At 35.9% G+C, this 61,062-nt stretch overlaps 2 protein-coding genes and 1 pseudogene across 9 annotated transcripts in view; all 3 read right to left on the minus strand.

Annotated features, from left to right (window-relative positions):
* LOC117703739 (olfactory receptor 4A5-like) overlaps window positions 1-1,456 on the minus strand; it is a 7,018-nt gene extending 5,562 nt beyond the window's left edge. For 2 of the 3 annotated variants that reach the window (XM_076929148.1, XM_076929146.1), the window contains exon 1: window positions 1,165-1,456. The gene's annotated coding sequence lies outside the window, so the exon portion shown is untranslated. The remainder of the gene's footprint in view (window positions 1-1,164) is intronic. The other variant, XM_076929147.1, reaches the window with a different exon arrangement.
* Window positions 1,457-26,358: 24,902 nt separating this feature from the next.
* LOC117703789 (olfactory receptor 4A5-like) lies at window positions 26,359-32,706 on the minus strand. 5 transcript variants are annotated; one of them, XM_076929152.1, is made up of 3 exons: window positions 32,335-32,706; window positions 31,939-31,988; window positions 26,359-27,765 (listed from the first exon to the last, which is right to left on the minus strand). In XM_076929152.1, exon 3 carries the CDS (start codon window positions 27,512-27,514, stop codon window positions 26,564-26,566), a length of 951 nt encoding a protein of 316 aa, XP_076785267.1. In that variant the 5' UTR covers window positions 27,515-27,765; window positions 31,939-31,988; window positions 32,335-32,706; the 3' UTR covers window positions 26,359-26,563. The 5 variants fall into 5 exon arrangements, with proteins under 5 accessions (XP_076785267.1, XP_076785264.1, XP_076785265.1 ...); XM_076929149.1 differs by having other exon boundaries at window positions 31,914-31,988; XM_076929150.1 differs by having other exon boundaries at window positions 31,939-32,003.
* Window positions 32,707-40,202: 7,496 nt separating this feature from the next.
* LOC143441363 (olfactory receptor 4A5-like) lies at window positions 40,203-46,433 on the minus strand (annotated as a pseudogene). The gene is made up of 2 exons (XR_013108689.1): window positions 45,922-46,433; window positions 40,203-44,360 (listed from the first exon to the last, which is right to left on the minus strand). The product of XR_013108689.1 is annotated as an olfactory receptor 4A5-like (transcript).
* Window positions 46,434-61,062: the final 14,629 nt, after the last annotated feature.

Genomic DNA, 61,062 nt, shown 5'->3' on the forward strand with positions numbered 1-61,062 from the left:
GGAACATGGAAGAAGGTGATTGCTCTAATAACAACATATACTCTCATGAAAATATCTTACATAATCCAATAAAATAAAGGTTTTATATATCCTATACAGTACATTATAAAAACTAACAAATGACTATGGTAGGTGATATAATTTTTATGTTTTTTCTATTTACATATACTAACATATTCATTAGACAATTTCAAAATAAACACATAAATACAACATCATGTAATTGAAATATAGTAGATATATTTGTAGATATATAAAGCACTTGTGATAATACAAAGTTTTTATTTTTTCAGTTTCAATATATCTAAAGTGATTATGCATCCCTGTTAACAAAGCACATAAAACAAAATGTCTCATAAGTTGAAAATCCTAAATCATTGTCACTTATAAAATATAATCTGTTTTACTTGCTTTCTGGCAAAATGAAACATGCCCTTCTCCTCCAAAATAATTATGTGCCACTAATAGCAAATATACTTTCAGTTTATAATTAATTTGTGTAACATCTTAATTTTCCCAATGTAAATAATTCCTATGAGAGCATATGAGTTAAAATAACAACCGTATTTCAGTTCATATAGGAATCTTAACATTTTTGTTTGTAGTCCCATGAACTCACAACATGCTTCTTATTTTTATTTGAGAAAAATTCAAGGTTCTTTTGCTGGCATATCATAAATTATTTTCTGCATTTATTTGCCTTCATAACACAAATGACAGCCTATGATAATTCAGTAGATGAGGAAATAGCACCGAGACTGCAGAAAATGCATTTCCTCAAAATTTCATATTACCTCAGTCTTACTGTGATGTAAGAGCATCCAAGTTAAAACTTAAATACAAAATCTCTAAATTTAATTTCAGAACTTACTATTAAAAGTAAGTAGATATTGTCACCTCCTAAAATATCACTCATAAAAATACAAAGATGTATTAATTGTACATGTATAAAAAGTATACCGAATAATTAGAAATTGTCAATCCTCTCTATATGGCAATGTTTAAATAAAAATTCACAACCATAAAATTAATTATATGTTTTTTCTTTTGAGTCAATTGTATTAAAGACATCAAAAAGGTCTTGACTTAATAAAATATAGCAGCATACATATGGATCACAAATAAGCCAGGTACTCAACAAGAAAAATCAATGGATTAAATTACCAAAGCATTACTGGTGAAAGTTTCTCATAACTATAGCTAGAAGCCTTCAAGCTCTATCACTCAGATAGACTCTTCACAAAATCCTTTCCTTTCTTGTTAAAAATATGTCTCTGTATAAAGAACACCCCAGAAAGCTGAAACCTTCCACAGGCTATTAGAAACAATTTTAAAAAAAATAAAGGACAGGATACATAAATAGTTAAATACCAGAGACTTATTGGTCATTTGATCAGGAAAATTTTTGGTTTACATTCTTCAATTCTGTTTATGGATTTTTTTGCAGCATCACTGTTTAAATAGACAAGGTTGTTAAAATATTTGGAACAATTTCAAATGAGATCATCTCTTTTGAATAGACTTATTTTCAATAATCCCTAGAGGTAAAAGCATTAAGTCGTGCCAAGAATGAGTAGCTAATGGCCAAGTTGATTTGAAAATTTTATAATAAGAAAATAAAATTCCAAGTATATTAATTAAGAAACTATGGCCCCATGAGGAGAGCAACAATACCAACAAACCAGAGCTCCCCAGGGTCTAAACCACCAGCCTGGGATCACATAGGGAGGGACCCATGACTCCAGCTGTATATGTAGGGGAGGATGGCCTTGTTAGGCATAGGTGTGAAAGGAGATCCTTGGTCCCATGAAGGCTGAACACTGAGTGTGGGGGAATTCGAGGGTGGGGAGATAGGAGTATTGGGGTAGGTGGGGGCACATTCTCATAGAAGCAGGAGGAGGCGGGATGGGATAGGGGGTTTTTAGGCAAGGGGGCAATGGCGTAAAGGGATAACATCTGAAATGTAAATATAATATCCAATAAAAAATGGGAAAAAAGAAACTATTAGGTAATGTTGAAGTAAAATATTTAAGTAAGGCAGGTGATATTTAAAACACCCAAGAGGAGGAAGTAATCTGAATCCCAGTTCCCAGCATCACTCCAGCAGAGAATAGTCCTGCACTGGCAGTCAGAGAGGATTAAGTTGGGGAATTATATTCTAATTGTGGAAAAGACAATGTTTCTGCTATTCTGCAGGTATGAACACTTTTGATTGCGGGTCTTAAATTTGGGGACATAGAACTATAACTTTTCAATAGAGACTGTAAAAGAAAGAAGGACCTGAAAAAATCTTTTGCAGACTCTAGCAGACCTCAGATGAAAGCCCAGACTATTATACCCTGCAAAATATTCAGTCATAATAGATGGAGAATACAAGACATTCCATGACAGAAAATTTAAACAATATATATCCACAAATCTAGCCTACAAAAGATTCAAGAAGAAAACCTCCAAACAAAGGAGGCTAACAACATCCAAGAAAACACAGAAAATAAATAACCCCAAAACAGCAATCAAAAGAAAGGGAAGCATGTACACACACACACACACACACACACACACACACACACTACCACCACAAATATCTCTCAACATCAATGAATTCAATTCCCCAATAAAAAGACACAGGCTAATAGAATGGATGTGGAAATTAGGATTTATCACTGTGCTGCATACAAGAAACCCATCTCAGCAATAATGATAGACATTACCTCAAAGTAAAGGGCTAGAAAAAGCTTTCCAAGCAAATGATCACAGGAAGCATGCAGGAGTAGCCATTCTAATACCTAATAAGATAGACTTCCAAACAAATTTAATCAAAAGAGGTGGGGAAAAACAGTTCATATTCATCAACAGAAAAATTCACTAAGATGATGTCAATTTTGAACAATGTGCCCCAGATGCAAAGTCACCCACATTACTAAAAGAAATGTTACTGGTGGGAGAGAAGATCCTTGGTCCCATAAAGGCTGGACACCGAGGGGCGGGGATTCAAGGGTAGGGAGGTGGGAGTGGGGAGGTAGGTGGGAGCACATCCTCATAGAAGCAGGAGAGGGGATGGGATAGGGGGTTCCTGGGTGGGAGGGGAATAGGTTAAAGGGATAAAATCTAAAATAAAAAAATTCAATAAAAAAAGAATTAAAAAAGAAATGTTACTAAATATTTAATTGCACATTGATCCCTACACTGTAATACTGGGAGACTTCAACACCCCACTCTCACAAGTAGACAGGTCATTGAGACAAAAACTAAACAAAGAAATAATGAAACTAAGAACATAAAGTGTGAAAGGACCTAACAGTTAACTACAGAAAATTTCACCCAAACACACAAACCCAAAAAAATATCATCTTCTCAGCAATTCATGGAATCTTCTTCAAAATTGACCATATACTTGGTCACAAAGGAAGTCCCAACAGATACACAAAAATGAAATAACCCCTTATAGCTTATCAGACCACCATGTATTAAAGCTGGACTTCAACAACAATAGAAAGCCTACACACTCATGAAAGCTAAACAACTCTCTACTAAATGATCATTGGATCAAAGAAGAAACAAAGAAGAAATTAAAGACTTGCTAGAATCCAGAAAAAAAATGAAAGCAGAACATAACCCAAACTTACAGGACACAATAAAAGCAGTACTAACAGGAAAGTTTATAGCAGTAAGTGCCTTCATAAAGAAGGAGAGGTCTCATAATAGCAACTCAAAAGCACATCTGAGAGCTCTAGAGCAAAAGAAAGCAAACATACCCAGGAGGAGTACATAGCAAGAAATAATCAAAGCTGGGGCTAAAATCAATAAACTAAAAACAAAGAGAACAATACAAAGAATAAATCAAACCAAGAGCTGGTTCATTGAGAAAATCAACAAGATAGACAAACCCTTAGCCAAAATAACAAAATGGCAGCAAGATAGTATCAAAATTAACCAAATCAGAAATGAAATGGGAGAAATAACAACAGACACTGAGAACATCTTGTTATAGATTATTGACCTATAAATTATTGGGTTTGATTAAAAATTTGCAACATTGGTAATAGAAAGTTGGCTTAAAACTAATTCAGGGTTAGTCATTCAAAAACCAGATGTATAAAAGATTTAAAAGCAATGTCTATTTAGTGATATATTAAGGGCTGCACTATCATGCATTCATATATATAAACTGGCAGCCAAACTTTGTAACATAAAAGTAATCCACTTGGTGTTGATTTTAGAGAAAATAGATTGCTTACATTGTTAAAAATTGATTTTGTTTCAAAAATTATGGTTATATGCTAATATTACAAAGGAAACTTAAAAATGTAGTTAAACTGCCAACATTTCTTTGGCTGCAGCTGACAGGCAGTTCAATCGTGAGCTTGAGATTTTTTGATACTCTTATGCTTATAGAAAAAAGGCTAAAACAGAGTTAAATGAAAGAGTTAAAAACAATTGCGGCACAATTGGGCCTACTGCCCCCTTCACACAATCTTTATTAGATACTGTGGTAGAAGCAAATTTAACACCCCAAGATTGGAAAACTATATGTAAGTCTACTTTGTCAGGAGATTACTTGCTTTGGAGATCAAAATGGCGTGATACTGAAGACCCTCAAACTTGGGAGACCCTTCCTCAAGTCTCAGGAAATCATGACCACCTAAAGATCACAAGAAACCATACCTGGATGCAATCAGCAGAGGTTTATTAGGGAAGAAACCTGGCAGCCAGTGGTCTCACTACACACTCGCACAGGAGTAGAGTTCGACCCCACCCACCAGTCTGAGGAGGGATTTAAAGGGAAAAACCACAAACCAGTGGAGTGGGAAGGGGTTGAGGGGTTGCCAAGGATACATAAGAATAGCGAAACATTCCAGAGAAACCCACCCTGAAAGGTTAATAGCCATAGAAATTACTCAGTACAATCATTTTTCTCAAAAATGTGGTTTTACCATGTCATTGTGTCTCACCTTGTCATTTACCAACTATTTCAGATTAACTATCTTCACTTCTTCCTGTTATAGTCCCACCTAGGTGGCTTGCATCTTTATCTGTGGTCAGGAATGTGTCTTCCTGCCTTGGGCCTCTCCCACCCATAGGTGGGCCTACTGCCTGAGGCTTGAGGAATGTAATCCATCCAGAATGTGTCCTGGGGTAGTGAAGGCCTGAAATCTTATTTTCAGTTCCGCATTCTGGGACCTGAATTTTTCTGCCTAGGTCTAAGGGCAAAGAAAAAGTCTACATATATTTTATAAAATGGTCTTTATAATTTTTCACTCTACAAATGCAGCCTGTTGCACAAAGCAAAGACAGACTTACATGGATATATTCGTCTTTGCGCTGAAATTGGGCCCTCGGACCATCAGGGTCTGGCAATGGCTGCTGCCTTTCAAGTGAACACTGTACAAGCAATGCTTGCCCAAAACCATAATGATAAAAGATGTTTTAAATGTGGAGATTCAAGTCATTTTTAAAAATGACTGTCCCAAAAACAAAGGCACAAGCAAGCAATCAGGTCACATAAAGAAATTTGTCCTTGGTTCAGGAAAGATAATCTCTGGGCCAGGCCTCCGGATATAGGCCAAGATTAAAGATATTTACATTTGAATTAAGTCAATACAGTGGGTGCAGCAGAAGTTTATGTGACACATTCCTTTTCCCTCATTCTGACCAGCCCCTTGAAGGGTGTTTTCAGAAATTTGTTTATTGCCTTGTTTGTTCCTTGGGGAGGGGTCAGCCTCAGGCTGAAAGACATTTACAACAGTCTTCAGGGCCAAGAGTTGTAATGATTATGCTGGAGAAATTGAAATAATGGCTGCTTCCCCCATGGCATCCTAATTGTACCTGCTGGCAAAAGAATTGTTCAACTTGTTTGTGTTCCTTTACATCTGCTTCTTTCCAAATTGTTAAGAAAGAGAAAGGACAAGATGGCTTTGGTTCCTCTAATATATATTGGGTTCAATCTATTACTAGCAAAAGACCTAATCTTAAGTTATGTAACAATTATTAGATGACAAGATTGCCTTCAGCTTGGCCTTTATCTGATACTATCACTCAGCTAAAAAAGATTGGTTATTGAATTAATCCAAAACTAAGTTCAAACTTAAGATTCATAAAACTAATGGGGCTTTACAGCCTGACATGCCTACTCCAGCTACTATTCCAGTAAATGCATATAAAATTATTATAGATCTAGAAGATTGTTTTTATGCCATTCCTTTACATTTCTGGTAAAGGTGGAAGGTTTGCATTCAGTAAATTTGCTCATAATTTTTGAGAACCCATGGTTCTCATATCATTAGAAAGATTTTCCTCAAAGAATGGTTAATTGCTTTACAGTATTTTAAAAAAAGGTTGTTACTTTAATACAAAAAATTAAGAGTTTGAATCTTTTAGTGTGTGTTATTCATTGTATGATATTTTATTAGCCGATCTCTCTGAAGGAGTTTTTCTACATGCCTTTGCTCTAATAAAATGAGCTTTAAAATTTTGGAGTACTTGTTGCTCTAGAAAAGATTCAAAGACAGTATCTTTTCAATATTTGAGACCTCAGTTATATCCCAACCAGATTGTGGCACAGAAAATTTCAATAAAAAATAAATAGTTGGGGCTAGAGAGATGGCTCAGCCATTAAAGGCTAGACTCATAACTAAAAGTTGAATTCCCAACAATCACATGGTGGCTCACAACCATTTGTGGTGGGATCTAGTGTCCTCTTCTGGCTTTTAGGTGTACATACAAAAAGGAAATGGTTTGCTTTTAATTTGATTTGCATTTAATGATTTTCAAAAGTTGTTAAGATATATTATTTGGCTAAAGCCTCATCTTAAGCTTACCATAAGAAAATTTGAACCTCTGTTTGATATTCTCAAGAAAGATACAAGTCCTAATTCCCCTCACAATCACAATTAAATGATTAAAAAAAATAGCTTTGCTGAAAGTAGAGGAAGCTGTTAGTTATCAACAGATAAATTAAATAGACTATAAAAAATTGTTGGCTGTTTGTGTTATTACTACTCATATGCCCACAGCGGCCCTTTGGCAAAAGAAACCATTAATGTAGGTTCATCCTTCTTCATCTACAAGTAAAGTTTGAACATCCTATTATAAAATTATTATTGTGGTAATACAAGATTGTAAAATAGATTCCTAAAAACATTTTCAATAGAATGTTTATTCCTTATTCCAAATAGCAATTAATTTGGTTATTGATAAATAATGATATTTGGCCTATTACATGGCAAACATTTTACGCAAATTTGATAATCATTATCCAAAAGACAAGTTGTTACAGTTTTTCTCTATGCATGCTTTTATATTTCCTGAAATTTACTAGGCATGCAGCCCATAGAAAAGATGTTTCCTGTATTTACTGTATTTACAGATGCCTCATCTATTGAGAAGGCAGTATATGTAATTAGATCACATGTTTATTTTCTTGAGTTTCCCCTGCTTCAGCACAAAAAATTAAATAATGTGTTGTAGCCACTGTTCGAAATGCTAAAAAATCAAGCTTTCAATTTATATACTCATAGCCAATATACAGTTCATGATTTATAATTGCTTAAAAATTGTTCTTTTTTTAGATATTGCTAATTCTCAAATTTTATAGTTATTTATAAAAATACAGCTTAATTTAAGAAACATGTACACTGTTTCTTAAATTTATAAGACATTTAAAAGCTCATATTGGATTGCCTGAACCCCAGGGCAATGCCAGAGCAGATTTGTATACTAGGCAGATTATAGGCCTCTCAGAAATAATTGGCCATACAATCTTATTCTTTAAAGCATCAAAATAGTAATAGCTTGATACAATAATTTGGCATTTCTAAAAAGTGTGCAAGTTAAATTGCAAAAATTTGTTTTCAGTATTCTCAATTTTTTCATAATGGTGTTAAACCTTGAGGACTTATATTTTGGCAAATGTTACTCATTTTTGATTTTAAAAAAATTTAAAAATGTACATGTGACGACACTTTAGGCTTTCTAGTTGCAACTACTTTAACAAGAGAAGCAACTAAAAATGTAATTAGTTATTGCCCATATTATTTTCCTGTGCTTGGTGTTCCATACCAGACTAAGATAGGTAATAGAACTGGCTATTGCAGTTATTTGACTACAGTCAAACATTTGAGATGTTTTGTTGACAATTTAATATTATTGAAATTCCTTATCCTCAAGGACAAGAAATTGTGAAAGAGATTATGAAACTTTTAAATAATACTGTCATAACTCTCTGAGTGTGGGAAAAGTAGCTATTGGTGCTTCTTCCCTAGTTTTACAAAAACTCTGAAAAATTGGTTTTTTAAACTATAAAGGGGGGAATTACACCCTCCAAGGTCACCAAAAGCACATCTTGCTATTGTGTTATTTTTTTTTTAATTTTCTGCAAACTGATGTTGAAGATAAGTCTGCAGAAGATCGCCACTGGCTTCCAGTCACTTCCAGGGTCTAATGGAGAGACCCCCTAACTAATAATTGAAATGGTCCTGACCCTGTCTTAATTTGGTGTCATGGCTTGGTCTCTATATTTTCAGAAAAAGAAAATGGAGCCCGATGGCTGCCCGAAAGATTGGTCCATCAAGTGGACACAGATCTTGAGCCTAATAATTATGATTCTGATGATGAAGATGGCTCAAAATCCTTATCAGCCAACTGATTTAACCTGGCATGTAGCCTCCATCAATACTTAAAGCCACTCACTATATACCTGGTGGCTAGACCTTGTGTCTGATCCCTGTCAACCAGTAGTTGTATTAGATTCTGAAACATTTCCACTTTCAACTTATTTCCTACATGGCTTGGATAATCATGTTGCTGTTAACTTTTGAACCTTGTGTCTCAAACAGATAAGTTGCCTTCATACAGGATCTCTCTCAGCTAGCCCAGGTATCTGTCATGGCAGTTATTCATCACTATGAAGAATTGCATTGAGTGCATGCTCACAGGTCCTTTGGTTTGAATGTGATTTTGGTCTAATTAAGAAAGAATGTGCCAATGATGGCTGGTTAGTCAATGACAGGTAAGAGTGTTCTTGAGCTCCTATAAACCTAAGGCAGAGACATACAATATGCTATGTATGTTTTGCAGAGACATACATCAATATGCTATGTATGTTTTACAGAGACATACATCAATATGCTATGTATGTTTTTCTTGAGGACAGGTAATATAAGAGCAATATAGATGCCAACCTAAGCTAGGCATGGTCGCCCGGCCACTCTGTACCTCAGATGGGATAAAAATCATGTACCCCATCAAGCTGCTGGCACTGTTCATTTTTAAAAACTAAAAAAGGGGGAACTGTGCCCTTCCCCCAGCCTCAAGCAGGCCTGAGAGACCTTGCTTACCAAGACAGACCAAGTGATAGGATCTAGGTGGAGTTACCCACCTTAGCTGCACAGAACACAGAAGCAGAACTGCCCCTGGGCTTGCCTTGAGATATCTCCGGCCGTGACCTAGAACGGATTATGGATTATCCCACCCATCTCAGGAGAGGTTGTGGGTTGGGCCTTCCCCTTTAAATTTAGAGCTGAACATTAAAGCTTTGAGCTTTTTAAAATCAGAGAACTTTGTCTTGGTTTCATCCCTTCTTGCCCTCTGTCCCCTTTCATTCCTAGCCCCCCTTTCAGGTGAACCCAGTTGACTTGTGGCCTCAGGCAGCTACAGTCCTACTGTAAAAGAGCTTAATAATCATGTACCCCATCAAGCTGCCTTGTACAAAGTTCAAGTCCAAGTGGATCAAGGACCTTCACATAAAACCAGATGCACTGAAACTAATAGAAGAGAAGGTGGGGAAGAACCTCAAATACTTAGGTACAGGAGAAAAGTTCCTGAACAGAACAGTGCTCTAAGAGTCAACAAATGGGACCTCATAAAATTGCAAAGCTTCTGTAAGGCAGAGGACATTGTCAATAGGACAAAATGGCAACCAACAGATTGGGAAAACATCTTTACCAATCCTATATCTGATAGAGGGCTAATACACAATATGCACAAAGAAATCAAAAAATTAGATTCCAGACAAACAAATATCTCTATTTAAAAATGGGGTACAGAGCTAAACAAAGAATTCTCAACTGAGGAAAATTAAATGGCTGAGAAGCACCTAAAGAAATGTTCAACATCCTTAGTCATCAGGAAAATAGAAATCAAAACAAACTTGAGAATCCACCTCACACTAGTCAGAATGGTTAAGGTCAAAAACTCAGGTGATAGAAGATGCTGGCAAGGATGTATAGAAAGAGGAAAACTCCATTGTTGGTAGGATTGTAAGCTGGTACAACCACTCTGAAAATCAGTCTGGTAGTTCCTCAGAAAATTGGGCATACTATTTATTACCTGAGGACCCAGATAAACCACTTCCGGGTATATACCTAGAAAATACTCCAACATATAACAAGGGCATATGCTCCACTATGTTCATAGCAGTCTTATTTATAATAACCAGAAGTTGGAAAGAACCCAGATGTCCTTCAACAGAGAATTGGATACAGAAAATGTGGTACATGTACACAATGGAGTATTACTCAGCTATTAAAAACAAGGAATTCATAAAATTCTTAGGCAAATGGATGGAACTAGAAAATATCATCCTGAGTTAGGTAACCCAATCACAAAAGAACACACATGGTATGCACTCACTGATAAATAGATATTAGCACGAAAGCTTGCAATACCCAAGATACAACTCACAGACCACATGAAGCTCATGAAGAAGGAAGACCAAAGTGTGGGTGCTTTGTCCTTCTTAGAATGACTAACAAAATACTCATGAGAGCAAATATGAAGACAAAGTGTAGGACAGAAACTGAAGGAGGGACTGTCTGGAGATTGCTCCACCTGGATATCTATTCCATGTGCAGTCACTAAAGGCAGATGCTGATGTGGATGCCAGGAAGTGCATGCTGACAGGAGCCTGATATAGCTGTATCCTTAGAAGTCTGCCAGAGCCTGACATATACAGAGGCAGATGCTTATAGCTAACCATTGAACTGATCATGGGGTTCCCAATGGATGAGTTAGAGAGAAGACTGAAGGAGCTGAAATGGTTTGGGGCCCTATACGGAGAGCAACAATATCAACCAACCAGAGCTCCCAGGTCTAAATCACCAGCCTGGGAGCACATAGGGAGGGCCCCATGGCTCCACCTGTATATGTAGGAGAAGATGGCCTTGTTGGGCATAGGTGGGAGAGGAGGTTCTTGGTCCAGTGAAGACTGGATGCCCCAATGTGGGGGAATTTGAGGGTGAGGAGGTGGGACTGGGTGGGTGGGGGCTCATGCTCAAAGAAGCAGGAGGAGGGGGGATGGGAGAGGGAGTTCTGGGTCTAAAGGGAAAGGGGATAATATCTGAAATGTAAATAAAATATCCAATAAAGAGGGGGGAAAGAATATGGAAATATCACCCATGCTTATGAATCAGTATGATTAACATAGTAAAAATGAACATCTTGCCTAAAGCAATCTGCAGCTTCACTGCAATTTCCATTGCATCAACATTGCAACTCAATTCTTTATATACCTTGAAAGAGCAATTGTCAACTTTATATTAAAAAAGAAAAGAAAAGAAGAGAAAAGAACAGGATAACTAAAACAACCCTGTACAATAAAAGAACTTCTGGAGGTAACACCACTCCTGATTTCAAGAAGTACTACAGAGCAGTAATAATAAAAAACTACATGGTATTGGCTTAAAAACAGCCAGATTGATCAATGAAATAGAAGTGAAGATCCAGAAATAATTCCACATACCTACAGGAACTTTGACAAAGAAGCCAAAACTACACAATAGAAAAGGGAAAATGTCTTCAACAAATGATGCTGGTCTAACTTGATGTTTGCATGTAAAACAATACAAATAGATTTATATTTTTCATCCTGCACAAAACTCTACTCCAAGTAAATCAAAGACTTCAGCATGAAACAAGATACACTAAATCTAATAGAAAACAAGTGGGGAACTGTCTTGAACACATTGGCACAGAAGTTAACTTCCTGAATAGGAGAACAATAGCTCAGGAACTAATATCAACAATTAATAAATGGGACTCATAAAACTAAAAATATGTTGCAAGATCAAAGACACCATTAACAGAAATGAACAGCACATTCTACTCAACAGCAAATGGAGACTTCTCTAAATTAGACCACACCCTGGGGCACCAAACAAATCTTTACAAATCGAAAACATTGATATCTGTATGTGATCTAACAATAATGAAAAAAAATTTACTGGTCTCTGGTACACTTTCTCTTGGAATCTTGATTCCTCTGAGGCCTAGAATTTTTCTTTTTATATATATATATTTTATTTACATTTCAGATGCCATCCTCTTTCCCCATTTCCCCTCCCTAGAAAACCCTTATCCCATGCCCCCTTTTGCTTTTTGCTTTTATACATTTTTTTAAAATGTTAATCAAAGATTTTATAAGTTTGGTAATGCTCAATCAGAAGTGTAACCCAATACCCAACCTAGATATATAAAGTATCTTTGACTGGTGGAGACATGTGAACATCTGCCTCCATGCCCCCCCCCCTTCTCTCTCTTTCTCTCTCTCATCACCTAGTTTCACCCTTCCTGTTAAAATAAAACTTTTCTCTCAAAATACAATTAGAGCATAGTTATTCCTAATTGTACCAGTGAGGTACAAGATAGTCCTAATACCCAGTCCATCATTTTGTTGACTAACCAGAACCTCTGTCATCTCTCCTAACTAAAGCACTTAGTTTTGAACCTGGCTTTTTTTTCTTTGCTTTAGAATGAATGTCAGCTGAAAACCATCCACTCAGATCTGTTCTCTCAAAGTAAATAGCCAGGATTGGCTATGAGACTATAGGTCTTCAACCCTGTCAGAAATCCATAATTACTGAGTTAACTGAAATTATGGGAAGCACTAAGCATAGCTTCTAAAACTTACCCAATTTATAGAGACTGCTGAACACCTGGAAAGCCCCTATACTACCAAACGTTGGAGCATCAAATCTTCAGCCTTCTGGCCCAGAATCATCTGACAGACCTTAGTGATGCAGAGTTATTAAGGGCTGATTACTCTGTCTAGGCAGATATAATCAGTCGACCATTCTGCAAGTGTGTCCTTTTCTGGACAGTAATTTGTCTGTAGATGGAAAGAGGCAATTCTTGCCTAGTGGCTGTCACCACACAACTGGAGTAACTCCAAGGATGCTCATCTTCTTCTTAGAACCCACGAAGGAAGCTGTCAAAAGCAGACAGGTCTCTAATCAAAATGAACATTAATATAGAAATTATTTGTAAGGTCAATTCTATGGACTTCTGACATTTTGAAAGAAAAACTATCCGTGTAAGGTAACCTGGACTGTTGTCTGTTAACTCCTCTCAGCTATTTCTAAATAAAATATAGAAAACACCCTAACAATAAACTCAAAGCCATGAATTTGCTATAGTCCCTTAACTCACAGGCTAACTGCCTCAAATCAGTTAAAAAAGTTAAAGAAGGACTGGGTCTAAGCCTTGTATTCCTAAATGTGTTATACAGGCACAATGCCCATGAGAGTATCAATATTCATCTCATATATATATATATATATATATATATATATATATATATATATATATATGGCTCATACCAATGAAAACCTTGAATTTGAAATCAAAGTAAATTTTGTACCATTTAAGAAATTATAACTTCATCTTGATATTGATTATACAGATTTCTACCAAAAGGTTATGGCTATGCAATAACTCCTAGCTAATCCTCCCTGTTCCCAAAAAACCACTACTTTTCCCTAGAAAGACAGACCAATATTAACCACCTTAGTCCCCAAGCCCAGGGAATATGGGCACTCACTCTTCTTTAACTTCTTCAAGCTGATTAAGGGTGTTGAGATATTAGAAGAGGAGTGGGGGGAAGAGTAAATTGATAAGCCTCTGACGTTGTGTCTTCACTGCATCCAGATGGAATTCCAGGACATCGGAGGTTTGGGCAGGTCTGTTCAGTATGCTTGATGAGTAGATACACCAAGGCTGTGTATTCTGCAATATACAATTCTCAGAACAAGTTTTAGTATCAAGAAAAAACATTTTTTTTCCTAGAGGGTTGACATTTTTTAAAGATGTTGGTTCTAGCAACTTTTCTTTTTTTCCCCTTTTTAAAATTGATTGTAATATTTACATTTCAAATTTTATCCCCTTATCCCATTCCCCCAACCAGGAACCCCTTATCCCATCCCCCCTCCTTGTGCTTCTATGAGGGTGGGATTTTCCAGTTTCTGTGATGCTGTTTCCATTAACATATATTGTCTCCTAAATTTCTAAATCCTTCCCTTTATATTATTAAATCTATTTTTTCTTTCTTTTTTTCTCTTTTTCCTCCTTTTTCCCCTTTTTTTCATCTCTTTTTTTTTTCAATTGGGTATCGTATTTACCTTTCAGATTTTATCCCCTTACCCCACTTCCTCCCACCACCCCAGAAACCTCCTTTCCCATCCCCTCTCCTCATGCTTCTATGAGGCAGCGCCCACACCTACCTCCCCACTACTGCTTCCCCACCCTCACATTCCCGCCCCACACACTCTGTGTTCAGAGGAGACCAAGAAACTCCTCTCCCACCTATGACTGACAAGGCTATCCTCCCCTACATATACTGCTGGAGTCATGGGTCCTTCCTTATGTGCTCCCAGGCTGGTGGTTTAGACACTGAGGGGCTCTGGTTGTTTGGTATTGTTGCTTTCCTCCTGGGGTCACAAACCCTTTGTGCTCCTTCAGTCTTCTCTCTAAGTTCTCCATTGGGAAACCCTTGATCATATCAGTGGTTAGCTGTGATCATCATCTTCTGAATGTGTTAGTCTTTGGCAGACCTCTAAGTAGACAGCTATATCATATTCTTGACAGCATGCACTTCCAGCCACCCACATCAGTGACTTAGGTGACTGTACATGGGATGGATACCCAGGTGGAATGGTCTCCTGATGGCCCCTCCTTCAGTTTCTGTCCCATGTTTTATTTCTATATTTGCTCACTTGAGTATTTTTGTTACTCGTTCTAAGTAGAACTGAGGCATCCACACTTGATCTTCCTTCTTCATGAGCTTCATGTGGTCTGCGGGTTGAGTCTTCGATATTCCAAGCTTTGGGGCTAACATCCGCTTAACAGTGAGTAAATACTATGTGTGTTCTTTTGTGATTGGGTTAACTGGCTCAGGATGATAATTTCTAGATCCATCCATTTACCTAAAAATTTCTCGAATTCATTATTTTTAATAGCTGAGTAATACTCCATTGTGTAAATGTACCACATTTTTCTAACCATTCCTCTGTTGAGGGACATCTTAGTTCTTTCCAGCTTCTGGCTACTATAAATAAGGCTGCTATGAACATAGTGGAGCATATGTCCTTATTATATGTTGGAGCATCTTCTGGGTATATGCCCAGGAGTGGTATAGCTGGATCCTCAGGTAATGCTATGTCAAGTTTTCTGAGGAAACGCCAAATTGATTTACAGAGTGGTTGTACCAGCTTGCAATCCCACCAACAATTGAGGAGTGTTCCTCTTTCTCCGAATCCTTGCCAGCATCTACTATCACCTGAGTTTTTGATCTTAGCCATTCTGACTGGTGTGAGGTGGTATCTCAGGGTTGTTTTGATTTCCATTTCCCTGATGACTAAGGATGTTGAACATTTCTTAAGGTGTTTCTCAGCCATTCAAGTTTCCTCTGTTGAGAATTCTTTGTTTAGCTCCGTACCCCATTTTTCAATACAGTTATATGGTTGTCTGGAGTATAATTTCTTGAGTTCTTTGTATATCTTGGATACTAGCCCTCTATCAGTTGTAGGACTGGTTAAGATCTGTTCCCAATCTGTTGGTTGCCGTTTTGTCTTATGGACTATATCCTTTGCCTTACAGAAGCTTTGCAACTTTATGAGGTCCCATTTGTCAATTCTTGATCTTAGAGCATAAGCCATTGGTGTTCTGTTCAGGAATTTTTCCCCCGTGCCTAGGTATCGAGGATTTTTCCCACCTTCTCTTCTATTAGTTTCTGTGTATCTGCTTTTAAGTGAAGATCTTTTATTCACTTGAATTTGAGCTTTGTACAAGGAGCTCAAATGGATTGGTTTGCATCCTTCTACATGTTGACCTCCAGTTGAACCAGTACCATTTGCTGAAAATGCTGTCCTTTTTCCACTGGATGGTTTTAGCTCCTTTGTCAAAGATCAAGTGACCATAGGTATGTGGGCTCATTTCTGGATCTTCAATTCTATTCCATTGATCTTCCTGCCTGTCTCTGTACCAATACCATGCAGTTTTTATTACTATTGCCTTGTAGTAGAGTTTGAGGTCAGAGATGGTGATTCCCCCAGTTCTTTTGTTGTTGAGAATAATTCTCGCTATCCTGGGTTTTTTGCTGTTCCAAATAAATTTGTAAATTGCTCTTTCTATCTCTATGAAGAATTGATTTGGAATTTTGATGGGGATTGCATTGAATCTATAGATTGCTTTTGACAAGATGGCTATTTTTACTAAATTAATCCTGCCAATCCAGGAGCATGGGATATCTTTCCATCTTCTGAGATCTTCTCTGATTTCTTTCTTCAGAGACTTGAACTTCTTGTCATACGATTCTTTCATTTGCTTGGTTAGATTCACTCCAATATATTTTATATTATTTGTAACTATTGTGAAAGGTGTCATTTCCCTAATTTCATTCTCAGCCTGTTTATCTTTTGAATAGAGGAAGGCTACTGATTTATTTGAGTTGATTTTATATCCATCCAGTTTACTGAAGTTGTTTATCAGGTTTAGGAGTTGTCTGGTGGAAGTTTTAGGGTCACTTAAGTATACTATCATATCATCGCAAATAGTGAAATTTTTACTTCTTCCTCTCTTATTTGTATCCCTTTGACTTACTTTTGTTGTCTTATCGCTCTAGCTAGGACTTCCAGTACTATTTTGAATAGGTAGGGTGAGAGTGGGCAGCCTTGTCTAGTCCCTGATCTTAGTGGGATTGCTTCAAGTTTCTCTCCATTTAGTTTGATGTTGGCTACTGGCTTGCTGTATATTGCTTTTACTATGTTTATGTATGGACCTTGAATTCCTAATCTTTCCAAGACTTTTAACATGAAGGGATGTTGAATTTTGTCAAATACTTTCTTAGCATCTAGTGAGATGATTATGTGGTTTTTTCCTTTGATTTTATTTATGTAGTGGATTACATTGATGGATTTCCGAATGTTGAACCTGTGATAAAGCCTACTTGATCATGATGGATGATTTTTTGATGTGTTCTTGGATTCAGTTTGTGAGAATTTTATTGAGTATTTTTGCATCAATATTCATAAGATTGGTCTGTAGTTCTCTTTGTTGGGTCTTTGTGAGGCTTAGGTATGAGTGTAATTGTAGCTTCATAGAATGAATTGGGTATTGTTCCTTCTGTTTCTATTCTGTGTAATAGTTTGAAGAGAATTGGTATTGGGTCTTCCTGGAAGGTCTGATAGAATTCTGCCCTAAAACAATCTGGCCCCAGACATTTTTGGTGGGGAGATTTTTAATGACTGCTTCTATTTCTTTAGGAGTTATGTGACTGTTTAGATGGTTTATCTGCTCCTGGTTTAACTTTGGTATCTGGTATCTATCTAGGAAATTGTCCATTTCATCCAGATTTTCCAATTTTGTTGAGTATAGGCCTTTGTAGTAGGATCTGACAATTTTTTTCATTTCCTCTGTTTCTGTTGTTATGTCTCCCTTTTCAGTTCTGATTTTATTAATTTGAGTACTGTCTCTGTGCCCTTTGGTTGGTCTGGTTAAGGGTTTGTCTATCTTGTTGATTTTCTCAAAGAACCAGCTCCTGGTGTTGCTGATATTTTGTATATTTCTTTTTGTTTCAACTTGGTTGATTTCAGCCCTGAGTTTGATTATTTCCTGCCATCTACTCCTCTTGGGTATATTAGCTTCTTTTTGTTCTTATGCTTTCAGGTGTGCTGTCAAGTTATTAATGTATGCTCTTTCCATTTTCTTTTTGTTTGCACTTAGAGCTATGATTTTTCCTCTTAGTACTGCTTTCATGGAGTCCCACAAATTTTGATATGATGTGTCCTCATTTTCATTTAAATCTAAAAAGTCTTTAATTTTTTTCTTTATTTCTTCCTTGACCAGGTTATCATTGAGTACAGCATTGTTCAGTTTCCAAGTGTATGTGGGCTTTCCGTTGTTTTTGTCCATGTCAAAGAGGAGTCTTAGTCCATGGTGGTCTGATAGGGTACAAGGGATTATTTCAATCTTTTTGCATCTGTTAAGGCCTGTTTTGTGACCAATTATATGATCTGTTTTGGAGAAGGTACCATGAGGTGCTGAGAAAAAGGTATATTCTTTTGTTTTAGGATGAAATGTTCTATAGATGTCAGTTAAGTCCAATTGGTTCATAACTTCTGTTAGTTTCATTGTGTCTCAGTTTAGTTTCTGTCTCCATGATCTGTCCATAGCTGAGAGTGGGGTGTTGAAATCTCCCACTATTATTGTGTAGGGTGCAATATATGCTTTAAGCTTTAGTAAAGTTTCTTTTATGTATGTGGGTGCCCTTACATTTGGAGCATAGATGTTCAGAATTGCAAGTTCCTCTTGGTACATTTTTCCTTTGATGAATATCAAGTGTCCTTCTTTAATCTTTTTTGATTACTTTTGGTTGAAAAACAATTTTATTTGATATTAGAATCGCTACTCCAGCTTGTTTATTGGGGCCATTTGCTTGGAAGATTGTTTTCCAACCTTTTACTCTGAGGTAGTGTCTGTCCTTTCCACAGAGGTGCGTTTCCTGAATGCAGCAAAATGTTGGGTCCTGTTTATGTATCCAATCTGATAGTCTATATCTTTTTATTGGAGAATTGAGGCCATTGATATTATGAGATATTAAGGAAAAATGAATGTTGTTTCCTGTTATTTTGTTATTGGTGGTGGAGTTATGTTTGTGTAGTTATCTTCTTTTAGGGTTCTTGGAAGATTACTTTCTTGCTTTTTCTAGGTTGTAGTTTCCCTCCTTGTGTTGAAGTTCTCCACCAAATATCGTTTGAAGTGCTGGATTTGTGGTAAGATATTGTGTAAATTTGGATTTGTCATGGAATATTTTGGTTTCTCCATTAATATTAATTGAGAGTTTTGCTGGATATAGTAGTCTGGGCTGGCATTTGTGTTCTCTTAGGGCCTGTATGATATCAGTCCAGGATCTTCTGGCTTTTATAGTCTCTGATGAGAAATCTGGTGTAATTCTTATAGGTCTGCCTTTATATGTTACTTTGCCTTTTTCCCTTACTGCTTTTAGTATCTTCTTTTTGTTTTGTATATTTAATGTTTTGATTATTATGTGGTGGGAGGTATTTCTTTTCTGGTCTAAACTATTTGGAGTTCTGTAGGCTTCTTGTATATTTATGGACATCTCTTTCTTTAGGTTAGGGAAGTTTTCCTCTATAATTTTGTTGAAGATATTTACTGGCCCTTTAAGTTGGGAGTCTTCACCTTCATCTATACCTATTATCCTTAGGTTTGGTCTTCTCATTGTGTCCTGGATTTCCTGGATGTTTTTGTTAGAAGCCTTTTACATTTCACATTTTCTTTGACCATTATGTCTATGTTTTCCATGGTATCTTCTGTGCATGAAATTCTCTCTTCTATCTCTTGTATTCTGTTGGTGATGCTTGCATCTATGACTCCTGATCTTTTTCCTAGGTTTTCTATCTCCAGGGTAGTCTCCCTTTGAGATTTCTTTATTGTTTCTACTTCAATTTTTAGATCCTGGACAGTTTTGTGTAGTTCCTTCACCTGTTTGGTTGTGTTTTCTTGCATTTCTTTAAAGGCTTCTACCTGTTTACCTGTGTTCTCCTCAAATTCTTTGAGAGTGTTGTTTATATCCTTTTTAAAGTCCTCTATCATCATCATGAAAAGTGATTTTAATTCTGGGTCCTGCTTTTCTGGTGTGATGTGGTATTCAGGCCTTGCTATGGTAGGGGAACTGGTGATGCCAAGTAACTTTGGTTTCTGTTGTTTACATTCTTAAGCTTGCCTTTTGCCATTTGGTTAGCTGTAGTGCTACTCGCACTCACTGGTTCTGACTGGAGTCTGCCTTTCCACTTATCTTGGTTGTGTTAGAACTCCTCTGGATCCGGATGAATCTATGATCCTGAGCTCCAGCTGCTCTGGGTACAGTGGCTCCTCTAGGATATTTCAGGATATGATGTCTCCATGGTAGTAGACCAGCTAGGTGTTTACTGCTCTGAATGTAGTTCCTCCTCTAAGATGCTTCAGGATATAGTGTCCCCTGCTCTGCAGCTCTGTGGGCTGTGTCCTCTCTAGGATGCCTGCAGCTCTGTGGTCCTTGACCTCTCTTGGGTACCTCTGCAGCTCTGAGCTTCTTCCATGACCTGTGACCTCCCTAGGGTACCGCCGGACTCAGTTTCCAGAGGGGAGCAGATAGGCTGGGAGACTGCTCCTACCACCAGTATCTGGGCCAGAGGCAGAAGGGGAGTGGCTCTCGGCAGGGGCAGGGTCTGGATGCCAGGTGTGCTCTGGGGTCTCCCCACTGCCAGTTGTGCTTCTAAGGCCTAGGGCGGTGTGCGGGTTCTCCTACTTGCTGCTCTGCTGTCCATGCCCTCCCTAGGGTGCCTCAGGACTCAGTTTCCAGAGGGGAGCAGATCGGCTGGGAGACTGCTCCAGCCACCGGGTATCCGGGCCAGAGCCCTAGAATTTTTCATATGCCCCATTGTGTTGTTTCCTGGCTTTGCCTAGTGCCCTTTCAGGATGTAATATACACACAAAATTTTCAAATCTTAATATTGACAGAAAAAAGTCTAGAAAATATACAAATACAAAAAAAAAATAAATAATTTTTTACTAAATGATGAATAAGTCAAAGAATAATTCAAGCAAAAATAAAGTTAAAAACAATTTGGAATAACCAAAATCTTAGGATAGTGAAAACTAGTCTCAACAATGAAAGAAATTCTGGAGAAATCACCATCCCTGACCTCAAGCTGTGTTACAGAGCAATTATTATAAAAACTGCATGGTATTGGTAGAGATACAAGTAGGTAGATCCATGGAATAGAATTGAAGACCCAGAAATGAACCCACACACATATGATCACTTGATTTTTGACAAAGGAGCTAAAATCATCCAGTGGAGAAAAAAGACAGCATTTTCAACAAATGATGCTCGTTCAACTGGCAGTCAACATGTAGAAGAATGTAAATCAATCCAGTCTTATATCTTTTTACAAAGTTCAAGTCCGAGTGGATCAAGGACCTCCATACAAAACCAGATACACTGAAACTAATAGAAAACAAAGTAAAGGAAGAGCCTCGAACACATAGGCATATGGGAAAAGTTTCTGAAGAGAATACCAATGCTTATGCACTAAGATCAAGAAACAACGAATGGAACCTCATAAAATTGCAAAGCTTCTGTAAGTCAAAGACACTGTCAACAGGACAAAATAGCAACCAACAGATTGGGAAAACATCTTTACCATCCGATAGAGGGCTAATGTCCAATATATACAAAGAACTCAAGAAGGTAGACACCAGAGAATCAAATAACCCTATTAAAAATGGAGTAAATAAAGAATTCTCAACTAAGAAATCTCCAATGGCTGAGAAGCACTTAAAGAAATGTTCAACATCCTTAGTCATCAGGGAAATAAAAATCAAAATGACCCTGAGATTCCACCTCATACCAGTCAGAATGGCTAAGATCAAAAATTCAGGTGACAGCAGATGCTGGCATGAATGTGAAGAAAGAGGAACACTCTTCCATTGTTAGTGGGATTGCAAGCTGGTACAACCATACTTGAAATCAGTTTGGAGATTCCTCAGAAAATCAGATATAGTACAACCTGAGGACCCAGCTATATCACTCCTGGGCATACACCAAGAAGATGCTGCAACATATAACAAGGACACATGCTCCACATGTTCATCTCAGCCATATTTAGAATAGCCATAAGCTGGAAACAACTCAGATGTCCCTCAACAGAGGAATGGATACAGAAAATGTTGTACAACTGCACAATGAATTACTACTCAGCTATTAAAAACAATGACTTCATAAAATTCTCATGCAAATGGATAGAACTAGAAAATATCATCCTGAGTGAGATAACTAAGTCACAAAAGAACACACATGGTATATACTCAGTGATAAGTGGATATTAGCCCAAAATCTCATAATACCCATAATACAATTTACACACTACGTGAAGCTCAAGAGAAAAAAAAAAAAAAAGGAAAACCAAAGTGTGGATACTTCAGTCCTTCTTAGAAGGGGGAGCAAAATACTTGTAGGAGGTGGAAGTGGGGAGAGACTTGGGAAGAAGAATGGAAGAAGAGGGGAATGGGGAGGCAAATCAGGCATGGGAGGAGACAGGGATGATATACAAAGGGTCAAGAAACTGAACAGAGTTATGTAGCATTAAGGAATAGGAAACTTGGGGTAGCCACCAGAAAGTCCCAGATGCCACTATTGTGGATGTCAAGAAGTGCTTGCTGACAGAGCCTGATATAGCTGTGTCCTGAGTGGTTCTGCCAGAGCCTGACAAATACAAACACAGATGCTCACAGCCACCCATTGAACTGAGCACAGGGTCCCCAATGCAGGAAAAAGAGAAAGGACTAAAGGAGTTGAAGGGGTTTTCAACTCCATAAGAAGAGTAGCAATATCAACCAGGCAGATGCTCCCTGCCCCCAGAGCTCCCAGGGACTTAGCCACCAACCAAAGAATGTACTTGAAGGAACCTATGGCTCCATCTTCATATGTAGCAGAGGTTGACCTTATCTGTCATCAATGTGAGGAGAAGCCCTTGGTTCTGTGATGGTTTGATGCCCCAGTATAGAGGAATGCCAGGGCAGTGAAGTGGGAGTTGGTGGGTGGGTTGGTGGGAAGTACTCTCATTCAAGCAGGGGTAGGAGGAATAGGATAGGGAATATGTGGAGGAGGAAACGAGATAACATTTGAAATGTAAATAAATAAAATATCCAATAAAATAATTTATGTAACTTGACTAAAATGAACACTTCTTTCTCTGTTTCTGTCTCTGTCTCTGTCTCTGTCTCTGTCTCTCTCTCTCTCTCTCTCTCTCTCTCTCTCTCTCTCTCTCTCTCTCATACATACATGCGCACATGTACACACACACACACACAAAATCTCTAGGACTGGAGGAAATGTATAGCCCTAAGTGCCTACATTGAAACATTTAAAAAACACAAATAACATAATAGAATTCAACAAGTTGGAGAAACAAGAATAAACCAAATACAAACCCAGTCAACAATAAGAAATAATAAAATTCAGAGCAGAAATCAATGAAACAGAAACAAAACAAACAATGCCAAAATTTTTTTTTAAAAACTGCTGGTTTCTTCAGAAGATAAACGAGATTTACAGACTCTTGGCCCAACTAACCAAAAGGAAGAAAGGGGACCCAAATTAGCAAAATAAGAAACGACGAGGAAAATATTATAACACTCATCAAAGAAATTCAGAATATTTTAATGGAATATTTTTAAAATATGTACTCCATCAAGCTGAAAAACAACAAAAAATTGATAATTTTCTAGGTTCATCTAAAACCAATATAAAGCCAAACAGCCAATAATATAAAGTTACTTTTATCCCTAAAACTCAGGAGTGATTCAACATACACAAGTCAATAAATTTAATTAACAACATAAATAAACTTAAAGACAAACCACATAATCTTAATATATGTAGAGAAAGTCTTTGAAAAAAATTTAACATTCCTTCACGATAAAAAAAAAAAAAATATCCTAGAGAATGTGGGGCTAGAGGGAACAGATCCTCAATATAATTAAAGCTATATATGAGAAAAACACAGCCACCATCATTCCAACTTGAGAAAGGATTAAATCATCCCACTGTAATCAGAAAGAATGTCCACTATTCCCATTCCTTTTCAATACTCTGCTCTAAATAGAAGGTGGATCAATAGGGCAAGAGAATAAATTTAAAGGGTTATAAACAGGAGTATATTTGTTGTGAGATGATCAATATCTTGGGTTTGTTTTTGTTTTTTTTGTTTGTTTGTTTTTTTTTTTTTTTTTTTTTTTTTTTTTGGTGTAGGAACCATTTGCATGTTGGAGTTTTCCTTCTAGAATTCTCCGTAGGGTTAGATTGGCACATAGACATTGTTTAAATTTGATTTTGTCCTGGGATATTTTGGTTTCTCCATCTATGCTGATTGAGAGTTTTGCTGGGTATAGTAGCCTGGGCTTGCATTTGCATTCTCTTAGGGTCTGTATGACCTCTGCCCAAGATATTCTGGCTTTTAGAATCTCTGTTGAGAAGTCTGGTATAACTTGGATACATGTGCCTTAATATGTTACTTAGCCTTTTTCCTTTACAGCTTTTAATATTCTTTCTTTGTCCTATGTATTTAGTGTGTTATTATGTGACAAGAGGATTTTCTTTTCTGCTCAAATCTATTTGGTGTTCTATGGGCTTTCTGTACATTTATGGCCATCTCTTACATTAGGTTGGAGAAGTTTTCTTCTATGATTTTGTTGAAGATATTATTAGGTACTTTGAGCTGGAAATCTTTGCTCTTTTCTATTTCTATTACTCTTATGTTTGGTCTTTTCAATGTGTCCTGGATTTCCTGGATGTTTTAGGTTAGAAGTTTTTTATCTTTTGAATTTTCTTTGACCATTGTGTCAATATCTTCTAAGGTATCTTCTATACCTGAGTTTGTTATAGATAAAGCAGGTTGAGGAAAAAGGGAAGTAGGTGGAAAACATTGGAAGAAGTTGAGCTGGTGCCAACCTAGATCCTCATGGATACTACTAAAGGAAAAAGGTAAACACCAACCCAGCTACAAACCTGTTGGTCTAAAGGCATGTTCTGCCTTCATGATATGCTAGTGTAATGATAATACAAAGTATGTAGATGTAACCAATCAATATCTGATTTGTCTTAAGGCACACTCCATGTAATTAATCCCATGCTCAATATTGCTTGGGTAACCAAGAACCTGAGACTAGATGGCCTAGAGACCTACTTATGTCCTACTACATGGTTGTAGCAATGAAATTACTCCAAATGACATCTGTTAAACTCACTGATCAAGGCCTTGTTCAGCCATCTTTAAAAGACATTTCTTCCTGAAGCAGATGGAACAAATTACAGAGATGTACAACTGGAAAATGTGCAGAGAATAAGTAACCTTGGAATACTCATTCCTAAATGAAATATTTCCATCAAATCCCTCTGCTCAGAGCTTAGGGAACCCTGATCAAGAGGAAGTAGAAAGAATGTAAGAGCCAGAGCTGATAGTGAATGCCAGTAAATAAGGTCTTCTAGACACAATATACTAAAGTACATATGAATTCCCAAAGACTAAAACAATGTATATGAGGTCCATATGAGTTTACACCAGATGGGGTCCTACAGTTGAAAGTAGAAGTAAACATGTTTCCATCCCTAAACCAGAAGCTGTCTCCAACTGGTAACCACTTGCAAATGAAAATTCAGTTTTATCTATGGAAGTCTCACTGAGGAAACAACTTGTCTTAAGAGTTATGCCCGATGCCCACCAGGGATGAGCAACAGAAAACAAACAACATCTTTGGACAATACTTACCTCATAATGGAATGTTAGGGCTTTTATTTTATTTTATCCCTTTATCTAATATTTTACCCTATAAGTTCTTGCATATGTATTATGACTTCTGGTTTTATTTATAAGATTTCTGAATGTCCCATGAAGGCTGGATGAGGGGTAATTCAAGGGTGGGGAGGTGGGAATGGGGTGGTCTGTGGGGCACATCTTCATAGAGGCAGGAGGAGGGGGGATAGAATAAGGGTTTCCTGGGTGTGGGGGGGAAATGGGGTAAGGGGATAACATCTAAAATATAAATAAAATATCCAATAAAAATTTTTAAAAGATTAAAAAATAAAAAAGAAAGACCAATCAATTTGACCTCAAAAAAAAAAAAAATTTCTGAATGTGTGAATGAGTATCTGTGTTTATGTCTGTTTATTTTGTTTTTCTGGATTATTTTCCTTCTGATATTTTGTTTTATCCTATATCAATTTGTTTGTTTGTTTTATATGATTATATTTTAGTTCAGATTATTATTATCTCTTAGATGCCTGTTTGTTCTAAAAGAGATAAAGTTCATGAAGTAGAAGGGGTTGGCTTTGTAAAATACTTAACAATAGTTTTAAATAAAGCTAAATTTAATTGGAAGTTTTTGTATTCATCAAAATATATCAATTGATGATAATGGTGTAAACAAAATTCACAAATAGATTACTTTTCAACACATACAAAGATAAAAAATACATAAAGGCAACTTAAAAAACAACAATCCATGATTTCTCAAAATTTTTTACTCAAAACTGAAAAGAAAAAAATGTATAGAAAATAGTAAAATTAGGAAATCCAACAAATGGTTGATAGTACACTAAATTATGCCAATAATAAATAAAATCAACATTATAAGATCCATTCACAAAATAGCAAAATGCATATTTCAATTTTAATCAGAATGTAAAACTCATAAAATTTTCTACTAGAGTATATTCCTGATATTTACTTTAAAATTAGGAATAACAAGAAGAAATTCTTACTCTATCTGAAGTAAATATTTTACCCCAGAGCTTTTCCATAGAATTTTTCATCTCTGAATTCCTCAAAGTATATATTAAAGGATTCAACATGGGAGTAAGCACTGCATAAAACACAGTAATGAATTTATCAAAAGGAAAGTTAGAGACAGGTCTAACATACATGAAAATGCAAGGAACAAAAAACAGGACAACCACCATGATGTGGGAGCTACAAGTGGACAGGGCCTTGCGCCTCCCTTCCTGACTGTCTGTCTTAAGAGAGGTTAGAATGATTCCATAGGAAACAAGGAGAAGGATAAAGACCACTACAGACATTGCTCCATTATTGCCAACTACAGTAAGTCCAAGGAAGTAGGTGTCAGTGCATGCAAGTCCTAACAATGGGTACATGTCACAAGCAAAGTGGTCAATGACATTAGGGCCACAAAAAGGAAGTTTATACACAGAAAGAACTTGAATCAGAGCGTGGACAAATGCTCCAACCCAAGATACCACCACCAAAAGGATACAAACCTGTTGATTCATGATGGTCAAATAGTACAGTGGCTTACAAATGGCCACATAGCGATCATACGCCATAAAAACCAGAAGGAAAATCTCAACACCACCAAATAAGTGCTCTACAAACAATTGGACCAAGCAAGCTGTGAAGGAAATGGTCTTTTTATCACAAATTAGGTCTGTAAGTAACTTGGGTAAAATGGTACTGGAGTAAAGAGCATCTATGAGGGACAGATAGGCAAGGAAAAAATACATTGGGGAGTCTAGAGAGCGGCTGGCAATCACTGTCCACACAATGAGCAGATTGCCCACCATTGTTCCAACATAGATGAGTAAAAACACCACAAATAATGCTTTTTGCCCAGCAGGATCCTGAGTGAGTCCCAAGAGTATAAACTCTGATACACTGTTATTCTGTCCCATTTGCTCTCCTATAAAACCTGCTTCAGAGTTGAAAGATCAGTAGAAAAAGAGCTTTCATAAATTTTGAGCAAAACTTGAATCAGTTCTCTCATGAAGTTGATCTTCTTCACTGAGCTGTACAGTGGTGAACCAGAAGCTGATGTTAAGCCAGGGTCTAGTAGGATTCTCTTGTAAGCATCTCTATAGACCTTTAGTTTAGGTATCTAAATTACTTATAAGCATCAGATTGTATCTCAAGACTCAGTGGAATTCTAGACAGAGGAACAGAAAATGGTATCTCAGTCATTCACATACTTGAAATTAGTTATTTATAACTAATTGTATCTTGGCATACATAACAGTAAACAAACACAGGAAAGATTCTTCCTTTTAAGAATCCTGTGAGTTGGTTCAGCAGGTAAAGATTGCTGCCTCCAAGCCTGATTACCAGAATTTGATCCCCACTGCTCATACATTGGAAGAGAATCTATTCCCATGGGTTTTCCTCTGAGCTCTAGAGCAACATGCTTACACACACACACACACACACACACACACACACACACACACACACACCACACACACAAGACATGTATATGAACTGCTGTGGAGTAGTTGAGACAGAGTATATAAGATTTCCCTAGGCTAAGGCTGCACAAAGTTTTAGCGTGGAGAGTGGAGTTTGGCAAAATGTTCCACCCCTGGGCTAAAGAGCTTTTATTTTGACACTTGATAGGAACCAGAAGAAGAATCAATTTTCTTTAAAGGTGTGGCTCCTGATAGGTTAATTACCCACAGTAAACAAGGGCCACACATCCAAAAGTATGTAGACAGGTTGTGCTTCTGTGCTTAGGGGAGTATGTGTCTGTAACTAATGAAAAAAAAAGTCATGAATTTGATAGACAACAATGGGTACATGGAAAGGATTAGGTGACAGAAAGAAGTTAAATGATGTAGTAAAATAAATTATAGGAATAATCAAAAACATTTTACATAAGCCACTAATGTAAGCAAACAAACTTTTGAAAGGGTTGGAGAAAAAGAGCATATGAACAGCTCAAACTCTACTTATGGGTGTTTGTTTGTTTGTTTGTTTGTTTGTTTTTAAGCATGTAATTGGTGGGTAGGGAATGGAGGAATATTTCTGAATATGATCAGAAAACATTGTTTGAAATTCTCAAAGAAATAATTAAAATGGAAAAAGAGTATGGGAAAAGCAAAGAAAAAATTATATGAAAAAATTTCTCAAAGCAGTGGTTGTGATAAATCTTAATTGCCAATGTTTGAGCTGAAAATACTAGAGGAGAAATCTTTCCCAAGTGATCCATACAGCATAGGAAATATATAGCATGAGTTCTGAAACATCCAAGCAGATGCTGTTAAATGGTACTTTAGATATAGGCACTGCACATCTCTGAAAATTTTTTCTCTTTATATTTCTCATTTTATCTCACAAATCATGATTTTGAACTACATCTAACAGCCCAATGAACACATTCATGCTTGTAGCAACTTCTTTATCTGACTTTGTCATAATTTTCCAAAGCTATAATTAGTCATTTTCTCAATATCCAAACCGGTTCTTAGAAGAATTACATATACTAATAGAATTCTCATAAATGTTTTTAATCTAAAATGAGTGAACTTGTACCTTTTACCAGCCTCTGTACCAGCAACCATGATATATATTTTATGATATGTATAAAATAGGTAGTGAGACTACAAAGAAAATAGAAACTGAAAAGAAGGATAGTAAACTTGAGGGCACAGTTTTTACACAATGCTCACGTAGAAATTCACCGTCCAGAAGACCAAAAGCATTACATTCATTAAGGAAAAATGCATAATCAATAGGAGAAAGCATGAGATTGGATCATTTTCTAATTGTAATTAAAATTTGTTATTTGATACAAAGTGGTCAGCCCTAAAACTATATATATACAAACCAACAAAAATGGACTTCACACACACACACACACACACACACACACACACACACACACATATATATATATATATATATGGAAAAATATATATCAATTTGAGATTTGAGAGTTAAAGGGTGGACATGAAAGAGTTAGTGGGGAGGTACTTGGGACAGGCAAGATTTAGAGGCATAGTACCTGTGAGGAGCTTAGGGGTTGTAGGTGAAAGAAAAAAAAATGGTTGTAATTAATTTTAATTAAACATGTAAAAAAATACAAAATATTTGCCTCAGTCTGCAACCTGAAAAACGAAAGAATTAAGAAGATTTCAGAATCCTTTTTGGCAAACAATCTGCAACGCCACTACTTTGTTTCTGTTTCTAGTCAGCTATCAGTGGTTTATATATTTACATGGTTGATTTCTAACCGTATTACAGCTTCCTGAATACTGTTCAGGGGTGAGTAGGATGTAATTATTACTGTGACTAACTGATGGCTATAATTCTCTTGTTTATACTGTAAAAAAAGCAAAAGCAAAAACAAAAACAAAACACCAGAATCTCAAACAGACTGGGAAAGAGTGTAGCAAAGAGGTGAACCCAATGGTTACTAGTGTCATGTACATGTGTTACAGTGCAATATACATTAACGTACCATCATTGCAACTTATTAATTTTATCTTTGCTTTCATTTTTACCACAGAGACTTCCATTTCATCTAATTCCTGGTTTTCTTTAGCTTTCTTGTTTTCATGAATAGTGGCTAAAGTACAACTCAGAGCCTATGATATCTAAATGAATGAGCTATGATTAATGTTCTTAGTGTTTCATTGTGACTATCAGCTCACAATAAGTCATCAGGATCTCATTCAACTTAATAATAATTTATAGACACACTCTAGTATATAAAGAACAGAACAAACATACCTCATGAACAACTTCTTGAACACAGATCAAAATTATGTTTTGGAAATTATCAGTTTAATTATATTACTAGCATTTATATGTTAAACAGTTTATTTTGACTGGCAGCAGGCATTTATATATAGTTGAGGTGAACACATATGGAGAGTTCGAGCTCTCTTAAATGATGTTCTGATGCAGGCTCAACATGTCTCCTTCACATTGCTGCTTCTACCTCACTCAGGAGACCTAGACTTGTCATTCTTAAAACCTAAAACATTTCTATGGTATAAAATAATTCATATCCAGTTCTGTCCCTCATTTTCACATTTTAGTAACTTTAATTACTTATGTTGAGTTTCATTAAAATAGATCTTCTAGAAGCCAATATAACTGTTTACCTAATAAAATAAAAATGATAAGTAATCTATAGTATACTTAAGTTGTATAAACCAGACTATAATTTATCAAACAATTGGTCATATAAAAATTGAACAATATTATTCCTGCCTTCAATTTATTAAAAAGTTCCCTAAAATTGTAATTTAATACCTATTAAGATTGTTGATTAAAATATATACACATTTTACGGTATCCTATACATCAATGGAATGGTTTCAGCTATAATGAAGAATGACATTAATCATTTGAAGAAATATAGATACAATTGGTAATGATAATATAAAGTGAATTAAATCAGTCTTGGAATACTAAATGCTGTTTTTTCTCTTATTTGTTGACTGTGAACTTGTTATAGATACATGACATCATCTATGTACAGAAGTTATAAAATCAAAGTAAACTGTCCATGGAAATGATTAAGACATAATGAGGAAGAGGGGTGAAAGAAGAAACATAGCTGAGAACTTGGGCATACACTCAAAGTCCACTATAAACTTACATTAAAAGTGGACATATATAAAACATTATCATAAAATGGTTTATAAAAATCTTATGTATAACTAAACAAACTAACAATTATGAGGGATTTTATGAAATACTTTTCTAGAAATGTCTGTTTACACATATTAGTTTGTCTGCTGGGATCATTTTAACAGATGTAAAGCTCACATTTTGATATCAGAATACATAGTAGAATTTGTTTCTTTATACTTTGAACACTTGTATTGACAAAACATTTTAAATTTTCAAGTTGAAAGCCCAGTCAATAACACTAAGACAAAAAATATATGCTATGACATTTTAAAATAATTTTAGTATAGTCAAACTTTCAATTTTTCCACTCAGATATCTTTGTGAGAATATATGGCCTATAAGACATTGCAGTGCATCACAGGAATGTTTAGCTAGTATCTTTTCTTGGAGGTCTCACATGTTCACCACTTGGGTCTTATTCTTCCTACAGAAAATCTATAGTTTTTACTGGGTTGACTATAAATTCTTTGTAAACATATGTGATATCAAGAAGACATGATAACTTACATGTATTCTACAAATAATAAAAGAGTACCAACTGAATGCAGAAAATAGATTTCTACATGAATTCACTTTATTTCTCTCCAATAAATCTAAAAAAAAGTTGAATATGAAAAGTATAAATTAAAAGACTTTAAATACAATATCAAAACTCACTTAAACAGAAGTTGCATATTCTCACCTCCTGGGAAAATATCTTCATAGAAAAGCAAAGACACTGTCTCCAGAATTCTGCAACAACTCAAACTAATAAGTATCAATTAACTAGCTTTAAAATTTTATCTTCTGACAAAAATTAAAAGTCAGATAACACTATAATTGATCATGCAATTTTTAAAGCAAATGTAGAAAGCCAGCTTGGCTTTCCAAAAGCAAATTAGCATTTACAAACAACTCTGCACCAGGAAAACAAAGGTACCAATTTAAAAGTTTCCCATAGGCTGACATCTTCAGTCTTTAAAATTATTAGAACAACATCTTAATATTGCCCTATCATCTCTAATCAAAACATGTTTCTATACATGGAGGTCTCAGATACCTTCTTAAGCATTATTTAGCACACAACAAAACATAATACCTCAAAAACTAAAATCAACCGAAGGTATACTGCAGCTTGGTAAGACTTGAGTTCTCAGAGATGTCTTGTGTCATATAATCAGAAAAGTGATCTTTCATTTATACTTTCTTTTCAGCCTATAATACTTTCATATAATTTCTATTTTAATCATTGAGCTTGTTAGAATATTTGGAACAAATTCAAATGAAATCATCTTTCTTGAACACATTTCTTTACCTCAAGAGTCCCTAGAGCTAAAAGACAATAATGAGCAACTGACTGCCAAGTTGGCTTGAAAAACTTATCAAAGTATATCAATAGTATATTGATAAGGATACTGAGCTGCACATCATTAAATAAATTTAAGTAAGGCAAGTAACATTTAATCTAGCCAGAAGGATGCAACAGCCTTGGTCCATAACATCAGACACTCCCCTGCAACATCATTTCTTAATGAGAGAAGGAATCTTCTGAAGAAGTGTTGAAGTGAAGAAGGAAAGAGTTGGAAACTGTAGAGTCTGTAAGAATCAAAAATTAACTATCTACTTATTGAAAAGACATACAACATTGCTCTGCCATTCATGAATGTGGAAGCTTTCCAGTGAGGCCTGGATCTCAGTGAGACAGTGTAATAATACAGTGTAATACCTAAAGACCCAGCTATACCACTCCTGGGCATATACCCAAAAGATGCTCCAATATGTAACAAGAACACATGCCCTGATACATTCATAGAAGCCTTATTTATCATAGCCAGAAGCTGGAAAGAACCTAGATGTCCTTTAACAGAGGAATGGATACAGAAATGGTGGTACATTTATACAGTGGAGTACTACTCAGCTATTAAAAACAATGACTTCATAAAATTCTCAGGAAAATAGATAGAACTAGAAAATATCATTCTGAGTGAGGTAACCCAGTCACAAAAGAACACACATGGTATGTACTCATTGATAAGTGGATATTAGCCAAAAAGCTCTGAATACCCATGATACAACTCACAAGCCATATGCAGCTCAAGAAGAAGAAAGACCAAAGTGTGGATACTTTAGCCCTACTTATAATGGGGAACAAAATATTCATGGGGATGTAAAGGGTGGGAGGGACTTGGGAGGAAGAGAGAAGGGGGCAGGATCAGGTATGGGAAGAGACTGGGGTGACGTACAAAGTGTTGGAAAATTGAACAGAGCTATATAGCAATGGGGGATGTGGAACTGAGGGTAGCCACCAAAAATTCCCAGATGCCATGGAAGCAAGAGACTCTCAGGAGCCAATTAGGAGAACATTGGCTGGAATACCCAACAAAGGGGAGGGAGAACCCATAGAGACCATATCCAGAAGTTAGGCGTGACCCCCGGTTGAGTGATGGGGCCACTCGCTCAATCTCCAAAATTTTAACCCAGAATTGGTCCTGTCTAAAGGAAATACGGGGACAAAGAGTGGAACAGAGACTGAAAGAAAGGTCATCCAGGGACCACCACAGCTGGAGATTCACCCCATATGCAGCCACCAAACCCAGACAGTATTGCTGATGCCAAGAAGTTCTGACAGGAGCCTGATATAGCTGTCTCCTGAGAGGCTCTGCCAGAGCCAGACCAATACAGATGTGGATGCTTGCAGTCAACCATCTGATTGAGTATGGGGACCCCAATGGAGGAGTTAAGGGAAGGACTGAAGTGATACATTTTCTAATAGCACACTGAGAAAAATCAATCACAGTAGAACGCAGAAAATATTTTAGCTTAACAATGATGAAAATATATTATCTAATGGCTTATGAACCATCACAAATTTTATCCAATGTGCATAAAATTTTTAAAAAGCTAATGCAATAAATACACTCAAAAATCTCTTACAATAGTGTTCTCTGATTGCAAATTCTGCCCAAAGATATCAAATAATTGCATTAAATCCCATACATGCGTTTTCACTATCCTTTAAAAATATAATACTTACTACTAAATTTTTTTGAAAAATGCATACATAAAATAACTAATCTCCTTTTAAGCAAATATTATAAAAATGTATACATATATAAAAGACTTTAAATGGAAACAATGTGAGATGGAAGGAAAATGACACTCCAACTGGACAATGCATGCTAGCAAGTACAACCCAAGTATCAGCAATAGGCTCTGTACTTTAGAGTTGTTGGATAATGGGATCCAATAGATCCCAAACATTAGATTATTAAATGGTTGGCATTTCTCCTTTTTTAACTCTATTCCCATAACTTGACAGTAAGACCTATTGCTGAAGATTCTATAAATTGGAGTCATAGAACATGGAGAAACCAAACTGTTACTGGCCTGCCTAGCTCTCGTGCTGCTGGAAGGTGTCATTCGTGATACTTAAGGAGAAAAGTAATCATTAATATCACTTAGCTGTGAGGCGTAACTATCCTGACATAATATGCCCACTGATACAACAATGGCATAAATATGAGAGTAGCAATCATTTTTGGAATGGATCAAAAGCCCATCTTGTGAAATGAGACCCATATTTGCTACTGTTAACATAACTAGGGACATATAGGAATATAGGCCCTAGTATAGAACCTAATACTATTATTCTGATAAATGGGCATAATATTAAAATAATGCCTTATAATTTATTGTGATAACCATAGATCATTGAATCTCTCAACATTCTTCAGAGAAGATTCTTCTTGCATTAAATGAAAATTAACACATTACCTGAAAATGGTCAGCTGGAAAAGAATTAGACTTTCAATGCCTAAATGGAACATATATCACATTACTCCTTATAAGGTTCAGGGACTTCATGTACAATGGGGCAAAATGTTATGAGAGACAGACATGATAGATAACTTTAAGAAATCAGTGTTTTCTGGACATAAATTGGTGATTGTATGTATAAACTCACAGCTATTGTGACAACATGCACAAGACCTGTATGAGATCAAGCCATATAAAATCCCAATGTAGAGGAGAGAGGGTAGAAACAAAATATCAGCTAGAGATCAAGCCGTATAAAATCCCAATGTAGAGGAGAGAGGGTAGAAACAAAACATCACCATTAGCTGAGAAGTTTTTGGTATTTAATAACTGCTAGAAGAAGAAATGATGATTCAATGTACAAAAATCCACCAATGTAATCCATTACATAATCAAGCTGAAAGATAAAAAACACATAATCATCTCATTAAATGCTGAAAAAGCCTTTGACAAAATGCAGCACCTCTTCATGTCAACTCTTGGAAAGATCAGAGATATAAAGCACATACCTAAACATAATAACAGCAAGATATAGCAAGCCAACAGCCAACATCAAACTGAATGGATAATAAATTAATCAAATCTATTAAATCAGGAACAAGACAAGGCTGTCCACACTTTCCCTACTTAATCGATATAGTTCTTGAGGTTCTAGTTACAGCAATATGACTACAAAAGGAGGGTGACAGAATACAAGTTGGAAAGGAAAGAATCGAGGTATCACTATTTGCAAAGGATATGATAGTATATGTGTGATAGTATCCACAAAATTCCACTAGAAAACTCCTACAACTGATAAGCAACTTCAGAAAAGTGGCTTCATACAAAACTAACTAAAAAAACATCAGTAGCTCTCCTATATACAAATGATAAATGGACCAAGAGAGAAACTATGGAAACAATACAATTTACAACAGCCACAAATAATATAAAATATATAGGTATAACTCTAACAAAGCAAGGAAGAGATCTTTACAACAAGATCTTCTAGTGCCTGAAGAAAGAAACTGAAGAAGCTATCAGAAGATGGAAAGATCTCCCATGCTTGTAGATCAGTAAGATTAACATAGTGAAAATGGTCATCTTACCAATATCAATGTCCAGATTTACTGCAATCGCCATCAAAATTCTAACACATTTTTTTACAGACCTTGAAAGAGCAACCTTAAACTTCATATAGAAAAACAAAAAGCCCATAATAGTCAAAACAATCCTGAACAATAAAAGAACATCTGGAGGAATCGCCATCCAAGACCTCAAGCTTTACTATAGAGCAATAATAATACAAATTGCACAGTATTGGTACAGACACAGACAATTTAATATATGGAATAGAATCAAAGACCCAGAAATGAACTGACAACTCTGTGACATGTGATTTTCAACACTGTACAATGAAAAAGAGAGCATCTTCAATAAATTGTGCTGGTCTGACTGGATGTCTGCATGTAGAATGCAAATTTGTCACCCTGCATAAAACTCAAGTCCAAGTAGATCAAAGACCGCAACAAAAAGTGGATGCACTAAACCTAATAGAAGAAAAAGTGGGAAAGAGCCTCGAACACATTTGTAGAAGAGACAATTTCCTGAACAGAAGAGCAAAGGTTCAAGCCCTAAAATCAACAATTTAAAACTGGGATCTCATGAAACTGAAAAGTTTCTGTAAGGCAAAGAACATTGTTAGCATAACTAAATGGCAGCCTGAAGATTTGGAGATCTTCATGAACCCTACATCTGACAGAGGAATAATATCCAAAATATATAAAGAACTCAAGAATTATAATCCAATAAAATAACCCAATTTTTTAAAATGAGGCACAATTTCATATTTTGTTAATTGTTGATCTTAGAGCCTGAGCCATTGGTGTTCTGTTCAGGAAATTTACCCCTGTACCAAGGACTTAGAGACTCCCACTTTCTCTTCTATTAGATTCAATGTATCTGGTTTTATGTGGAGGCCCTTGATCCACTTGGACTTGAGCTTTGTACAAGGTGATAAATATGGATCAATTGCATTCTTCTACATGGAGACTACCAGTTAGACCAACACCATTTGTTGAAGATGTTTTCTTTTTTGTAAAGTATGGTTTTATATTCTTTGTCATAGATCAAAAGTACATAGGGGTGTGATTTATTTCAGGATCTTCAGTTCTATTCCATTAATTGACCTGTCTGTCTCTGTATCAATGCCATATCTTTTTTATCACTATTGCTCTGTAGTACAGCTTGAAGTCGGGGGTTGGTGATTCTCCCACAAGTTCTTTTATTGTCAAGAATTGTTTTTGCTATCCTTTTTTAAAAATTTTTCCTTGAGTAATTGGGAATTACTCTTTCCATGTCTGTGAAGAATTATATTGGAATTTTGATGGGTATTTTATTGGATCTATAGATTGCTTTTGATAAGATGGCTATTTTTACTGTGTTAACACTACCAATCCATGAGCATGGGAGATCTTTCCATCTTCTGAGGTCTTCTTTGATTTCTTTCTTCAGAGACTTGAAGTTCTTGTCATACAGATCTCTCACTTGCTTGATTTGAGTTACACCAAAATATATTATATTATGTGTGGCTATTGTGAATGGTGCTGTTTCCCTAATTTCTTTCTCAGCCTGTTTACCATTTGTATAAAGGAAGGCTACTGATTTGCTTGAGTTAATTTTATATCCAGCCACTTTGCTGAAGTTGTATATCAGCTGTAGGAGTTCTCTGAAGATGGAACCAAAGAGACTACCTCCAGAAGATAGACAGGGCCCCCAGTGGAAGGATGGGACCACTGATACATCTTCAAAATTTTTGACCCAGAGTTGTCCCTTTCTAAAGAAAATGCTAGTACAAAAAGTGGAACAGAGACTGAAGAAAAGGCCATCCAGAGACCTGCCTCACTTGGGATCCATCCCAAGGGCAAGCACCAAACCCTGATACTATTACTGATACCATGTTTGGTTTGTAGACAAGAACCTAACATGGCTCTGGCTAACAGGCTCTACCAGCAGCTAACTGAGATGCATACAGATAATTAAAGCCAACAATTGGACTGAGGTCAGGGACCATTGTGGAAGAGTTATAGGAAGAATTAAAGGAGCTGAAGAGGATGGCAACCCCATAAGGAAGAACAACAGTGTCAATTTACTAGGTCCCCTGGGAACTCCCAGAGTCTAAGCCATGAACCAAAGAACATACATGGGCTGGTTCATAGTCCTTGATATGTATGTAGCAGACAAGGACTGCCTTGTCTGGCCTCAGTGGTAAAGTATATGCTTAATCCTGTAGAAACCTGATGCCTCAGGGAAGAGAGATCCTAGAAGGGTGACGTGGAAATGGGTGGGTCAGTGGGCGGGAGCACCCTCTCAGAAGCAAAGGGGATAGGATATGGGGTGAAGAACTCTGGGAAGGGGGGCCAAGAAGTAGGGCAAAATTTGGAATGTAAATTTTTAAAAGAACCATGAGTTTCTCATAATGAAATATTTAAGTGGGCAAGCATGCTAAACATACCTGTAAAAGGAAGCAGCCTTAGCCTAATTACACAACAACCCACTAAGGCACTTTCCATGCTGACTATGAGGGCTGCATGAAAAGTTTTGAGGTAAAGGACTGAGAACCATGGGCTCTGCTGCAATTTGCCATTCTCAGAAAAGCTGCAGAGTTGTCTTTCAGTGGGTGGGAAAGCCTTTGATGAAGGCCCAGATCTGTATGAGTAGAAATACAATTACCTTCATTCTCTTCACTTATTCCCTTAATCTATATCCAATGATGGTTTATAAAAGGAATTATTTTCTAAAAAGCAATGGTGTCAAAGGCTTTCAATGTTATTGGTTGTCATCAGTTACAGTAATATATTCTAATTGCTTTGATAAATATTGGACCTTCCATGTCACAAAGGCCTAGCTACAGGATCACAGCAATGTGAAGTAATAGGTTCCACCAAAACTTGTTTTTTTTTATAACTTAATGTAACAAACAAATTAAATCCTAAATATGTTATTTGTAAGATAAACAACATGACTAATCTGCATTTTTGTAACTATAAGTGGAAGAAACATCTGATGTGATCAAATATCTAAAGAATTCAGAAAACTGTATAGTATGTAATAGAAATATAATAATAAAATAAAAATTGTATAGTTTGAAAATATATTCACTTATAATCAAACTATACTTTAAAATATGTTCTTAATTGAAAGAGTATTTCATCAATCTTTCTACTTTTCTCCCTCCCTCCAGTCCTTCCCAAAAGCGCTCCTTCCAACTCCCCTCATGTTCTCTCACTCTCAAGTTAATAGCTTCTTTTTCATCAGCAATTACTTGTTACACGTATTTATGTATGTATGTAAGTATGTATGTATGTATGTATGTTTGCATGTATGTATGTATGTATATGCACAAATATATAAGTACAACATACTGATTCTGCTTTTGACTTTTGTGTGCATATACTGACCATGCTGTATTGGACAACCTAACTACAATGAACAGAATTCTCATTGGGAGAGTATATCCAAATGGTATTGGGAAAACATGCAAAATGTCATTTAATGATTTCAATAATAATCTAATAATACAATAAATAATAAGAAACTGAAAATATGAATCAACTACATATACTATTGAATATATAAAATTATGATACAAAATTTTAAAATAACTGCTGTAATATATGCCTGCACTTAGAAAAGTGGAGATATTTTATACTGATATATATTCACTCTCATATCTAAATCAGCTATTTGGTATTCTTTCATTAATGGACATAATTAAAAATAACATTGTATTAGGATTAATGTTATATAAGTATGTTTTCACTGTTCTTTCCATAAAGAAAGATTATATATATATATATATATATATATATATATATATATATATATATTATGTATATTATATATATACATATATATACATATATATAATCTGTAAAATTATGACTAATGTATTATCTTCAATTGAGTCCTTTATTGCTTATATCCATATTATATTGCATGTCTTAACTATGAATACAAAGATTTATTATAAAACAATACAAGGCAAAAACAAAATTGTACAACATAGATGAAGTTTCCATACTAAAATGATAGCAATATTATCTTCTGCTATGTAATATTCCAATATGAATCCAAATTAAGTAAAATTTGTTGTAGTTATATTAACATAATTATTTAAATTAATGTAAATTATTTAAATTCCACAAGTGAAATATTGAAGTTGAACACAAATCTGAGGAAACATGGTAGTTATGCAAAAATGTTTCTTTTCTAACTCTTCCCTATGAAAAATAAAAATGACTTATCTTGAATAATAGTAAAACTGAATATGTTAATTAGTAAAGGATATTAACATATTTCTAGCTGAATTTAGTGTCCTAGTTAAGAACTAAAATCTAGTTTCATTAACTGAAATCTATCTAACACAATGTTCATTGGGAGTATTGTTAGCTACCTAAATCTATTACTCAAATATCTTCAAATGGAAGGATGTAGACACCCAGGTGAAGACTTAAGGTAAGTCTAAAACAATTTTTATAATGTAGCTATGTAAGTATCATATGTACAGCAAAACAGTAACAAACTTCATCTAAAAACCTCACTCAGTCCCAGAAATAGTATTAGCCACATTTCTTTATAATGAATTAACTGATTAAACATTTCCAAAATTATCAGTTTCTTCATTACAAAATAATAAACTATTTTCTTCTATGTCCTACTACAGTTTTCACTAAAAAAAGTGGGCAAGATCAGTTTATTTTCTCTTTCATCGTAATAGTAACTATACTCTATTGTAATAATAACTGAACTCAGTGACTTTTATTTCTCTTTCAGAAATTCTTTATGTAACTAACCCTAAGCATAAACAAAAACTTGTTCTGCATTAATGTTTTGTATATTAAAAACACCCCTAGTGGAAACTAGAGATGGTTCAGCAGTTAAGAGCACTGATGTTCTTCCAGGGGTCCTGAGTTCAATTTTCAGCAACAAAACGGTGGCTTACAACCATCTGTAATGGATTCCAATGACTCTCTCTGGTATGTCTGATGACAGAGACAGTGTACTCATAGGTATATATTAAACAAGCGATTCTTTAAAAACAAAAAAAAAGGAAAAAAAAAAAAACAGTCCCTAGTGAATTCATTGAGCAAGCACAATCATTGTGATTACTTACTGTCTGATGTTGCCCTAGAATGAGTATTCTCTTTAACAACAAGACTTGCTTAGTCTATCTGAATGTAACATTTTTGACCAGAGTTTTAGCATAGAACTTTTTATCTCTGAATTTCTCAACCTGTATATTAAGGGATTCAACATGGGAGTGACAACTGTATAAAAAATGGTGACTGATTTATCAATAGGAAAATTGGAAACAGGTCTAACATACATAAAAATGCTAGGAACAAAAAATAGGACAACCACCATAAAGTGAGAGCTGCAGGTAGATAGGGCTTTGCGCCTTCCTTCCTGGCTGTGAGTCTTAAGAGAGTTTAGAATGATTCCATAGGAGGCTAACAGAATAATAAACACCACCATACAGATTGCTCCATCATTGGCAATGACAGTAAGACCAAGAAAGTAGGTGTCAGAGCACACAAGCACCAATAATGGATACATGTCACAGGCAAAGTGGTCAATAACATTGGGACCACAGAAAGGAAGGTCATAAACAAAGAAAACTTGAGCCAAGGAGTGTACAAACCCTCTAATCCAGGTTGCCACCAATAGGAGGATGCATACCCTTCCCTAACTCTTCCCTAACATTCATGATGGTTAAATAGTGTAGTGGTTTACAGATGGCAACATAACGATCATAAGCCATTGCCACCAAAAGGAAGATCTCAGTTGCACCAAATAAGTGTTCTACAAAGAGGTGGCCCATGCAAGCTCTGAAGGAGATCGTCTTTTTATTGCAGAGTAAGTCCATAATCAACTTGGGTGAGATGGCAGTGGAATAAATAGCATCCATGAGTGACAGATAGGCAAGGAAGAAGTACATTGGGGAGCTCAAGGAGGGGCTCACAATGATTGTCACCACAATAAGCAAGTTGCCTGCCATGGTCACAATGTACATGACTAGAAATAAGACAAATAATGCTTTTTGCCCAACAGGATCCTGAGTGAGACCCAATAGGATAAATTCTGTAACACTGTTATTCTTTCCCATTTACTCTTCTATGAGGCTTATTTCAATGACAAGAGATTAGAAAAACAGGACCTGCCATTAATTGTGAACAAGACCATGAATCTGTTGGTTATAAAACACATCTTCATTACCACCTTCTCTGGAGTGTTGTTAGGTGTTTGGTAAACATCTATTGAATTCCTCTCATAAATATCACCAAAGAACTCTTAATAATGTCATAAAGGCTAAGTTCTTGCTCAAGACCTCATCAGAATACCATACAGAAAAGTAGACGATGGTATCTCAGTCATTCATATATTTAAAATTACTAAAACACATTTCATTCTGGTTTCATCTTCAGTTGAAAGCCACCTACAAATTGTTCACTGTAGTGTTATTAGATAAACACATATGCTACCCAAATACCCTAAAATGAAAGAACATAGCCACAATGTGAGGAATGTGTGTACAGTATAGCTATGTATTGTAGCTACATAGTCCTATGCATGTACATAAGAATAGCTATGCAGGGAAAGTTTCTTCCTCTTAAGAAACCCACAAAAAGTGGTGATGACAAATGCAAAACACTTTGACTAAGAGATACCCAGGCTTTGTAGTTTGCAATCTTTGTGAAGAATACTTTACAATATGAATGTGCTGCATCCAAAATAGCACCCATCCTGTAACAACCAGATTAATGCAATTATACTTCACTGAAAACACAGATTATCTGCATCTTAAAAGACTCTTGCTGTTTATATATCTCTCACTTGATCACTAAAATCTGAATTTTGAACAGTACCAAATAACACTAATATTAATTAGCACGCACTGCCTATGGCAGTTATTGCATCTGACTCTGTCAAGTCTTCCAGCAGCTATTGTTTTATTCTTTTCATCTTTTCACATATCAATTCTTATCACAATAATACTGTATCAGGATTTTCACAAATGCTTTTACCTGACTTTAACTCACCTCTGATTGACACCCACTATAGTGTCTCCAGCTAGTACATTTGTTTTATAATTCGTTTGTTATAGAACTCTTTGTTTTAGAACTCTTAGTAAGTAAGGAGAATAAGAGGGGAGAAAATAGAAACTATAAGAAGAATGGGGCATGATTTTAAGTATAATGCCTCCTAAGTACTGAGAGTGTACAAAGAGAAGTTTAGGATCCAGATGATCAAATATATAACAGTCAATTAAAAGTACATAATCGATGTGATAAAGTCTGCATTTAGATCATATTTAAATGTATTTATAAATGTGTGTTTGTACATTGAAAAATAAAAAGATTAAATCTTCTAATTTAGACTTCCTTCTAGTTGAAGCTATGCAGCCTTATTATGATTTGAAACTTATGGATTCTTCTGGAAAGTTTTTATTCTTTTTTCATATTTGAATGATCAAATAACCATTTCCAAACTTATTACTGTTTCCTGAATAATGTTAACAAAAAATAAATTGAACGTGGCATCTTTTGTGACTAAATAATTACTATAATTTTTTTATTGATGTGATAGAACCCAAGACACACTTGAAAGAAGAGAAATCACTGTGAACCCATGACCCATACACGTGTATGAAAGTGTCATATCAGGTTCATTCACTAACTGTTCTACACTGGGCAAGGCCATCATCCTTCTGTCTCCATTTAATCACTTTTACCATGGAAACATCAACATCCACTTTATAGGATATTTGATTTGATTTGTGTGTGTATGTGTGTGTGTTTAAAATGTCTGAAACACTGATAAAATATAAATGGACAGTAGCTCTTGCTGATGTTCTTGAGTGTTTCACAGGAAGTATCAGCTCAGAATTAATCAATTATAAACATTCTCTGTCAAAAAGGATTGTAAAAAATGCCTAGGATACTAAAAATAGTATAACATACTTCAGGAACCACATCAGGACATAAATTAAAAGAATATATCTTTAAATTATCTATTTATATATGCAAAGCCATTAAGTATTCATAGGCATTAACAGCATTTACCTGGAAGGAATATATTTTAACTTAAAGAAGGCAGATTAAATTTATTCACATGCAACTGGTAGTAAAACAGGACTTGTACGTAGTCAGAGCTCTCTTGAGAAGTCAACTGCACATGCAACTTCTCCATGTCTTGTCTACATTACCACTTCCGTCTGACTGAGAGGATGGTGTTATCCTTGAAGACATAAGGCTGATAAAGGCATACCTGTTGTAACACACAGGAATATAAAGTAACATGTGTTTGACAATGTCTCTTTAATATGTTATTTTCTACATTGTTTACATTATCAGTTCTTTATGATTCTGGTAAATTTAGTGACTTGTGTAATTTTTTACATAATTGAGTAAAAAGAGGGTAGTTAAACCCTCTTATATCATATTCAAATGCATGTAAACTAAACAAAATTATCAAAGACTTTGTTCTATCAAACATATGAATAATGCAAATGTCTTCAATTTAAGCTACTGTTAACAGTTTCAAGAAATAAGTAATCTAATACAGTTGCTAACATGTTTTAAAGAGAGATAAAGGAAAGAAGCTGTTCAACTTGAAATGTAGTAAGGTGGACAAGGGAGGAGTTGGAGAAAACGGGGAAGAGGGAAGGTATATGATTATACTCTAATTGTGAAATATATTTAAAATAATAGTAAAATGTGAAAGGTAAAGTAGCTGTGTTAAAATAATATACTTTTTAACAACCATTAAAAATGGATGAAATTATGTCATTTGAAAGATGGTATAGACTGTGGATAATGATGTTAAACTCATTATGTCAATCTCAAAAATGATAATGGAATATTTTCTTTCATTTACAATGACATAAATGTAGAAATAAATCTGTGTATGGGAATTAGCATGACTAGAGGGAAGGGAGCTAAGTGAAGAAAGAATTGGCTCAAATTGCATGCTGTAGAGGAAGGAAGACATGGAGAAAGAACGGAATGGAGGACCAGCTCAAATTACATGATACACCACAGGAAAGTGGCCCAATGTAAGCTGGCACAATTGAACAATTGAGTTACCACATATAACTCTATGTTATATTCAGAACTTCTCTGCTTGCAGGGATTATTTTAAGAGATACATATAAAACCCTCCATGGAGCTATCAAACATATAAAAACATCTGCCCTGTTACACTGTAAAAAGTTAAGATGATCTGCAATATAGAATTTCATATGTACATATACATATATACTTATTATATAATGTGGAATATAATAAATATAATAGCGCATATATTAAAGTAATAAGTCAATGATAGTTTCTTAATGCATGGAATATATTTCACTTCTGTTTTAGCAAAATATAAAACAAATCAAATCAGTCTGCAACAAACACAAAATACATGATATACAACCTTATTAATCTCTGTTACTCCATTAATTGGTTGATATACTTTTAAAACATATATTAAAATATCAACTGTATTTCATGCAACCCAGACGTATTTAGCTAATATCTCTTGAGAGTGGTATCACAAAACTCATATCTTCTATCTTATTCTTTTTTTGAGAAAAAAAATTATATTTTTACTATGTTGACAACAAATATTTCATTTATCTATGTTCTTTTATTTTATTGTTTGGCATTCACAGAAACTTTTCCAGATTAACCTTGTTTCTAACAAACATGTTTCAACAAGAATCCCCATTATCTCAGTATTTTAAGAAAATATAAGAACATCTAAATGACTACTTAAAATATAAAAAACATTTTAAGTATCACTTCAAAAATTAATTTACAAGGTAGTTGAAAATTCTCACCTTCAAGGAAAATGTCTTCATATGAAAATGAATACATTAAGCTTGCATTTATATGGTAAAACATTAAATGAAAATTGATGTGCCAGCCTCATTATTAATACTGACACATATTGATAAAATTTTAACCACATTTTTCTCTTTTCTCTATCAAAGAAGTCCTCCAAAAGAACTTTGGTTTAAGGGGGGTCCAAGAGCATCACTGTGCTTCAAGAATATGCCAAGTAAACAAGAAGTAAAGACTGTGACCTCGGTTCTTGAAAACTTATAATGAAGCTTCTTCATGAGTATTATATGTCTTCAGTCTTTAAAGAATTCTACTAGAATCTTTCTAAACCCTACTTCTTTCTAATAAGAATTAAAAATAATATCCCATATATTATGGGATATGGAAGGATCCAGAAATTGATATTTTCCATGACCTCTGATAAGCAAAAATGAATGAAACCAAAAATATGTACGTTAAGAACTAAACACCAACTGAGTGCATACCCTAGAAGGAGCAAAATTTTAGTTTCCATAGAACTTCTGGGTCTATTTCTTCAATTTATATTACTGATATAGCATTATTTATATGCATCATTGCTATTTTAATAAATCAGCTTGTTATAATATTTGGAACACATTCAAATGAAGTAATCTCTCTTGAACAGATTTCTTCTCTTCAACAATCTCTAGAGGTAATTGCCTTGAATCTTGCCAAGAATGAATAGCGACCCACAAGTTGACTTGGAAAACCTATAATTTGGAAAGAAAATTTCCAAAATGTAACTTTTGGGAAACTATGAGTTGCACCTCATGAATCATCTATGTAAAGTAAGTTATATTTAGACAAGCCAGAAGAGAAACAGTCTTGCAACTGCTGTCCTTCCACACCCAAGCAAATCATGGTCTTTCAGTGACTGTGACCCCAGCAAATCATGGTCTTCCAATGACTGTGAAAGACAGTCTGTCAAAAAAAATTTAGGTGCAGAAGTGCAAAACTGGCCAGGCGGTAGTGGTGCACACCTTTAATCCCAGCACTTGGGAGGCAGAGGCAGGCAGATTTCTGAGTTCAAGGCCAGCCTGGTCTACAGAGTGAGTTCCAGGACAGCCAGGGCTACACAGAGAAACCCTGTCTTGAAAAACCAAAGAAAAAAAAAGAAAAGAAAAGAAAAAATGAAGTGCAAAACTGAGACATGAGGAGTCTACTAGATTTTGCATTGGGGTTCTAATTCTTGGAGAAGTTATCAATCATAATTACCATTCAACATATATGGAAGCTTTTGATAGTGGCATATATCAATGGAATCACAATGATATATGCCACTATATATGGAATGTTCTACTCTAACTTTTAATCCTGGCACCTGATTTTTATTTTTATTGCTTGGCAGTGAATCTTATCATTTCAGTCTACCTATTGGCATTAGTAATTAGCTAAATATATGGGGGTTGAACAAATTCATAGCCAAAGTATCAGAGTTATAAGGAATGCAAAAGTACCTCTTAAGAAAGATAGGAACAATATCATATACAAATTTCAAATAACAGAAAATATTTTTAAAAAGGAAAAAATGTTCTCATTTAAATAAATTATTTTTACTTCAACATTTTAAAAAATGTTTAAGGCAAATTAAGAGCAATATGTTAAGTATTTTAAATAATGTAGCAATAAAATGCAAGATATTTTAATATATACGATGAGCTGAATTCTGGAAAAAGAGAATTGGAAAATGTGTTTTATAATAAGAATACAAATTTAAGCTACATATTCATTACAGGTTTGTTGGAGACTTGGAAGCAGAGGTATTTGTTAATCAATGCCCAAATTACTGACCTATAGAAACTTTAAGACAGTTTTGTGTCACAGAGTAGATCCTTTTTCAACCCATTAAGTACTAGACTGTTTTATAAGATAGTTATAAAAAGGTTGTTTGTTTTTAAAAAGTGTATAAAAGCAGAAAGGAAAGGGGGGCATGGGATAGGGGTTTCCTGGGGGGGGGGGAATGGGGAAAGGGGATGGCATCTGAAATTTAAATAAAATATCCAATAAAAAAAGAAGGTTGTTTGACAACCTTTTCATATCTGGACATAGCCCTTTACTAAATTGAATACCATTGTCTACCAATGGAAGTTCAAAATCTAGTAGCTGTTCAGTCTGTGAAGCTGTATGTCTTAGCTGGTCTTCACTGTACACCAGAATCCTGAAGAAATAGGAGCTATGGCCAAAGAGTGATGGCAAGCAGTCAAAGAGTTAAAGCTTTTTTTATCCATGCCATTTATATAGGCTGCAGCTAGAATGTGTGTCCCAAACTAAAAGTGAATTTTTCTACCTTAAAAAAATCTAGATTAGTGGTGGATTTTCCTACTTCAGATAATTTAAAAAAAAAAAAAAACCCTCACCTGTATACCTAGACATTTGGATATTAGTTAATTCCAGAGGTATGTTGATAACCTAGAATATTCATCGAAATCAAGCACTGCAAGTGGAAAATCACACACTAAAGAATACATGGTGTAATGGTTTGAATGAGAATGGCCCCATGGACTCATATGATTGAATAGTTGGTCTTCAGTTGATGTAATTGTTTGAGAAGAATTAGGAGGCGTGGCCTTGTTAGAGAAAGTATATCACTGGGGCTGTCGTGGGGAAGCGGGCTTTGAGTTTTCAAAAAGCTAACACCATTCTTAGTGTGATGGCTATTCTTGGCTGTCAATTTGACTATAATGAACTACAGTCCATATATAAAGTGAACACCTGTGATCTGGACTTTAAGGCAGAAAGACAACTAGCCTTTGATCCAGATCTTGAGGCAGGAAGATAGACCTTTAATCTGGGCCATACCTTCTACTGGAAGTCTATATACGGATAATGGAAGAAGAAAGATGGTTTCATTTCTTTGCCTGACTGCCCTTGCTCTCAAAATACACATCCATTCCTTCACTGCCATTGGATCCTACTTCTTTGAGCTCGCAGCATATACAGAAGACCACCTGAGATACCCAGCCTTGTGGAACTGGGCATCTACTAGAGTCTTGAACTTTCCATTTGCAGCAAGCCATTGTTGGAATAGTTGGACTGTAGCCTGTAAGTCATTTTAATAATTCCCCATATGAGTGTATTACATACACACACACTAGAGAGTAGTAGAGAAAGAAAGAGATTCATTTTATAAGGTGTGTGACTCTAGAGAACTCTAATACAAACAATGTTCTATCTCTTTGCCCCTCCTTTCAGCTGTTCTTGATGTCATGCCTTTGCTCTACCTTAATGGACTTCCAATCTTCTTACACGCTTTATTTAGAAGTTGCCTTGGTCATGTGTTTTATCATAGTAATGAAAATATAACTAAGATATGGACAGCACAAATTGGACTCAATGGCTGTAAAACAAAAATATATATTTAACAGAATATATATTATATGTTACATATATCAGGAGAAAGTATCATTATCAAATGTAGCAACAATTTTGAAGAAGTTATGTATCAGAGAAGAAACTGAAATGTGCAAATGTTTAGACCTAGTAGCAAAGAATATTGAAAGTACAAATACACTTAAACCAATACTATGATAAAAATGTATAGGATGAGACTGCCTTGTCCACAAGAAGGTTGTAGGCTCTAAGATCAAGAATTGATAAATGGGACCTCATAAAACTGAAAAGCTTCTGTAAGGCAAAGGACATAGTCTATAGGACAAATCAGCAACTTACAGATTGGAGGGAAAAAATCTTCACTAACCTATATCTGATAGAGAGCTAATAGCCAAAATATATAAAGAACTCAAGAAGCTAACTTCCAAAAAACCAAATAACCCAATCAAAACATGGGGCATAGAACTAAACAAAAAAATTCACAAGAGAGGAATCTCAAATGGCTGAGAAGCACTTAAAGAAGTGTTCAAAGTCCTTAGTGATGAGGTAAATGCAAGTCAAAATGACGCTGAGATTCTACCTTACACCAATCAGAATGGCTAAGTTCAAAGTCTCAGGTGAGAGCACATGTTGGCGAGAATGTGGAGAAACAAGAATACCCCTCCATTGCTGGGGCTATTGTAAACTGGTACAACCACTGCAAATCAATTTGAGGGTTCCTCAGAAAATTGTAAATAGATCTTCCAATTTATCCTATTGAAGGTGTCTTTTGCCTTACAGAAGCTTTTCAGTTTCATGAGGCTCCATTTATTAATTGCTGATCTTACAGTCTGAGCCATTGGTGTTCTGTTCAGGAAACTTTCTCATGTGTTAATGAATCGAGGCTATTTCCCATTTTCTTTTCTATTAGATTCACTGTATCTGGTTTTATGTGGAAGTTCTTAATCCACTTGGAGCTTTGTGTAAGGTGATAAACATGGATCTATTTTCATTCTTCTACATTCATTCCACCAGTTAGACCAGCACCATTTACTGAAAATACTTTCTTTTATCCATTGAATGTTTTTGGCTTCTTTGTCAAAGATCATGTGTCTATTGGTGTGTGGGTTTACTTCTGGGTCTTCAGTTCTATTCCATTGATTGGCCTGTCTTTCTCTACCAATACCATGTGGCATTTATCACTATTAATTTGTAGTGCAGCTTGAAGTCAAGGATGGTGATTCCTCCAGAAGACCTTTCATTGTCAATAATTGTTTTTACTATCTTAGATTTTTTGTTTTTCCATATGAAGTCGAGAATTGCTTGTTCCATGTCTGTGAAGAATAGTGTTGGAATTTTGATGAGTATTCCATTGAATTTGTAGATTGCTTTTGTCAAGATGGCCATTTTCACTGTGTTAATCATACCAATCCATGAGCATACAATATCTTTCCATTCTTTGAAGTATTCTTCGATTTCTTTCTCCAGGGATTTTAAGTTCTCTTCATACAGATCTTTTACTTGATTGGTAAGAATTACACCAAGATATTTTATACTATTAGTGGCTCTTTTGAAGTGTGTTGCTTTCCTAATTTCTTCCTCAGTCTGTTTTTTATATGTGTATAGGAAGGCTACTGATTTGTTTGAGTTAAGTTTATATCCTGACACTTGCTGAAGTTGTTTACCAGCAGATGGAGTTCTCTGGTGAAATTTTGGGGGTCACTGATGTGTACTATCATATCATCTGCAAATAGTGATACTTTGATTTCTTCCTTTCTGGTTTGTATCCCGTTGATCTCCTTTAGTTGCCTAATTGCTTTAGCTAAATACAACAAAATGGAGTTGTTTAAGAAAGAGAAAAAATATAAAATGTTGGGCCATATAGCAAGAGATAATAATTAGAGTAAAAGGTGGAATCTAAAAGTATAATGCTCAGTATCAAATATTTATAGCCTATACTACAGTTTTAGCAACCGAATGAAAATGGCCACTGGAAGGCACTATAGAACAAGTAATTACAAACAGCAAAAATACATTCTTGGAGATGGAAAAGTAACTTGCTATCTTTTACTGAAAAGGCATGGCAATGGGGCCACCTAAGTAATATAGGAAAGGTGCTATACTATAGAAATATAGTAATATAGAAAACTCTTCCATAATTTTCAGTAGAATGAGTGTACATGGCATCATAGGACATTAATGAAAAATTACTGAAATGTTTTACTGTTAAGATTTAAAGAAGACAATAGAAGAAAAAAGGGGATAATATTTGAAAGTTTCAAAATTAAACACAAGTCTGCTTCCTACCATGGCCAGCAATATTCTGAGAATAAGAAAGATCCTCTAAATAATTGCGGGGTCTAGCCTCAACACAGGCTTAGAGTTCTCAACTGGAAGCAGGGATATCTGGAAGGTTCATAATAAATATATACAGACTACTTTTGGGGTACAAGCTGACAAGAAGTTTTTCAAGGCTTAAAATTTCTTTCTCTTCTTTATCACTCTCTGTTTCCTTTCTCTCTCACTCATTCACTCACAGCTTGAGGCTGCACAAACTCTGCATACTCCTGCACACTCTGCTTCCCTCCTGTGCACTTTTCTTTTCTTGAACTCTCACACTCTTACACACCTCTGTGCATTCCTGTTTTACTCTCACACACTCTTCACACACATCTCACATACACCTCACACACACCACATGCACTCTTCTTTCACTCACACATACACTCTCCATACACACCTCACATTCTCTCTTCACTCTATCTTCACTCACTCTTTACATGCTCTTCTCATGCTTTCATTTGCTTTCTCACTCACTCACCACATTCACTTCACATGCTTCTTCGCCTTTCTCTTGCCCCAGTCTTTTATTGATACTCCAAAAGCAAGTTTAAAAAAGACGTTGTATAATCATTGCCAAATCAAATTCAAAAGAATAACCACATCCCACAAAGAATTAAGAATTACAATTGTTCCCCAACATTTCAAGCTTCCCTATTCCCAGGTCTGTAGCCAAAATAATAATAATTGTAAACGTATCATTATTTAAACTTTAACTTTTAACTTATTATACTTCAGAGCTCAGAGCTCTGTCAGCTACTCGTATTTTCCTGTGAAGCTCTAATGATAAATGACATGAACAAAGCTGCCAGGCAGTGGCCAGAAAGAATCAAGTTAACCCTTAACTCAGTAGTTCCGCTAGCTTTCTACTTCTGTACATGCACACATGACTCTCCAAAGAGTCCCAGTGTTTTAACTTAGTTTTACTAGGATATGATTTTATGCATTCTTTACTTGCTTACACAGGAACCACTCTTTAATGTTATGCAAAACTTATTTCATAACTTCAACAGATTTCTCCTTTCTTGCGGTCACAGTGTTGGCTCTACTTCATTTTCTAATAATTTCTTCAAACTTTCTTTGCAAGTCAAGCATTAATGTGAAACTACCATTGTGCAGTTATTGAATTGTTTCCAAGATGAGAGCACACAGCATGCACCTGGGCCATTAGGACTCTGCTATGCTGTGTCCTATGCCTCAATTTTTAATTGTTTAAGAGTCATTACATCAAGGGACATCTAGTTTCACAGAATTCACCAGAGAAGAAGAAAGCAGTAGGAAAGTCAGATATAATAAAATAATTATGCATACCAAGGCCAACTGAAAAACAGTCACTCACAAATGAAATCTATACAGCCATTGTCCACAGCTAAGGTTAGGAGTAATGAGAAGAACTGTTTTTTACAAAGAGCTGCAGTGGGCAACTAAGATGTCTCCATCCCAGACTACTGCAAACAGTCCCTTATTTCAGATGGCGGGTCCCCTGGAGGGATGTGTCTCCTAGTTCTCAGGGTCCCAGATCCCATCATTTCTACAAGGAGCTGCCGCGGGCTTCTGAGATGTCTTTATCCTGGCCTACTGCAGGCAATCCTTGTCATTGTATTCTGTCCCAGCAAATAATTACTTAAAGTTTTATGTATATGGCACTGTCAAGATTTTGAAAAGATAAAAATGTGTGTCTCACAAATCCATTAAACAAGACAAAAATATTTCCAGCAACTTTTAAGGCTCTATCCCATTGCACATGGATTAATGTATATGTGGACTTTGCCCCTAATCCTGAGTAAAAGCCAGATTTAAAATGAAATGTGAATGCAGCTTTTACAAAATGCCAGTAATACAGATAACGATTTTACATTTCTTCTTATTAAACTGAATTGTAATTGCATATATTCATAGAGCATAGTTAACCTCTTAATACATATATAAAGATCACATCACTATCACTTGTGTTCCATGATGTCAATACCTGTCACCTCTTTGATTTGGGAACATTCAAGTTCTACTGTACTTCTTATTTGAAATTTTAAGTGGTTATTACCAGTTACACAGAAGCTATTCTTGTGTAACTGCACTCCTGTCCCCTTGAACTGTGCCCTCTCTATTCTCCTCTGCTTTAATTTCTCTCAAGGTTAACAATAATAATTTCTTTGAGAACAAAATTTTAGCATTCACATTTAAGAACAGGCCATTTTTTACTGTTATTTTATTTGATATAATATGTACTGGTTCCATTAATGTTGCCACAAATTACATTTATATTGTATTAATGTCGGCTATTTTCTGGGTATATCATACAGTTTCCCTCCAATATCTGTTAATGCCCAGATTATGTGCTTAGCTGTTCTGAACAGTGCAACATAAAACACCTAAATAATGTCTCTGTATTAGTTAGGTCTTTAGTGCTGTGAATAGACACCATCACCATGGCAACTCTTATAAGGACAACATTTAACTGGGGCTACCTTACAGGTTCAGAGGTTTAGTCCATTATCATCAATGTAGTAGCGTGGTAGCATCTAGGTAGGCAAGGTGAAAGAGAAGCTTAGAGTTCTACATCTTTCTCTGAAGGACTTGCATGGTATGTACTCACTAATAAGTGAATTATTATCCAAAAATACATAATACCCAGGATACAATCCACAGAACACAAGGAGGTTAACAAGCCAAAGGGCCCAAGTGAGGATGTCTCAATCCCAGTTGGGAAGGAGAAAAAAGTAATCAAGGGGAAGGAGCAGAGGAAGAGAGTAACCTGGTTGGGAGAGGGGTCAAGGAGGGAAAAAGGAGGAACATGATCTGGTATGGAGGAGAAACAGGAGTAAAGCCCTGAGGGCCTGCAGAAAGAATGGGAAGAGCCAACCTTGGGAGGTAGGAGATGGGGAGACCCTCTAGAATGTACCAGAGACCTGGGATGTGAGACACACTCAGGACAAAAAGGGAGGGACCTTAGATGAAATTCTCAACAGTGGGGAGAGGGAACTTGTAGAGTCCATCTCCAGTGGAAAGACAGGGCATCAAGTGGTGGGATGGGTTGCCATCCCACAGTCAAGAGTTCTGACCCAGATTTGTTCCTGTCTAAAAGAACTGCAGGATCTGAGATGGAGAGGAGACTAAGGGAGGGGAAGTTCAGTGGTTGGCCCAAATTGTAATCCAGTTCTGGGGTAGGCTCCAAGACCTGACAATGTTACTGATGCTGTAGTGGACTTAGAGTCAGGAGCCTGGCATGGCTGCCCTCCAAGAGGCCCAACAGAGAGCTGAAAGAATCAGATGTAGATACTTATACCCAACCAGTGGACAGAAACAGAAGACTCCTTTGGTTGAATTGGGAAAGGGCTGGTAGAAGCTGAGGAAGGAGGAACACCCCATGGGAGAACCAGCAGTCTCAACTAACATGGATACCCAAGATCTCTCAGGCATGGAGCCACCAACCAGGTAGCATATACTAGATGATGAGACCTTGGACATATATACAACATAGTACTGCCTTGTCTGGCTAAGATGCACCTAACCCTTCAGAGACTGGAGGTCTCAGGGAATGGGGAGGTCTGGTAGGTTTGGTGTGTGGGAGGAGATGTCCTATTGGAGACAAGGGAATGGGAGTAGGATAGGAAGCTACCAGAGAGCAGAGAGGGAGGGGGTGATGAGTGGACTGAAAAAAGATTAAATAATAATAATAATACCAACGAAACAAAAAAAATACAAAGGATCAATGAAACAAAAATTGGTTCTTTGAGGAAATCAATAAGATAAAAATTCTTTATTCAAACTACCTGAGAGAGAATACCTAAATTAACATAACCAGAAATGAAAAGGTTTCATAACAACAGACACAGAAAAAATATAAGGAACCATTAGTTCATACTTTAAAAACCTGTACTTCACAAAATTGGAAAATTTAAAAGAAATGATATTTTTCTTAATATATACTGCCTTCAAGTGTTAAATCAGATAAATAACTTAAATAGACCTATAACCCCTAAGGAAATATAAGTACTAATTAAAAACCTTCCAACCAAAAAAAAAAAATTCAGAGCCAGATACTTTTTGCATAAAATTTTACCACACTGTTTTTTTTCACAATTTTATTTATTTATATTTGTGTGTGTATGGGTGGTTTTCCCCAAAGAAGAGTTGACATCAATACTCCTCAAATTATTTCACAGAATAGAAACAGAAGGAGCATTGCCAAATTCATTTCATGAAGCCACAGTCTTAACACCCAAATCACACAAAGATTCAACAACAACAAAAATATGAATTACAAACAATTTTCCTATGAAGATAGAACAAAAATATCCAATAAGATACTTAAAAAATGAATCCAAGAACACATCAGATGAAGTAGGCTTCATCCCAAAAAAAGCAGGGATGATTTAACATATGAAAATTTAACATATGAAAATATGAAATGTAACCCTCCTCTATATTAAAAACAAACAAACAAACAAAAACAGAAAGAAAAGAAATACATAAAATTCTCACTAGGTCCTGAAAATGGCTCTGACAAAATCCAATACTCCATTCAGATAAAAGTCTTGGTTTTGAACAGATTGGATAGAAAAGGGACACACTTAATTAAACATCATAAAAACAATTTACAGCAAACCTATAGCCAACATTAAATTAAATGGAGAGAAACTTAAAAGAAATTCTGCTAAAATCAGGAGCATGACAAGGTTGTCCACTCTCTCTTTATTTATTCAATATAATACTTGAAGTTCTAGATAGAGCAATAAGACAATTGAAGTCAAAAATGCTAAAAATTGGAAAAACAGTCAAAGTATTGCTATCTGAAGATGATAGGATAGTATATATATGCAATCCCCCAAATATTCTACCATGAAACTTCTATAGGTGATAAGCACCTTCAATGGTGTTGTTAGATACAAGATTAACTAAAAAAAATAAAAATAAATAGTCCTCCTGTATAAAAATGACAAACAAACTGAGAAAGATATCAGGAAAACAACACCCTTCACAATTAAAAATTGGGGTACAGACCTAAGCAGAGAATTCTCATTAAAGGATCTCAAATCAATGGCCAATTCTTAAAGAAGTGTTCAACATCCTTAGCCATCAGGGAAACACTAATCAAAATTACTTTGAGATATACCAAGATATCTATCTATCTAACACTAGAAGATATCTTGGATAATCCTAACCAAGCAAGTGAAAGACTCGTATGATTTAAAATTCAAGTCCTTAAAGAAAGAAGCTGAAAAGACATCAAAAAAGAGAAAGATCTCCCATGCTTGTGGATTGGTAAAAATAACATAGTAAATATGGCCATCCTACCAAAAGCAATCCATAGATTCATTGCAATCTCCATCAAAATTCCAACAAAATTCTTTATAGACCTTGAAATAATTCTCACCTTCATATCAATAAACAAAACAGTATCGACAAAACAGTCTCTAACAATAAAAGAACTTCAGGAGCTATCATCATCCCTAATTTCAAGCTATAGTAACAAAAACCACATGGTATTGGCATTAAAATAAACATATTGATCAATAGAACTGAATTAAAGACCCAGACATAAACCCACATACCAATGGACACCTGATTTTTTTTATAAAGAAGGCAGAAATATACAATGGAGAAAAAAGAGTACATTTCCAATAAATGATGCTTATCTGAATGGATGAAAAATTCTTCTGCATGTAGAAAAATGCAAATAATCCATATATATCATCTTGGACAAAAATTCAAATCAGAGTAGATGAAGGAACTCAACATGAAACTAAACACTTTGAACATAATATAAGATAAAGCAGGGAATATCTGTGAACACACTGGCATAGGAGACAGTTTTCTAAATAGGACATCAATGGTGTAGGCACTAAGATTGACAATGAATGAATTGGATGTTATACACTGAAAAGTTTCAATAATGTAAGTGACACTGTTACTAGAACAAAATGGCAACCTACAGAAAGAGAAAGATTATTTTATCAACTCCAAATTCAATAGAAGATTAATATCCAAAATATATGTTTTTTTAAAAATAAAGAAACTGGACATCAAAAACCCAAACAATCTAATTAAAAACTGGGGTACAGGCAAACAGAATTCTCATTAGAGGAATCTCAAATGGATGAAAAATTCTTAAAGGAACGTTCAGTATCCTTAGCCATCAGGGAAATGCTAATCAAAACTACTTTGAAATTTCATCTTACACCTGTCAGAATAACTAATATATATACCACGCATAATTTTTCTGGCTGGTAAAACTGTGGGGTAAGGGGAGCACTTCTCCATCTTTGAGGGAAAGCAAATTTGTACAGCCACTATTCCAGTGGCTTAAGGAATCTTTTCAGTTTATGAGGTCCCATTTATTGTCAGTCTAATAGCCTTCACTATTCCAGGGGTAACCATAATATGGAGGTTGCTCAGAAGTTTAGGAATAGATCTACCTTAAGATCTAGGCATGCAACTCTTAGGCATATACCCAAAAGATGCTCCATCCTACCAAAAGAACACTTGATCAAGTATGTTCACTGAGAATTAATTCATAATAGCAAGAGACTGGAAACAACCTAGATGCCCTTCAATTAAAAATGGATAAAGAAAATGTGGTATATCTACACAATGGAGAATTACAGAAGTTCAAAAATGACATAATAAAATTTACAAGCTTATGCATAGAATGAGAAAAAATCATCCTGAGGAAAGCAACTCAGACCCATAAAGATAATTATGATATGCATTCACTTGTAAGTTAATATTAGCTGTTGAACAAAGGATAATCACACAATCCACAGACTCATAGAAGTTAGATAAAGAAGAGAGGTCTAGGGAAGACACCTGGAGGTAGGTGAAATTGAGAGCAGGAAGGATCAGGTGAGAAAGGGAGTGAGAGATGGAGAAAGTAAGGGGAGAGACAACAAGAATAGAGAGACATTTAGGAATGATGTGAAAACCTAGTGCAGTAGAATCTTCCTTAAACCTATGAAGGTGACCCTTGTGAGGACTCCTGGTAATGGAGGATAAGAAACCTGAACCAACCATCTTGACTAGGCTCCCAGTGATGGCATTGTGACAACAACCAAGACAAAAGCCTACAACCCACAACCTGTCGGGCCTGCAAGATATGTTGGGGCTATGATAGCTCACATCTGGTGGGAGTGGCCAACCAATGACTGAGCTATCTTGAGGCCCATGCCAGGAGAGACAAACCATGCCCTACAATGACTGGATGGCCAGGATCCAAAAGATAGATCCGAGACCTAGAGTAGAATCGAAAATGATTGTAGTGATATTCTGCTCTACTCAGATTGTTGCTTAGCCCTTCATCAGAGAGGTTTTCTCCAGCAGCTGATGGGAGTAGACATAGAGACCCAGAGTCAAACATTAGGCAGACCTCAGAACCTCCATGAAAGAGGGGAAAGAAAAATTCTAGAAGCCAGAGAAATCAAAGACACCAGAAGAACAAGGTCCAAATAACCAAGTAAGCAGGGGTCATAGGGGTTCACAGAGAGTAAGGCAGCAATTATATAACCTGCATGGGTCTCTGTTAGCCCTGCTGCATACATACTGTGGTTTTTTAACTTGGGCTATCTGTTGGACTCCTAACAGCAAGAGTGGGGATGATCATGACTCTTTTCCTACTCATGAAAACCTTTACTCCTGCTGGGTTGCCTCCTCCATCTTGATATGAGAGTTGATGTCTTCTCTTTTTGTGTCTTGTTATGCAGTATTCACTTAATATCACTGTAGTTTGCTTTAAGGAGACAGAGGATGAGAGGATCTGAGCAAGAGAGGAGGCAGAAATGTGGTTTGAAATAGGGGAGGAAGGAGGAGATGTAGTCACAATATATTGTATAAGAGAAGAATGAGGAAAAAATAATATTAAAACTTCTCTAAAACCTAAAAATATCTATGATACAGTTGCTGAAGTATATAGTTCTTTAAAGTTGATAGCTACTTGTTGGGGGATAGGGGGTGAAGGATTCAGTTTTCTTTAAGGAACTGGCTACTGGGAGATTGACCATGTTCCAATGAGTATATAGGTAACACAAATTGAACTTTGTGCTTTGTTTGTTTGTCTTTGTTTTCAGAGGGAGGGCACAAGAATTGGAGTGTGGACCTCAGAGGAATGTGAAGAAAGTATAATTTGGAAGCATTGTATAAAATTCCCAAATAATTAACAAAAACACTATGTTGGGAGGGAAAAAAAGAAGCTTCTTTTCACAGCAGAAAGCAACTATTACCAAATAAAAAAACAAACAACTAGTCAAACTGTGGAGAACAATAGACTAAAAGCTGTTTAGCCCCAATTGATACTCCTATAGCATAATTTCTGTACCTAAGGATCTCAGAACATCATAGAAGGAGAGGCAAAAAGGCCCTAATACCAGAAAGCAGACATGTGAAAGAATGTTTTTCTGAGAACACACATGTGGTGTTTTTCTGGAAGCTGCCTGGACAAAGGACATGTGATGTTTTTCTACAGCAGATGCTTGTGAGAACATGAGATGTTTTGAAAGGGTATACATATAACCCAACAGACAGTGGATCATGCTGTGTGGCATAGGTTCATCTTGTCACTCTTTGTTAGTCTTCATTGGACTTTGCTGACATTGCTCTTTACTGATGATACTGTGGCATTGGTTCACCTTGCATTCTTTGCTGTTCATCATTTGCAGTGACCTTGTAGAGAGAAAGACACCAAAGAACTTCTGGTGGTGTCTGGCAGTTTCTTGAAGCTTCTGCAAACTTGAGTCAAATGGCGGAGCCTCATGTTTTCTTCAAGATTAAATTACAGTTGGTGATCATGAATAGTGTTTATCAAGGTACCATTGCTGAATCTTGTGAAATAAACTGCTGCTATCTTGACATCAAAGATTAGAACTGCACCAAAGAATTATTTCTAAACAGGTCCACACCCTCCTTTGTCCTATTACCTCTTTTTTCTCCTACCTCTGGTGGGTGATGGGCTAGAAGAGAGGTTGAAATATTTAAGAACCCTTATTAAAGTAGATTTTGAAAAATGTAAGCCTACACAATATGGTTACTTATAGAATACCTAAACCAAGGGCATGAGCACAGGATAGCAATCCTTGCCTCGTATCTGCTGTGCAGTTGCATGGGCAAGGAAGAAATACCTTCCTGTTCTGTCTTCCCACTCTCCTGCCCCCTTGTCATTCTTGCCAGCTACAGTGGGCCAGAGAGCTGGCCAGAGGTCATAAGAGCTGGCCCTGTTCCTCACCTGCAATAGCATTCAAAACAGTAGACTCTACAAGTCTGCTGGGCAGCACAGTACAGCTGACCCTGGTGGCATGGGCACTGGTGAGCTGGCTCCAGGGATTGGAGAGTGAGAGATCTGGCTATGTAATGTGTCTGCCATGATGTAGAAACAAGGGGAAGATTTCATCTCAACCCTACAATAGTCCTTAGTCACCTATGGCATGTGAGAAGGTCGACCCCATGGTCATGAGAGTAGGAGAACTAGCTCTGTCCCTCCT

This window comes from Arvicanthis niloticus, chromosome 2 (assembly GCF_011762505.2).
Source record: "Arvicanthis niloticus isolate mArvNil1 chromosome 2, mArvNil1.pat.X, whole genome shotgun sequence".
Taxonomy (NCBI): domain Eukaryota; kingdom Metazoa; phylum Chordata; class Mammalia; order Rodentia; family Muridae; genus Arvicanthis; species Arvicanthis niloticus.

Bases quoted from the DNA above. Each gene is read 5' to 3' on its own strand.
- LOC117703789 (XM_034495621.2), bottom strand. From the start codon at position 27,514: ATGGGACAGAATAACAGTGTATCAGAGTTTATACTCTTGGGACTCACT.